This window comes from Myotis nattereri, assembly GCF_964212035.1.
Source record: "Myotis nattereri genome assembly, chromosome: 13".
NCBI lineage: Eukaryota > Metazoa > Chordata > Mammalia > Chiroptera > Vespertilionidae > Myotis > Myotis nattereri.
The window spans coordinates 61593054-61664855 of NC_138088.1; the positions used below are offsets into that span (position 1 = coordinate 61593054).

Consider the following 71802-nt stretch of genomic DNA (forward strand, 5'->3'; position numbering starts at 1 on the left):
AGCTGACATTCACGCCGGTCTTGGAAACTGGGGTTCCCTGGGAAGGGCCGTAAACTGCACCCAATTCTGCCTCCTCCTCCCCGTAGCCTGAGGAGCTGCACTCGGTCCGTCCCCAGGGGCCCTGACGTGCTTTATGTGGGTCGGGGCATCTGTGGGGTGTGATGTGGGTGGGATCACACGTGACCTGACGGTTAAACCTGGTTTGTCAAATGGGTAAACTGAGGGCGGGAAGGAGTTAATGACCAAATTCCAGGTCATGGAGGCCCCCGTGGCCCCCGGGCCCTCTGCCCTCGGACCCGCGGGGAAGGCTGGGGAGCTGAGTGTTCGCTGGGCCTCGTGCGGCTCGGCCGCCGGGAAGGGTGCCCTGCACAGGGAGGGTGCCCTGCACAGGGAGGGTGCCTTGCACAGGGAGGGTGCCCTGCACAGGGAGGGTGCCCTGCACAGGGAGGGTGCCTTGCACAGGGAGGGTGCCCTGCACAGGGAGGGTGCCCTGCACAGGGAGGGTGCCTTGCACAGGGAGGGTGCCCTGCACAGGGAGGGTGCCCTGCACAGGGTGGGTGCCCTGCACAGGGAGGGTGCCCTGCACAGGGTGGGTGCCCTGCACAGGGTGGGTGCCCTGCACAGGGAGGGTGCCCTGCACAGGGAGGGTGCCCTGCACAGGGTGGGTGCCGAGGGGGTTCCCGTGATCCCCGGGGGGCGGCCGGGTTTGCTGACTGTGGGAGAGATCAGGCTGGGGACCCAGCCGTGCTGCCGAGGATGAATTATGAGCAGAAACTCTCAGGCCGATGAGCCTCCGCCTGCTAAGCTCATCCCTGACGGTCCCAGGCCGCAGCGGGTTCTGGTCGGGGCCCAGCACAGCCTCCCCGCTCTGCCCCTCACACACACGCCCGCCCTCCCCAGACCGTCCCGCATAACTGAGCAGAGAGCTCCTCGTGGCTCAGCCTTTGAAGAAAACCAGATAAAGCTGGGCCCGGCCCAGGCCAGGCAGCGGCTATTTCTTTTAAAAACAAAGAAGGAGACAGAATTCCTGCCCGAATCCGCGCCCCGTCCGTGGCCAAGCCCCAGGAATCCCGCCCTGGCTGCCGGGCTCCGGCCTCAGCACTTTCTGCGCCCGGGGACCCGGGCCAGAGGCTCCACCAGGCTCTGCCCGCGAGTGGCAGCTGGCGGGGGGGGGGGGGGGGTGAATGGGGGGGCCGTGCAGAGCCTCCAGTCCTCGCGCTGCAGCATGAGGCTGGGGGATCTTGAAGCTACTTCTATTTTTATTGCAAATTATAAAACATACACAACTATCGCCTCATAGAACGTTAAGAGTTAAGGAACTTAGCTCAGTGCCGGGCATGGAGGAAGTGGCCCCAGGATGGTCATTTTATAAATTACACATTTCTGGTGACAAAAGCGGCTCTCGCTGTAAACAGATTTAGAAGCCCTGAGAAGGTCCAGGAATGCAGTCACAGCCACCGGCACTCCGATCCCGGGCGCGGGCACACGTCCTTCCAGGTTTTCCTACCTCGAAACGCAGTCCATCGGGTCACAGACGGGCTCTGCCTGTGTCACACGTCACAGATGACGGGCCTGAGGCCGCGACCGTGGTGTGGGTGTGGCCCCGTGTTCACCGGCCTGAGCGTCTCCCTGTTAACGACGCTGTTTCCCATCCCTTTCCTTAGGGGTCGTGCTCCTTCCCGCCGCGCAGTCTCGGCGCCTGGCACACGCACCCCCTGGCGGGTGGGTTTCTCTGGCTGATCCTCGGAAGCCAGACTCTCAGGAGAACCAAGGTGGTGGCGCAGGTAACGCCGTGCTCACCGCCTCCCACAAGCACATCACAGTTACAGCTGAAACACAGAACAGCGATCGCCCTGGCTGGTGTTGCTCAGTGGACAGAGCATCGGCCTGTGGACTGAAGAATCCCGGGTTCAGTTCCGATCAAGGGCACAGGCCTGGGTTGGGGGCTCCATCCCCAGCGGGGGGCGTGCAGGAGGCAGCCGGTCCATGATCCTCTCTCCTCGATGTTTCTATCTCTCTCTCCCTCTCCCTTCCTCTCTGAAATCAATAACAGTATATTTTTTTAAACAAAGCTATTTCTAAATAAATAAAATAAAATAAAATGCAGGATAAGTATCATTCAGAACCACCTGAAAGCTGGCTGGATGGAAGCCCTACAACTAGGGAAGGAAAGAAGACAGCGCGTGGAGACTGGCGGGGGGCGGGGTGCAGAACGGGCTGGTCCAACACCCACATGTGGCGTTTTCTTAATCAGGCGGGAGATTGCCTCTCTGTGGTGTTCCCACGACAGAAACAAGGGGTCCAGGCCCCATGCCAGACCCCCTGCCCGGGGTTCCAGAGCTGCGACGGGCAGGCCTGCTGGCGGCTATGAGGGTCCGGCCGAGGCACCGGTGCCACCGGGGGCCATGGAGTGGAAGCCACTTGTGGAGCAACCCCTTGTTCCCACCAGCTTGTCTGTCCCCTGGGGTCCCACCAAGAAGGATGTGAGGAGAGATGCACAGACGATGGGCTCTGGAAAGAGGAGCCCTCACACGACAAGAACGGAGTTTTGTCTGTCCCAGCTCCTCCCGTCCAAGCACATCAGCATTCGGTGAGGAGGTTTTGAACACAAGCGTCAAGTCCCCCTGTGGCTGGGCAACGCCAAGGCCAGCCTGAGGAGGTTAGTGGAGCTTTTGATCTTGATGATCAGTCACACAGATATGCACTCCGTCCTGCTCTTGCGCCTGGTACACTGTGATGGCTGCAAATGAAAGGCGAGTGCCTAGCCAGTGTGGATCGGTGGTTGAGTGTTGACCTAGGAAACAGGAGGCCAGGGTTCGAGTCCCTGTCAGGGCACATGCCCAGGTAAGGGCCCAATGCCCAGTGTGGGGTGTGCAGGAGGCAGCCGATCCATGATTCTCTTTCATCATTGTTTCTCTCTCTCCCTCCCTCTGTGAAATCAGCAAAGCATATATATTTATCTAAAAAGACAGACTTGTGATAAAAGATAACACTCTTGTGATATTTAACCCTGAGAAACCCGTCCAAGCAGCCCCCTCTAAAGGTCGAATATTTAGTTCTGAGAGGCGGCTGAGAAGGCTGTGGCATCGAGTTTTGGAGACAAATTGAGGTCAAACCCTAACCCTGACCCTGACATTGAACCTACACTTAGGCCTAGGCCTAAACCGAGCCCTAACCTACAGCCCAAATCTAAACTTGGCCCTAGCCCTAATAATAACCATACCCTAGACCAAAAGTTAACCCTAACCTCAAAACGTAACCGAAACTCCTAAACCTAACACTGAACCGAACGGGTAATCCTAACAATAACACAAAACACTAATCCAAACTCTACTATTAATTCTAAACCTAACCCTAACCCTACCCCTGTCCATATCCCTAACCCTAACCCTAGCCCTAACCCTAACCGTAACCGTAACCCTAGCCCTAAACCTAACCATAGGCCTAGCCCTAACCCTAACCCTAACCCTAACCCTAACCCTAACCCTGTCCATATCCCTAACCCTAACCGTAGCCCTAACCCTAACCTTAAACCTAACCCTACCCCTGTCAATATCCCTAACCCTAACCCTAACCCTAGCCCTGTCCATATCCCTAACCCTAACCCTAGCCCTAACCCTAACCCTAGGCCTAGCCCTAACCCTAACCCTAACCCTAGCCCAAACCCTAGCCCTAACCCTAACCCTAACCCTAACCCTGTCCATATCCCTAACCCTAACCCTAAACCTAACCCTAGCCCTGTCCATATCCGTAACCCTAACCCTAACCCTAACCCTAACCCTAGGCCTAGCCCTAACCCTAAACCTAACCCTAACCCTAACCCTAACCCTAACCCTGTCCATATCCCTAACCCTAACCCTAGCCCTAACCCTAACCCTAACACTAAACCTAGCCCTAGCCCTAACCCTAGCCCTAACCCTAACCCTAACCCTGTCATATCGCTAACCCTAACCCTAACCCTAGCCCTAACCCTAACCCTAACCCTAACCCTAACCCTGTCCATATCCCTAACCCTAACCCTAACCCTAACCCTGTCCATATCCTTAACCCTTACCCTAGCCCTAACCCTAACCCTGTCCATATCCCTAACGCTAACCCTAGCCCTAACCCTATCCCTAACCCTAACCCTAACCCTAACCCTAGCCCTAACCCTAACCCTGTCCATATCCCTAATGCTAACCCTAGCCCTAACCCTATCCCTAACCCTAACCCTAACCCTAGCCCTAACCCTAACCCTAGGCCTAGCCCTAACCCTAGTCCTAACCCTAACCCTAGGCCTAGCCCTAACCCTAACCCTGTCCATATCCCTAACCCTAACCCTGACCCTAGCCCAGGATAAGGTCTGAGTGACAGGTGGCTCCATCTTAACCCTAAACCTAACTACTAACTCTAACCCTAACCATAACCATTGTCACATGTTTTTCTGGAACTTGTGTCCAGGGAGTGAGCCGCCTTGTTTGCGGGATTGCTCTCAGCACCTCCTGTGCCACCTCAGAAATCGAGGGTGTGCTCAGCGGGGGAGGCAGCCAGGCCGGGGAATGTCTGCCAAAGGAGCGGATGGGAGCGCGTCACCTCACGCCATGGAAACGGTCCTGGCCTCGGCCCTCCCCTGCTACAGGGCCGGGGTGCAGAGGGCTGTGGGCAAGCGAGACCGCCCTCGAGACCCTGCCTCCCTGACTAGCGGGCAAACCTGCCCTGGGGGTCTGAGTGCAGAGCAAACACGGACAGGGCGTGGGGGCCTCTTCCTGAGATTGTGGGGGTTCCAGGGAGGACGGCCCCCACCAGCTCCCAGGAAGTCTCCCTACTGGCCTCCGATGGGTCTGTGTCCAGGAGTCAGACGGAGATGCTCAAGTTACTGTCAACAAGGTGTTTTCTGTCCTAAACTGATCTGTTTTCTTACGGGGAAAATACATTAAAGGGGAAAATAGAGACGACACGCCATGCCCAGCATTCCTACAGAAAACTTTAGGGCATACACGCTCTGCACAGGTTTCATATCCAATCTTCCACTTCGCATAACATCCGGGTCACTTCCCCGTAGCCTTAAATCTTATAATAATAATAATGGCTGAGTAATGGTCTGTCTGGTGGATGGTAACAGCTCTAAGTCCTGGACACACAGGCCAGCTCTCAAATGTGGAAGTCACTCCGAACGCGGGAAGCCTCTGCAATCCGCCTCCGCAGTCTGACTGGGGAGCCCTCGCAGAACCAGGAAAACACCCCGAAAGCCACGCTGCTCCATTAACTATGTCTTACAGTTACATTTTGGTTCGAGTTACATTTTTTAATTCATAAATTTGAGTATGATTTCATGTTTATTGCATATTTGTACTTCATCTACTTATCTTCTTTGCCCGTGACTATTGTTAATTATTTCCTCACTGTTTTGCATTAGCCTTTCACACAAAAGTAAGGTTTAACTCCCTGATATTTTCTACCAACACCTTCCGATGTGCTGATAGGCAGTTTTCGCGTTTCTGTGGTCAGCCCCAATAATCGTTTATTTATTAGCCTATCTTTAAGCATTTATAGCTACAAAGCCCTCTTGCTTTTGTTATTTTTGCATAACTGTTAACTGCATGTGGAACTTATTTGGTCTATGGGGAGAGCTGGGGATTACCTTTAATTTTTTCCACATGGTTGGTCCTAACATCATTTACTGACTAATCTCATTTTCTTCACGGCCTTCACCAGGGACGAGTATTAACTCCACTAGGGTCTGTGGTGGAGGCGTGGGTATAGCTGTCACCTGTTGATGGTTTCATTTAGTGACTGGCATTTTTTCTTTTTCCCCCTCAACGATATAATGCTTTTAATATACTTCTTTCTCAGGTGTTCTGGGCTGGATCAACTACCAGGATTGCCTTAGAAGGAGCACCCACGCTACGCACGGCTCGTCTGAGCACAGCTCGTGGTGAACTGGGCAGCCGCCCGTCTCTCACATTCAGAGTCAGGTTTACAGCGGTTCCCTGGGAAAATGCTCTTTAGCTTTTTGTGTTTGCTCTTTTTAATATATTTTTTTAATTGATCTCAGAGAGGAAGGAAGAGGGAGAGAGAGAAACATCAATGAGAGAGAATCATGGACCGGCTGCCTCCTGCACGCCCCACACTGGGAATCGAGCCCGCAGCCGGGGCACGTGCCCTGACCAGGAATCGAACTGTGACCTCCTGGCTCCTAGGCTGACGCTCAACCACGGAGCCACGCTGCCCGGGCGGAAAATGCTCAGAGGAGCAAATGAGCGCGATGGAGACAGAGCGAGGACCTTGCTGGGCCACACTGACAGAAAGTTAATTCGGGGCCGGTCACCCTCTTAGGAAAGGTGTCTTTTCGCTTGGCTGGAAGCAACGGCTTGCACTCAGCTACGACCGTCTTCATTGCTCCCTGGCAGAGGGACACTGGACGTGCGACAAGCAGCTGCTCCTATGAACATGCAGCAAAGGGTGTGAGCTCCACCTGTCACTTTACCCCTCGGTTCTCGTGGGTGTGCTGCTGTCACCCCATCTGCAAAGTGCGGCTTCCAGACGGGACACCCTTCCGGCTCCCACAGGGCAGCTGGCTGCGGGCAGCCGTCCACGCCCTCAGAAACTAACACTCCCCGTGTCTTCCCTGAGGCCGGCGATGGCCAGGACTTTGCAGCAGCTCTTAGGTCAGCCTCTCGCTTCCGGGGCGTCTTGCTTCGTGAGAAGTCCTTCTAAGACCCAGGGATAAAAGCTCCCGAAGCGTGAAGCAGATAAAAAGCAATCGTTGCACCGAAGACGAGGTTGCGGGCTTCTCCCCTTCCCCCGCCCCATCCTCTCATTAGTTTAAGTTCTGACTGATTTAAACACTTGTTACACTTTTCCTGGAAACATAAAAGTTTAATTTGGAATATGGTCACGGAGCAAAACTTCTGCTGAGCATAACGCAAAGACATGGTTGCTAATGAGTGGGCCTGACTGAACAGGAAGCAAGGAAGAAAATACAGATTTTGGAAGAAAATAAGCAATTTCACAATGTTTCCATTTGCTCCAAATCCAACGTCATTGCTTCAAGGGGCAGCCTGGAAATTCTCCTCATGAAAGCGCAGTAAATACTCCTGGAGACGTCTGTTCTCGGGCCTGCAAGAAACGGGTAGAAATGACAGATTTCCTAGAGCAACTTGTGGGAGATTTGTGTTGGTGATACCTGTTTTAAACTCATTCTTCCCTCCAGCAAAAGCACAGATCATGCCACCACGCAGAACAGAGCAGCGAATTACTGCTTCTTTAATAAAAAAAGTGTATGTATATTGTCTTTGTGGTTGCGGTTGATTGTGTGTGAATACCTGTGTGCTTTGGATACATTCCGGGATAATTTGAAAAGCTATTGCAAAATCCTTCCTCCCCGTTAGAAATTCCGATTTTTAAAGAAAGGAAATTCTGATTTTGCACCATTAATGGGCATTTTCAACATGCCAAGCGCCCAGTTTGAAGCCTACAAATAAAACTGAGCCCAGATGCCTGCACTTAACACGTCATAAGCAGCTCGTTACACTGATAAGCGTCACACAGTAACACGGGCCCCTCCGGGCGCCTCGCCCTCCCTTGTCCCGAGTCACCGGGTCACCGAGTCACCGGGTGAGACTCCTGGGCTGGGAACCCCCGGCATTTACCCTCCTGACAGTCCCCCAGGCCTGGCTGGCTCAGAGGGGCCAGCTCCAGCCTGCACCCCGAGTGGCCGCACACACAGGGTCAGGCGGGAGGGGCAGCAGACCCAGGACACGGCCAGGGGGTGGGAGGGGACCCCAGGCCCCAGGACGACCCAGCACGGCCAGGGCCGGCCTCACCCTTTCCCGAACCCCTGGGTCCCAGCGCAGCCCCTGGCTCGCCCAGGCCACGTCCTCTCGCCAGAACCAGTTTCCCAAGAGCTGGCCGCTCGGAATCGAGGGTTTGGGACGAATGCTCACCGCCCTGGCGCGTTGTCTTCTAACAGTTCTGGGCGCACGAGGGCCCCATCCCCGCCTGGGCCGCCAGCGCCCTGGTCTCTGCCACCGTCAGGGCCCCGCGGCCTTGGCTCTTCGGATGCGCCAGGCACGGTGCCCGCTGCGCGGCTCCTTCCGTCCCGGGGCCGTCGGGGCAGAGGCGGCCGAGCCAACAGGGGGACGATGCGCCCGGGGCGCCGACAGCCGTCCCAGCTTCAGCTCCTTCTCCTCCACCGCCGGGCGCCCCCATCCGCTTCTGCGGGAGGAAAACGGGCGGGAAGGCATTCGGGTCCATCTGGGCCCAGGACAGGCGCGGGCCGCCTCTGAGAACACGGGGTGCGCACAGCGGGTTCAAGGCTCCCACAGCCGGGCTCCTGGGGTTTCACCCCCGCCCCCGCCCCGAGGCTGCGAGACCCCGGCCCCTCGCGCTCCCCCTGCAGGGCCCGACCCCGGGCGCCCCGTTCCCACGCCCCGGATCTGGGAGGAGTGGATGGGTGACAGGGGGTGACGACCCCCGGCTGGTGAACCTCGCGGGGCGCTGGGCGGGAGGCGGAGGCTCCACCGCCAGGGGCGCAGCGCCATCGCGTGGCCGGGCCGTGCGCTCCGACCTCCACGGTGGAGGGAGCCGGGAACGGGGTCCCTTTGGGAACATCCTGGGCGGCAGCCGGCACGGGCGGCCCTGTAGCTGCAGCAGGAAAAGGAATGGGGGGGCCTGCCTGGCGGGGTCACCCCAAACTCACAGAGGGAGCAAGGCCCCCTCTCCCGGCGGGGCCGGGTTTGTCCCGAGGAAGAGGCACGTGCATCCGGCAAAGGGCCCGGACCTCCTCCTGGGACGTGCGGGTCCCTGAACCCGGCGAGGCCGTTCCTCCTGCAACATCGTTTGAACATTGGGGTTACAGCTGACGGACAAAAGCGACGTCTCAGGAACCCCACGGAGCGACTGGACGTTGACAGAAGGGCCAGGCCCCATGGCCCCATTTTATGGCAAAAACGTCATGAGCACCTACTGTGCGCCAGGACCTGAGGGGGAGCTGATGGTCCAGGTGGCTGGGCAGCACCGAGGGCGTCCGCAGAGGCGCTGGGCCCCGGATGTGACAACAGGGACAGTGAGGTGCTCAGGACGACAGGCCGCCGCTGCCCTGAAACAGCCATCAGACTCTGAAATGCTCGGTAGCCACGTCCTCTAACCTGTGAGGTCACGGGTCCTCTCTGAGGTCACGGGTCCTCTCTGAGGTCACAGGTCCCCTCTGAGGTCACGGGTCCTCTCTGAGGTCACGGGTCCTCTAACCTATGAGGTCACCGGTCCTCTCTGAGGTCACGGGTCCCCTCTGAGGTCACAGGTCCTCTCTGAGGTCACGGGTCCCCTCTGAGGTCACGGGTCCTCTCTGAGGTCACGGGTCCCCTCTGAGGTCATGGGTCCCCTCTGAGGTCACAGGTCCTCTCTGAGGTCACGGGTCCTCTCTGAGGTCACCGGTCCTCTATGAGGTCACCCACCCACAGACCTGCGTACTCACCGCAGGCCTTTCAGACGCAGGAGATGGGCGGTGTGTGGAGTATCTGCGCCAAACGCCCCGCGGTCGGGAGAGAGCTGCGCTCCTGCAGGTGCGATGTGACCATTGAAAACGCTCCGTCCGTCAGAGGTCAGTGCCAACAAGGAGGGCCATGCCCCCATCCCCATCGCGGGGCCCCCAGCCTCTGTCCGCACACCCCTGGGATAGGAAGCGGCGTGAGCGGAACAGAGGACACAGAAGCAGGTGCGGGGACGCCCCGACGGCAAACGGGAAGGACGGTGTGGGTTGGCACTGTGCGCAGGAGCCTGGTGCAGAGGGAGGCAATGGCCACCAGGGGCCGGTTCAGCCGTAAACCCACCCAGTCTGTACACTCGACGCGCCTGCTAAGCACCCCAGTCCGGGCCCCACCCCGATCTAAACCCAGTCGGGCTCATTTCTTCCCGGCCTGGGTCCTGGCACTTGAGTTTGCAATGTTGCCGCTTGGGGCAGCTCCGCCTGACAACAGCATCAGCCCGGGGCGTCGACCTCCCGGAGCTGAACCTGCTGCTGAAGCTCAGCGTCTGGGTCCTTCCAGGCCGTCCACCCGCCGTCCACCCGCCGTCCGTCCCGCTGTCCGTCCCACCGTCCACCCGCCGTCCACCCGCCGTCCACCCGCCGTCCACCCGCCGTCCACCCACCGTCCGTCCCGCTGTCCGTCCCGCCGTCCACCCGCCGTCCACCCGCCGTCCACCCGCCGTCCGTCCCGCTGGGCCCGGGGTCACTCCTAGGCCAGCAGGGATGGCACCTGCTCCCACCACCGGTTCCACCAGCGGCAGCACCACAGGCCGCGTTTTGGGGTGGCTTGGAGCTCAGGGCTGGGTCAGAGGTGCCGTGTGGTTGGGTAGGAGCCAGGGTGGCAGGCTTGCGGGGTGATGTCAGAGCTGGCACCGGCAGGGAACAACTCTGTTGACAAGAAGATTAATCAGGCAAACGGTGCCCATCAGTTACCACTGCCGCCTCCTCGGGGTCAGCGCCAGTCAAGCCGTTGCTAGGCTGTTTCCATCTTTTTAAAAGAAAGCTTCATCTCCTCACAAGGCAGCCAGCACACAGCTCCTGGCGTGCCAGAGGGCAAGTCCCTGCAAGCAGGTTCTGGGAAGGGTTCCGGGAACCGCGGGGCCTCGGGCTGGCACAGCCGAGCCAGGCGGACCTCCTCCCTGCACAGACCCAGCCCCGGAAGCTGGGCTCTGAGCCCCCTCCAGGGACGCCGCTGTGAGCTCTCCTGGTCGCTCCCTCTCTGCCGCGCACGGGTGATCGATCGTCCCTTGAGGGGCTGGCAGTGGCCACACTGGGCCTCCTGGCTTAGGGGCTTCCGCCACCGACACCTTCCCTCATTTCAAATGTCCTTTCTCCAACACGCCCGCCCCCCGTCCATGATGAGACGTGGCCTCATCCTCCCTCCGACAAACACACTGGCCTCTTCTGTGCCAGCGACACAGGGTGGAGGGGTGACCTCCACATGCCCGGCCCTGGCCTTGCGCAGGGGGCGTAGAGGGACACGGCAGTGAGTAAATACACGCACGTGAGCTGCCTGCGCCTGGGTGGAGGCCTGGACAGGCACCGAGGGGCTGCGTGGAGAGGGCCTGAGGGGCAGTGGTTTGGGGAAAGGCCCGAGGAGGGGGCTTCGGAGAGGAGGGCGGGAAGGTGCCCGGGGAGGGACAGGAGTCTGACCTGCGGGGAGGGAGGGGTGCTCTGCGAATGTCTGTTGACTGGATAGAAACAGGCTCCCAAGTTCTGCTTCTCTTGCTTCGTGTGAATTAGATTCTCCGGGGACTCGTTAAAATGTAGACTCCCAGCTCCACTGGTTCAGGAGGGGCCCAGAAAGCTGCATCTGAAAACCCCGCCCCCGGCCCCCCCACACCCCCAGCTGCTGCGGTTGGTCCTGCCCAGGCAGCCCTCCCCTTCCAGCTGCGTCCGCCCACAGCCCCCTCCCCAGGCAGCCTGCTCAGTCCTGGTGCTGCCCTGCCCGCCAGCCTCCGAGGGTGAGGCCCGAGAACGCCTCCGTCCCTCCGTGGGCCTCCCACCTCCTGCAGCCCGGCCAGGCCCGAGGAGGCCGTCCCGGCTCTGCAGTCTCCGGGCACCGGGCTCCCAGGCCCAGGTCTCTGTCTGGCACTTAGATTCTGGGCCTCTGCCCACCAACCAGGGCTGGGGAGGTGGCAGCAGAGGCACAGCTTGTCTCAGGAGATGCTGGGGGCCCTGGGTCACACATTTATAGGAACCCCCTTTCCCAGCTGCACATGGAGGGACCAACCCAAACACTCCTGCCCCGCCCACACCCATGGCCTGGGCCTCCGGAGCCCCAGCCCCGGGGGGAAGCGCTCCTCAGGCCTGCTGGCTGGTCCTCATTGGGTCGGGCTGACAGGCCTGTGCATCCCCAACCTGGGACCACGGCCCCAGCAGCCGTGTGCAGAGGCTGTAAGGCCAGTAGAAGTCCGGGCGAGTCCCCCTCCTCACTCACCAGGGCCCAGTGGGGGGGAAGCTTCTCGCTCGGGGGCTGGTGGCTTCTGGGCGTGGAGCCAGACAGATGTTCAGACAAAGGGCAGCTCCCTAACCGGGAGCTTCGAGCTTCGGGGCTGCGGTGAGGCCACGGCCTGCATGTCCTGGTCCCTGCTGCCCCCTGCTGCACGGCGCAGGCTGGCGCAGGCTGGAGCACGGTGCAGGCGGAAAGCAGGAGGCAGGGCCATGCTGGAAGGGTCTCGTACCCACGGGAACCTGAGGCTCGGAATGGGCAGGGGTCGCCTCCAGGCCACACAGCACGTCTCTGGGTAACGGCTCTGACAAGGAAGACGCCTGAATGGGCAGCACCCGCCTCTCTGGGGAGCTGGCTGGCAGGCGCTTCTCAGCCCCAGGGGGCCCTCGGGGTAGGAAGGTGGACGGGGCTCCGCCTGGCGCTTCAGTCCCAGGGAGTCCCATGCTCTCGAGGAGTCGGGAGAAGAGTGGGCCCTCTGACCATCCTGCGCAGCGACAACTAGAGCAAGAGGACCACGACGGGAAACGCCGGAGTGGGACGGACCACCTTGCTTTCCTCTCCGTGTGGCAGGTCGGTGCCGCGAGAACATGGACTCCCAGGCGCACCCACAGCGGCTGGTCGCAGCTTCTGCGGAGAACAGACTCCTCCAGGTGGGTGGGTGAAGTTGTCGGACCTGAGCGATGTGGGCGCCGCTCCGGGGGGACGAAGAGCCTCCCTGGGTCTCGGACGCGGGCGAGAGTCCACGCAGACATCACGGCTTAGGGGTTGGATTTTTCCAGACAGAGCTGACCTGCACTCCCCCCGCCCCTCCCTCCTCCCCTCCACCCACCCACTTGGCACCTGTTCACTGAGCACCAAGCAAGCCCTGCAGACCGAGCCAGCTGTTCCCGCTGGTTCCCGCCCTGGTGGTGGGCCCGGGGGCGGAGGGGGGGGGGGGACAGGCGGTGGACCTGAACTTGCACCTGAAGTGAATCAGCGGAGGGTCACTCGTCACGGCTGTACCCAGCGCCTGAGGGGGACATTCGGGTGCTCGATGGGCCACAGCGCAGGCCTGGAACACACACCCCGGCGGCCCTTCGTGGATCCAGTTCCTCGCGGAGGGGACAGGCAGAGCTGGGATCCCACCTGCAATCCCACCTGCAGGTGGGCGCACACCTGGGAGGGAAACCTGGAGAGGCGCCCTCCCCCTCGCCTCTGGGAGCCACAGCCGAGCCGCTCCAGGACGGAGCCCAGGCTCAGGGTCCAGGCACTCAGTCCTGCTCCGAGCCGCACCCTCGGACCTCAGCCTGGATTCTCTGGGTTCGGCGCGCGGCCTGGACTTCGGAGGGTGGGCGGCCGGACAGACTCCTGAGGAGCCAGCACAGCGCCCGCCTCAGGCACAGAGAACACAAAAGCCTGGCTGGGATTTCCTGTTTATTTCTCATTTCTGTACGTTTTGGACATTAAAATCTCAGCAATAATTTACAATAGGCACATCTCATGTTAAGAACACAAAGACAAATTTAAAGCATGAAGATTTCAAAAAGGAGGTTCCCATAATGCATCACAGGAGTTAAAATGCAAATATCCAAGACCCGGTAGTGGAACCAGGCGCACAGGGTGGAAGTCCCCGCGAGCCTCCGTGAAGCCGCACAAGGCGGCCCTGCCGGGACCGGGGCACAGGGAGTCCAGGCCAGGACACAGGGAGCTTCGGGGACCTCGGCACTGCTGGCTGCGTGTCGTCTGCGTCTTCCACGGCTGAGTATAAACACAGGCACAGCACAGAGCTGAGAACAGGTCTCACAAACTCACTACAGGTTTCCCAAACATCTGTAAATGTCATCGATGAGAAAAGTAATTCAGTTGCTTGAATTTTAAGTTTAAAAAAATTAAAAGTCTTTCCAGGGACTCTTAAAGCATAAAGTGGCATCTCTCTCACAGTGGGAGCGCTCACGCTGTTCTCCGGGCCACAGCTGTGCACGGGGCCTGGGGAGCTGGGGAGCGCTCGAGGACCTGGAGCGAAGCGTCCATCAGCCTGGGCTGTGACCGTGACCGCGGTCCGACCGACGCCCGCCTCACCTGGCTTGCGCGGTCAGATTTCCTGGCGCCTGTTAACCTGTCACTCTTCAGCCACTTCCTGTTTGGGGGACTGCAGCTCATTCAATAAATCTCTGCCAGCGGCTCCAGCTTTTGAAGCGAAAAGAACTGCTCCCTGTTTAAAACCGAGGCTCTTCAAGCTCCGGGCGTAGTCTGCGTACACGGCGGAGATGAGTCTCTGTGAGCCGCAGTCAAGGAGCTGAAGGCGGCAGGCCCAGCCCCCCCCTCCCCACCACCCAGCTCCCCCGTGGGGAGGGCCGGCTCCACCCACAGGTGCAGAGGCACGAGGCCACTCCTGGCGTGGCGAGGGCGGTCCCATCTGTGACATCACCAACAGCACCAGCGGAGCCCATTCTTCTCCTAGGACAGCGGGCACCAACCTTTCGGACCTTACGGACCACCAGTGGTCCACAGACCTCCGGCTGGAGACCGCTGTCCTAGAAGATCCGCTAACGTCCTCCCGGGTCCCACAGCCGAGCGCAGCTACACCCGGGGAGAAAGCAGAGGAGCCGCGTGCCCGTCCGAGAGGCTGGCGTCTGGGGCAGAGAGAGCCTCAGTGAGAGGCTGTTCCAGGCCTGACCCACGGCAGGAGCCTCATTTCTGGGCTTGGGGTTCTGACGGCCCTGCTCTGCTGGGTTCTGATACCACAATGGCTCCCCTGAACCAGAGTCGCTTCACCAGAGCCCGCGTGAGCTCGTAACGACGACGTACAGACCACACGTGTCTGCCTGTCACAATGAAAAGCGCAGTAACAGGCAGGGCCTGCCAACGGCACCTCGAGCCCGTTCTCGCCGAAGGAGAAACGTGGTTCCGCTGAGCCGCGAGGAGGCATGGTCCCCGCTGCAGGGACAGGACCCGCCCGCACGGCCATGGCGGGAGCCCATCCTCATGCGGGTAACGCTGCTCCCATTTGCTCCTGGAAATGTTTTCCAGAGGAACACGTGGACTCACTGCCTGGAGGGCACTGCTCTGAAACAGCCACATCACAGCACAGGCTCCTTCCTTCCCTGAACGACCCCGCACCTTCTTTAAAGCTCAAACGCCGTATCTCAGAGCCCGAGACCCTCCCTGACGACTTCCTGGTCCCAGAGCTGCAGCAGCAAGGCCACCCCCCGCGTCCCCTCATGTCCCCTCTCGGCTCGGGGATCAGAACAGGCTCTTCCTCGAGGTAATACAGCCCCTGCCCAGGCGGCGCGCCCAGAGGGGTCTAAACCCTCTCGTCCACTGCTGCCTCCCCAGCATCGCCACCACAAAGGATATCTGTGTCCTGGCCGACCTCCAGGGCCCCGTACTGGAGACACGCCTCCACGAACAAGGCGGCTCGATCGAAGTATCTCATGCTGCCCGACAGAACACACAGGTCAGGCCGTCACTCACGGCTGCGTGTCTCACCAGCGCCTGCCTACGCCGGGCTTCCGAGGAGAGGGGGGCACTCGGGCCCTCACCCGCACCCCCTTCTGCTAACACGGAAGAAGTGAGCAGCAGCCGGGACACAGAAACCTCCAGGGACGGGACAGCAGGCTGCACCACTGTCCACACGTACCCTCTCCCTGCATAGACCTCCCCCACCTCCTTCCTCTGAAACACATGAAATGTCCATCATGAGTCACGGGCACCGCTCCTCAGACTCTCAGGGCGACCCTCCCACTCCCCACGCTGTCCCCTCCGCACTGCCCTCGGGCCTGGACTCAAAGCTGAATGTGCCCGAGCCTCTACAGACTTCTCCGTATTCTTCTTAAAGAGGCACCTGTAGGTTTGACCAGGACAGGCAGGAATAGAGCATAGCTCCCAGAGCAAACGAAGGGTTAATAGACATGGCCCTGCCCTGGCCGGTTTTGCTCAGTGGACAGAGGTCGGCCTATAGGCCAAAGGGTCCCGGGTTCGATTCCAGTCAAGGGCACGTACATTGGATGCAGGCTCCTCCGTGGCCCAGGCCCTCACCAGGGCACACGCAGGAGGCAACCAATCGATGTGTTTCTCTCACATCGATGTTTCTCTCTCTCTTCCACTCTCTCTAAAAATCAATGGAAAAATATCCTCGGGTGAAGGATTATAAACAAATAAAAATAAACATGGCCCTGGCTGGTGTGGCTCAGAGGCTGAGCCTTAACCTATGAACCAGGAGGTCACGGTTCGATTCCTGGTCAGGGCACAGGCCCAGGTTGCCGACTCAATCCCCAGTAGGGGGCGTGCAGGAGGCAGCTGATCAATGATTCCCTCTCATCATTGATGTGTCTCTCTCTCCCTAAAAAACCAATAAACTATTCTTAAAAAAAAAGTAATGAATAAACAACGCACCATCCCCCCCCTTTTAGGTGTTTAATCAGCCTGGAACGCAGGCCTCTCCCCAACCCCAGGCACTGAGTAACCCCCCACCCCCCACCCCCACCCCTCAGCCGCCCACCCCTCACTCCCCTACACCCCCACCCCCTCACCCCCCCACCCCCCTACTCCCCCCCCCGCCCCGCTGCGGAGCCCCAAGGGCGTGGGCAGTGACAGACGCAGCACGGGGGCCCAGCCTGGGAGCATCCCGGTACCTGTGCAGCATCTCAGCGACGCTGGAGAAGCAGCCCAGGGAGAGGAGGACCAGGAGGGCCTTCGACTTCTGGTTGACTTGGGGAGAGCAAAGGTGGTCCACCCACCGCTTCAGAACATCGGCGCACTCTTCCGAGCTCAGCCGGACCTGGAGAGACGCCGTGTGAGCAAGACATCTGCACAGACACCAGCACCGATCACGACACGCTCCCGAGACCGAGGCTGGGTGTGGCTTCACTGGCAACACCCTGACGCCGCCGCTGACCACGACTGGGAGGGACAGGGCCGGCCTGCAGGCCTGGGGCCAGCACATGGTGTGTGAGCCGGCTGCCACCTGGTCACCACCGCCACCAGTGGGAACTGCATCTCCCAATAAGAAGCAATGCAGTCTGTGCTCAAAAGAGCAGGAGGATGATTTGTAAGAAAATATTTGCAAAGCAGCTCTGCAGCCAAAACTGCTTCTAAAATCTCGAGTGTAAGGCTCAAGACTAAAGTTTCTACCCAAGCACTCAGGGCACCCACAGGAACCGCCTACCTTTGCAAGCCACGCAGCCCGGCTCCACTCCCCGTAGGTCTGCAGGTAGCGGCAGGCATCCGCGGCCTTGTCAATCAGGCAGAGCAGCTGCACACCCTCTGGAAGACCCCGGGCAGCCCCGTGAGCCCCGCGCCCTCTGTCAGCCGCTGATAGTCAGATCACGCCTGACTCCACCTGGTCATTTCACCTGCTGGAGACCCCTGCTGCCCCTCAATGACCAGGAAGGAAGCACACAGGTCAAGCACACTCCCTGGCCGTCAGCATGGCTGTCAGCAGGTCGCCTCATCGGCCAGGTGTGTCCGACTGGTGCCCATTGTCATTTCCAGGGCCCCTTTCACTCCTGAGAAGAGCTCTGGCCCAGCTGATTAAGTTGGAGCTATCTCCTAAAGGCCAGCAATAGTCCTTCTCTCCCTCCAGGACCCATAAAAAGGCAGAAACGTCCCTGATGATCTCACCTTGGCAGGGAGCAGCCTGACTTCCCCGGGCCCTGGTGAACAGGCCCCAGCTCGCTTACCTGCCAGCTTGCCGCTGGCGATCATGTTGGTGGCCACCAGCTTGATGGTGCTCTGGGAGGGGCCGGAGGAGGTGACGGTGGTGACCAGGCAGGCCTTCAGCGCGTCGCAGTAGTAGTGCTGGTTGTCCGCGCTTGTCTCCAGCAGCAGCTGCACGGCCCTGTCTGTCTGGCAGGGACACGGTTCCTCCAATGACTCTCCCCAACACCAGCCTCAGGCTCATCGCCTGGACCCTGACGCTCACGGCCGCAGGAGGACTTTCATTTCCAAGAACTCCCGACGCTCAGCTCACGGGACGCACACTGAGCGTGCTCCTGCTCCTCCGGGCAGCGTGACCCGCTGGCCTACAGGAGTGCCCGTCAGCTCAGGCCACCAACAGAACACACCGCGGCCTCACTCAGCACCATGAGGCCCAAGTCACAAGCTGAGTAACCATATAGTTTCACTTTCTTAGAAGATGTGCTGGTCTGTCTTTGAGAGAAAGCCCACTTTATACTTATACTTTCAGAGAAATGCTATGGTGCGTGTACGAGAGAGAGGGGGAGGGGGAGGGGGAGGGGGAGAAGGGGAAGGGGGAGGGGGAGGGGGAGGGGGAGGGGGGAGGGGGAGGGGGGGCAGGGGGAGGGGGAGAGGGAGAAGGGAGAGGGGTGCGATGCTCTGAAATACGAAACAACCAGCAACTCCATGAAGCATGAAAAGCTGTAAAAACTGACGTACTTGACCCAAGAGCAGAAGCTGGTCCGTGCACTTGCGCGTGTGATCGTAGGTCGACCGTTTCGCCTCCTGCAGATTAACCCTTTCCAGCTGAAATTTCTAGAGGGGGGAGAGGAGAAGTGAACCTGGATTAAAAGACCTGATTATTTAAATTTCACTCTACTTAGTAACTTCATTTATACCGACATCACTGACTTCTGAGTCATTAACCAACTCCACAGAAGGACTGGGACAGCAGGTGAGCCTGCCGTTCGCACAGGCTGCCCTCAGACAGCACCTGTGAGCAGCTGGGAAGCCCTGTGAGCGCCGAGTGTACCACAGACTCAACGTCAGGAAGCTGCCCTTTCATATATAAAAAGCACATTCAAGCCAAGAGAAAGAAATATCTGTTCTTTACAGAAAATAATAAGAGAGAGAGAATAAACCTAAGTTAAAATTTTTTAGGCAAAGAAAAAAACAAGACTGCTAATAAAATTTCCATGTATATTAAAAAATCTAGAAACATTCATAAACGTTTCAAGTCCTGGGTCCAGCCATTTTTATGCAAATGTGGGCATGGGCTCATTCTATTTTGCGGATTTTAACTTAGTTCCAAAGTTTCCCAAGGGAAGAGGCTTAGAGACACGTAAGTCATCGGGAGACAGCGCTCAGGGCTAAACCGTGTAGGAATGCGCCACAGCACCTGGAAGTAGGCGTTCTCACAGAGCACGTCATAGCAGATGTCCAGCGGGTTGCTCGCCCGGTCCCGAGGGGCAGCTTCCTGGGCAGCGGGGGTGCTGGCCGACTTCTCCTGGGACCAGCTGTGCAGGTAGTGGGCGGCCACGGTCCAGAAGTGCAGCTCCGACTCATCGCCGTAGAGCCTGCGGAGGCAAAGCCAAGCGTCCACGGAACCACCTGGCAGGCGGCCTGGACAGGCGCTCAGAGCACCTGCACCCCGGGGCTCAGTGCTGCCACGTGACCCGGGGGGTGGGGGGGGGGCGCGGGGCTGGCTCAGAGAAGGTGCTGAAGCAGCAAGTCCTCCAGGCCTGTGCCCGGCCCAAACCATACAGGGGCCTGGCCGCAGAGGGTCCCTCAGCCCCAGGCCTCTCCGCGGTGCCCAGAGCAGCGCATCTAGAAGCCTGGGCCACGAGAGCCCAGCTTGCATGAGCGCCTTTCCCTCGGAGCCACAGCACACACGGAGGAGGTTCTGGGTTAACTGCCCACACGAGGTCTGGAGACAATGTCCATTGTCCTCTGGGGAGTGGAGGGAAATGTCTTTTCACAGGTGACAATCCACTGTACATGAAAGTACCGGTGATCGACTCTCATGTCACTCATCGGAATGACATTACTGAAGTACATGCCCTTATAGCTGATGCTGTAAGAAGCTGTCTGTGAGGGAGTCTTCTCAATAGATAAGGCCTAGATCTCACGTTTAAATGTGATGTTTATTCTATGTGTTACTACTTTAAAAATTGTCATATTAAAGGATAAACTACAATATATTTTTCTAATCTAAGAGAGTTTGGTCTTAACTAAAAATCCATAAAATAAATGAGTTAGCCAATTCTGTCTCTTATACAGAATTCTTTTTAAAATATATGGTTTTTTAAAGATTGACCTTAGAGAGAGAGGGAGAGTAAGATAGAAACATCGATGAGAGAGAAACATCCTGGGGCCGCCTCCTGCAAGCCCCCTCGGGGGATTAAGCCCAGAGCCCAGGCCCCGGCCCTGATTGGGAATCAACCGCCACCCCTGATGCCAGGACAACACTCAGCCAGCAGGGCCACAGGGCCAGGGTCTGCACCGAATCCTTCAGAGAGTGTTACCTCGAAACCAGCAGGCATCTTTGCAGAAGAGTGAATTCTGGATCGAGCAAGAGTTTCTTTATGTCACTGCAGACGAATCCAAAGGCAAGAAAAACATTTAATTGAGCAATAAAGCAAGGGGATCAATCAATAGGCTCTAGAAATGGGAAATTCCACTCAAAGGCTGTGTTTAGAACTTATAGAAGTGCCTTTGCCTGCACCGTCCCTGACATTACAGAGCTCTGGAGCCTACAGCGTGTCTGGCCTGGAGGGTCCGTCACACACCGGGCTGAGCTCTGACGGTGGCTGACCTTGTGACACTTAGACTCAGTTTTGAAAATGGGAGCAGCTGCCCAAGTACAGGAGCGGGGATGTCACCAGGAGCAGCGCGTGCTGAGAGAAGCGCATTCAGCATTTGCTTCTGAAACTCTCCAGATGTAAAATGTTCAAGGAAGAAGGGCCAGTGTTTTTATAAACTGATATTCTAAGACAGCCAAATACAGAACGTTCATAAAGGAGGGATATTCTTTAAATCTATCCTTTTCCATTTAAACACGCGTTAACCTTTGCCTAGAGAAAACAAGTATTATTTGGCATTTGATCTCAATAACGAATTCTATTGTGGCGACCTTATTACCGGTTATAATTAGGTGGAACAGCCTCTGGATTGCACCCACGTGTTCGGTGTTACCGAGAACTCCTTGTGGACCCGATGCTCCCACTTCCTCTGCAACATTATTCCCACATAGTTCTCCCTGCTCGTGGCTGCTGAGCACTGACGGAGAGCCCACTTTAGGAGCAGGAAGTGGGCACACAGACCGCCTGGGCATGTCCTCGCATGAGCTCACGGGGTTTGTGGTGGACGCAGCCTGAGCCAGGGCACGCTCACCCCAGCTCTGTTCCTGCCCAGACAGGAGACCAGGGCCCCGGCCCCCAGGAACGTGCTGAGACAGACCAGTCAGTCACTTCCCAACCACCAGGCTCCAGGGACACAAACCCCGGCCACGCGTGTCTCCTGAACTGCGGCTTGTCTTCATTTTAAACAGCCTGACTGATACTGTCTCATCTTACCTTCTAATCTTCTAAAGACATAACTGGAGTGCTTACTTGGACAACGAATTCAACTGCTCTTGAAGGAGACTCTTTATTTCTTCATTTTCTGGATAATCCCTGCACAGGAGAGATTCTGAATGAGTTCCGTATTTCTTCACTTATAACCATGTTCACCAGAAAAAAAGTTGTGTTAATTAGAGAAACCACCTCTTTGTAGTCCTTGGTTAACACCTGGCTGCAGACCAAACAGCAGCACTGTCCTCAGGGACCCACCCACCCATCATCTTTGGTGTTGGCTTCTGCCTCATTTCGTCAAAACAAAGAAACGGGTAAAGAGAGTCCCTCTGACTTCAAGAAACCAGAAGGCTTATCAGTGGGCGCCCAAACCAGCAGGTTGAGATCGTGTTAGGATCAAGTTCAGCGAGGACGAGCGGCGTCGGCGGCCTCGGCTCCACCAGAGGGCGCTCCTTCCAGGCAGACGCCCTCGGAGCAGGCACGCGGCCCATCGGGGCTCCTTCCCCTGGAGAGAATGCCTGCCTCGCACCCCACACGCACAAGTGCAGGAAGGAACACGTGTGGATGTACACACGCCTGCTAACAATCCTTTCTGTGGGTGCTTTTACAACGAGGCAGGCACTGAAATGTATAGAACAAAACACCTGAGCTGGGCCATTCTTGGCGCTTTTAAAAAGATGCCCTCGCAGGTCCTGGAGTGCAGCCACTGCTGACTCTCAGGGACGTCCTTCACCCCCAAGGAGATGACAAAGGAAAACGAAGTGCAGACACTTACACGTGAGAAATATCCAACAAGTACTGTCCGCTCCACGGCTGGTGCAGCAAGAAAGCCTTCAGGGCGAGGGCGGCTCTTGGGACAAGGAGATACGGGCACCACACAGGCTCTGGACACACACACACACAAAGTTATTTTAAGAAAACACAATTGTTATACTACTGCTAGAGGCCTGGTGTGCGAATTCGTGCACCAGTGAGGTCCTTCGGCCTGGCCTGCAGGATCGGGCTGAAACCGGCTCTCTGACATCCCCTGAGGGGTCCCAGACTGCAAGAGGGCGCAGGCCAGGCCGAGGGACCCCACCGGTGCATGATCGGGGCCGGGGAGGGACCTCGGGAGGGCTCCAGGGTGTGTCCGCCCCATCTTGCTCAGTTCCAATCGGCCAGACCCCAGCAGCAAGCTAACCTACTGGTTGGAGCTCTGCCCCTGGTGGTCAGTGCACGTCATAGCGAGCGGTTAAGTGGCCTTAGCATATCATTAGCATATTACGCTTTGATTGGTTGAACGGACGACCAGATGACTGGACACTTAGCATATTAGGCTTTTATTATATAGGATGAAGCTTCAGCTACAGACAGTTTACAGAGTATGGTGGCAGGGGAGAGTGTGGCCAACATAATCACCACTCAGACACACAAGTGGAGAGATTCTTCTTCAAACTAAAATTTTTCTCTTTCAAAGACCTGGCGTCCTGCATGGTACAGGATAATTATCCCACCGAGTGACAGACCCAATGCAACGATTCAGCAGGTGCCAGACTTGACCATCCGATGGCTGCTTTTCTGAGACCATTAAACCAGGGTGGCCCTCACCCTGAGCTGCTGGCTGCAGGGCCAGGCCACTCGGGCCCAGTGTGTGCTCAGGCCTCACTGAGAAGGGGCCCTTGAACAAAAGCCCCATCTTCCCGGACTCTGGGCCCTGGAATCCCGACGCCTAGTGGTCGGCTTCCTGAGGACACACTGACAATCTGCCTGTTTTCAGTAAGTTCCTGTGCGAACAAACAGGAGATCCAGAACTCCAACCCGACATCTGGACTCTGACTCCCTACAGGGCCGCACCCCCACGCTCCCGCCTGGAGACAGTCCTCTGGGATCCGCTGCCCCTCCCGCACCCCCCAGAGCCGTCTTCCAGGACCCTGGGGACAGGTGCACCCACAGGAACGACAGGAATCCGCACCAGGGCTGCCTCAGTGAGACGCAGCCCACGCTGTGCTGTCCAGTCCCGCCTCTGTCTCTGGCTCCTGAGCAAGGGAACACGGTCATACAGGGAATGAGCTCTTCTCTCATTTGATTTTAATTAATTTACATTTAAAATATAACACCTGCTCAGTCATTTAGGAATACTGGAAGAATCTGGCTATAGCACTACTCTCTCAGCTGTAAGTTTTATAAACTCTAAATACGACTAACACGCATTTCGGCTGAGAACCTGCCTCTGAACGGAGATACGCTTTAAATGAAAATACACTGGAGTTTAAAGACTAAGTACTGAAAAATGTAAAATATCTCATTAGTAATTTTTAATAATGATTTTATGTTAAAATGATATAATTTTGTATATACTGGCTTAAATACAATTCTTATTAAAATCAATTTCATCTGTTTCTTCTTTAATGTGGTACCGGGAAATTTAAATTTATGTGGTGCACCTTGTATTTCTATTGGACAGCACTGCTTCAGAACACTTCATTCTATGTAGTTAAGTATAAATTAAATCACAGATAAAATATTTTATGTGAATTTTTCAATTTCAAAGTTGGAAAGCGGTCAAGAGTGTTTCTAATACTACTTTTTTCCACAACCGACAGTTTTACTATTGATTCAATGAAATCACCTAAATGCAGGTCACATTCAAAAGTGCTCTGTGACCCTCACGTGCCCGAGAGCTGTGCTCTTTTCAGAAACCCAGGGCCTGATGAGGGCCCCGCCTGCACTGGCTTGTCCTGTCTCTTGTCTCCGAGGCTACAGGACAGACCTCCCACTTTGCTTCTGATCTCTCATGCTGTTTTCATTTTTAAAGAGTCGTAAGATAGGCATCAACATTCATTAACACTCAGAACACTTTCCAGAGTGACTTTCCAATGACAGAGGGTTGCCAGGGCATGAGGCTCGTCTCTGGGAAGCAGCAGCCCTCCCCAGAGCTGTGCCCTCTCATGAGCTCCCCTAAATTCCGAGTCAGCCCTTTTTATGAAGGCAAACTTCTCTCGTCTTTCGAAAAAGCACCCGGCAGTGGGTCAGAGAAGGCACGTGGGAACTGGAGCTGGGAATGACGTCAGCAATGACAAGGGCCCAGCATCTCCGCGAGCAGCACCCCAGCTCCAACCCCTTCCCCTCAGACCCGGGGAAGCCAGGACTGAGGAACTGAAGCCGCTCTCCCCGGAGAGGAGCCTGCACGGAATAAAGCTCCGTCCCGAGTCCGTACCTGTGAGCTCCTGCTCGTCCACCCTGACGCACGTGGACTTCATGGACGTCTCCAGGATGCGCAGGCACCCGTCGTCGGACGCCAAGATCACCTTGTCGGACGTGCACCAGTCCACGTCCAGCACCCGGAAGGCCACGTTTCTCCCGCTCCGTAAGCTGCTCACCATCTGCACCTTCAGGAATGAATGTGACTGTCACTCTCAGGAAGAGCAGAGGGCGCTCATCTTCTGATCAGTCACAGCCAAGGCCCAGGGCCAGGGCAAACCGAAGACTCTGCGTCTGTCTGCCGCCCACACGCAGGCTGCACCGTAAAGGTCCCACAGGCAGTGATAACATTTAAAGCCCGTTGAGCTGTCCCCTTGGAACAGAAGCTCTGTGAAGGGCATGTCCGAGGAGGAAACTGTCCTCAGCCTGACAGCCCTCCACGCCGTCACCGCTGAAGCGGGTGGCTCCCTCCGCGGCGCCCGCGCTGGACCTACCTCCTTGGTGTCCCACACCTCAGCTCCGTCGTTGTACATGGCAACTAGCTTCTGGTTCCCTTTCCCGGGGGCAAAGCGGATCTTCCTCACCCAACTGCGGTGGGTCGGGATCCCTCTGAGGACACACACGGAGCACAGCGTGAGGAGAGATGGGCACTGGAAACTGGCCAACGTCTCTATTTCTGTTCCTGACAAGTTCTGTGCTGGGAGAGCCACTTCACTTCCTGGGACGGGCCAATCTGACGGAAGGGTCTGCCCTCCCAGCAGCTGGAATAATGTCCCTGCGCCTCTGCATGGACCCCCCGCAGGGATGAACGACCCAGAGGCTGACTTGGCCCAGGGCCTTCCTCCCAAGTTCAGTGACAGGAGACTCATATCAAGAGGTTACTTTTTTTTAAAACCAGATAACAAGAATGCATTCTGAGCTCATACCTGGATACTCTGCCTTTCAAATCCCAAAAATTTAAATTTCCATCCATATCTCCAAGGACTAACATATCACCTTTCCAAGCGATGCAGGTAATACTGCCCATGCTTCCCTAGAAAAGGACAGCAACAAGTACACGTAAACTCCACTCGTAAGCTGTCATAACAGAACCATGGTTTTACTTAATAACCCTGATAAAATAATGACATTTTAGTAATAATTATAAATAGTTTGCTTTATTATGAATGCAATCAACACTAAAAGAGCTACCTAGCATATCACTTTCAACCGTGAAAAACCAGACTTCGACTTGATGGACAGGAAGTTGTCTGAACTAGCTTTACAGAGAAGGGATGCCCTGGAGGAAGAACTCTCTCCAAGAAAAGAAACTGAAAGATAAAAGAAAGAGAAGGAAAGGCAACCCTGCCCGAGAGCTCTGGTCTCCCTTCTCTCTCCCTGCAGAGGAGGCACAAATCCCCAGGGGAAGCCACAGCGGTTTCACAACAACCAGGCAGCGATTGTTCTACTGAGGCAGCGGGTTCAGCCTGTGGCCCCGGGAACAGTGGGGGTGAATAGACTGCACCCGCACAGGCACCTGCACACTGGGACCCAGAGCCGTGCAAAGCAGGCCCGTGCAGAGGCAGGTCAGGCAGACACGATGGGCCCTCGAGGTGGGAGAGGACCTGCAGCGGCAGCACAGACCCCGAGGCTGTGGGGCGGAGCCGAGGAGCCTGGGCTGGAACCCCAACTTAACTCTGAACTTGCTGTGTGGCTTGGGCGTGCTACTTCACCTTTCTGTCTTGGATTTTATCATCAATAAAGTGGGGCAAGTCATGAAACTTAGGAGTTCCCATTAGTATTAATAAAAGTGTACAGGCCACGGCCTTAAAATAATGCCTGCCACACAGTGCAGGTCCACACACACTCGCTATTCAGTAATATTATTGCTCCGTTACTTCTTTATTAAATGGGATCTTGTGCTGGCTGCTACGGGGCCGTGTAAGGACGCACACAGCCAGTTCTCTAGGGAAGCAGCCCGTAGCACTGGGCACGGCTGCGAGGCTACGACATACAAGCAAGTCCCACCAGTGACAGTGCCTCCTCAGACACTGAACTTACTCACATTACATTTTTCTGAAACAGCTTTCCAGCTTAGCTATGGCTTCACTGGGTACGGAACCAACAGAATCTCTGACAAGGAGGCTCAGTAAAGACATGGTCGAGGCTGGACTCACGTCGGGTGGGATCCGAGCGCTGTCCTTCACGGAGTTCCCCTCGACAGTGAAGTGGTAGACTTGGCCGTCGTTGTCGGTGAACACGAAGTGCTCCCGGGCCGAGATGTTCTGACTGAGCTCAGATTTGCTCTCCGCCTCCTGCAGCAAGCTTTGGGGTAAAATGAGATAAAAACACTTCATCTCCTTAGAGTGACACCTTGACTAATTAACTCATCCAAACCACAGATGCATTAACAGGGGCGGGGGAGGGGGGGGGGGGGGCGTTCCAAAACCATTTTTAAAAAAGCGGAAGCTGATGACAGGAAAACACAAACCACTCCCCAGGAGTCCTCCCGGGAGGACATGCACCGCGGGGAGGAGCAGCCTCCAGCCCCACAGGAGACCCCCTCCTCGCTGCTGCTGCTACAGGCTCTCTCCGCAGTGGTGGGGGCCCTTCCCTGACCCGTCATTCTCTGGGACGGTTTTACTTGGAAAGCTGGTGGGGATGGGTGAGAACAATGATACATGTAGAATTCGGAATGTTTTCTTTGGTGCACATCAATGACACCATGATCTCTGGATGTTCAAGGCTGCGCTTGTTTTACTGCCAGGAGCGGACGTGTGTGGACCAGAACGATCTCGTCACGAAGGGACAGGACGAAGGCACTGACTGCACGGAGCAGTGCGGCAGCGACGACGCAGGAAGCTGGGTGAGGACTGAACACCAACAAGGCAGCGGTGCCGTGCCTCTGGAGAGCCTCGGGGGCACTGGCCAAGCTCCCCCGGTGACCCGGGCATCACTGGTGGCAGTGGCGCAAGGGCACACGCACCTGATCACAGACGACTCTGCAATGCTCAGCTCCACGTCGGAGACCACGGTCTGGCGGGCCAGGGCCTCGCGGGTGGCCAGCTGCTTCTTCCTCAGGCTCTTCAGGTTGTGAGACGGGGACCACTCCTGCAAAGAGACCCGGCGCGCGCTGTGTCCTTCCAGAGCAGCACTTATTATTAATTATTGTAATTAATACGCGTCACTTACTATTGCTGCCCGTGAGCTCACAGTTGTACCTCTTTACAGAAAGGCTGAATGAATGCATTTTCATTACAGCTTAAAGGAGACGATTTTCATCATCTACCTCTACCTCTTGCTACCTCTCATCTTTCATTAGAGCTTAAGGTAGAAGAATTTAATGGCAAACTTCTAAATAAAGCCTAACCCTTTGATACTATCTTTTTATGAACTGAAAGTAATAAATTCAATGGTGTATCTCCTAGCCCCACCCTCCACCCCACAGCCTTGGTGCCAGGGAGAGAGGACGGTGTTCTCTGCTCACTGCATCATCACCTGCAGGTCCACCTCCAACCTCTCGCTTTATTTACTGCTCCTGTTACATGCCCACCTACTTTAATGCATTTAGTCCAATACCTTCTCATATGTATAAACTAGAGGCCCAGTGCACGAATTCATGCACCAGTGGGGTCCCTCAGCCTGGCCTGCAGGATCGGGCCGAAACCGGCTCTCCAACATCCCCCAAGGTGTCCCGGACTGTGAGAGGGTGCAGGCTAGGCCAAGGGACCTCACTGGTGCACGATCGGGGCAGGGGAGGGACGTGGAAGGTTGGCCAGTCGGGGAGTGACCATGGGAGGGCTCCAGAACATGTCCAGCCCATCTCGCTCAGTCCCAATCGGCTGGACCCCAGCAGCAAGCTAACCTACTGGTTGGAGTGTCTGCCCCCTGGTGGTGCGTGCATGTCAAAGCGACCGGTTGACTCTCTGCCCCCTGGTGGTCAGTGCACGTCATAGCAAGCGGCTGAGCTGCCTTAGCATATCCTATCATATATAATAAAAGGCTAATATGCAAATAGACTGAACGGCGGAACAACCGAACAACCGGTCACTATGATGAGCGCTGACCACCAGGCAGTGTGCGCAGAACATGGCAGGCATTGGCAGCAGGCGGCAGAGCATGGAACATGGCGGGTGTCAGCCGCAGCAGGATGGTGGAGCAGGTGAGCGGGGGCGCCAGTCCAAGGCGGGGCACCGGTCGCTGTCACTGGGGTGAGCCTCTGTGGTTACTGAAAATTCTTTGCTCCTGCACACCGCTGTCCTGCCCGGTGCTCGCACCTGCTGCTGGCACCGGCCCTGCTCGCACCCGCTGCCAGTGCCCAGTGCCGACCCCAATCACTCGACACCGTCAGCAGATGTGAGTGGCGACTGCCGGCCCTGATGGCCCCTCAGGGCTTCTCCACCTTCCCCTGCTCCCAAGGAGCGATCAGGGCCGGCAGCCACCGCTCACACCCGCTACTGGCACTGGCCCCAGTAGCTCCACACCGTCAGTGCGTGGGAGCGGTGGTGGCGGGAGCAGGGCTGCCGGCAGATGGGGGACCAGGGACGCAGCAGGAGGGGCCGGGCAGAGGCATGAAGGGTGAGCCGAGACCTGCCCCTGTGCCCACCGCAGCCTCGTGGCCCATAGTTCCTTTCAAGGTGCACGAATTTGTGTACTGGGCCCCTAGTCATTAGCATATTACGCTTTGATTGGTTGAATGGCCAACAGGACAACCAAACACTTAGCATATTAGGCTTTTATTATATAGGTGTAGCATGTAGCTATTCTGTACGCGTTTGTAACTTACATAAGTAGCCCTGTGCTATCCATCCTGCTCCTCAAACATCTGGACTTGCACTAATGTAATATTAGCTTAACACATCCAAGAATACGAGCTATCTGCTTTATTTAGATCATCTTCTTTGGACATACATTTTTACAAGAAAATACATGGCAATAATGATTTCAATTTAAGCTAAAGAAAACTATTCACCACACATACACATACCTAAGTAAACAGTCTAGTTCTGAAATTGTAACTTACCAAAGCGGTTACCCCGGGGAAGGTTCTGGACATTTCTCTAAGAATGGTACAAGTCCTAACATCCCATAACTCCAGCGGTTTATCTTTGAATACAACTGCCAAATACTGCCTGAAATAAACAAAATTACTAAATGACTTTTTGCAACATTTTCACCATACGTAGTACAAGTAAAAAGTTCAGTAAATCAAAAAACTCAGCTGACACCTTCTAAACAGACAATTTACACTAACATCTCGCCCTCGTGGTAAAGCCATGGAGGGAAAAGCTCCAAGATGACCTCTGGGAGCCACGGAGCCATGCGGGCAAGGAGCCAGCGCGGAAGGAAGATCAGGAAAGGCAGGAGTCCACCTGGAGCGGCAGCCGCTCGCACCTCCCAGGCCAGGGCGCTCACACACGATGAGAGAACCCGCTGCCGCCCCGAGGGGACGGGTGCAGGCGGTGGGCAGGGCGGGTGGAAGTGACGCAGTCTCTATCTGCCGACGCTGGGCAGGTGTGACAGCAGCAAGGCCCCTGTGCTCAGTGCGTCAGAGGCTCTGGGTCACCTGCTCAGGACCACGTCTGCACGCGATCATTCTGTGGCCCCAGACAAACCCTGTTCCGGCTTGCCTGCCTCACCGAATGCTGGGAGGAGGAAAAGGGGCAGCAAAGGGGAGAGGGTGTGACAAACCTCAGTGGACTGTGCGGTGCAGTGCTCCCTGCTTATTATAAAGGCATCTAAGGCCTGTATGTAAATACCTGACGAAAGAGAATCTGGCGCATGCTAGAAAGGTCATGATGGAAGAGACGTACTTTGACAATAAGACAATGGCTTTCACCAACGGCAAAGGGCTGGAAGGACACAGGGTTTGGGGGAAGCCGCTGCCTGAAGGGCAGCGTTTCTGTGAGCAATCCAGTGCGAGGAAGAAGACGGAAGGCGAACTGGGTGACAATCATAGACCTAACGCACCGGCGTGCCAGCGGGGTGAGCAGAGTTACTCTGCAGAGAGCGGTGGGTCTCTGGAGGCTTTCACTCAGGGAGAACGCGATCCGCTGCGTTAGATTTACGAATTCAGCAGCACGTGTGGCGTCAAGACTGACAGCCCCAGCAGAGATCTGAGTCCAAACAGTTCAACTGAGCAATTCCCAAACCTTTTAGCCTCAGGGCTCCTTTACATTTTTTAAAATTATTGAGAACCTCCCCCAAAGAACTGTGTTTGTGTGGGTTATAACAACTGATATTTTGCATAGCAGAAATTAAGCCTAATAAATAAGAACTACATTAATTCATTTAAAATGAGAAAAAAAAAACAACTGGCAAAATGGTCACTTTAAACATAAGCCACTTTGATAACTACATTAAATATAAATGTCAGAGCAAAGAGAAAAACAAGCCCCAACTATATGCTGTCCATAAGAAATCAACCTTACATATAAGTGAAAGGTTAGAAAAGATACCCCTAAACACTGAGGGAGAGAGCTGGAGTGGCGACCCTGGACAGGCAACTCCAAATGACTTTTGATCAGAGAATTACCAAACATAAAGAGGACATTTCACAACAATAAAAAAGTCAACTAATCAGAAGTATGTAGCAAGACCAAGTATGTATGTGCCTAATACCAAAGCTGTAAAATACTTCAAGAAGTTTCGGGGACTGTCCCCCTCCCCACATGGGAGTCTGTACATGTTCTTCAGTAAATTTCCACCTTTGCCATATCAAAAAAAAAAATGAAATAAAATACTCAAAGAAGTTTAGATCTTCGAGAAAGAAATAAACCCGCAAGTTCAAAATGTCAACACTCATCTGTCTCTTAGTAACAGATAGAAAAGCAGACGGAAAATCAGTAACAACCATAAACCACCTTGGACAGACATGTACGGAATATTCTAATCCACACAGAACACAGGGCCTTTCCAGGTGCACGTGCACAGGCACCAGGGCCATGGAGCAACGACGTGAAATTTAAAAAGACTGAGGTAGAATAAAACATGCTCCCTGACTCTAACGGGAACTAGAAGTTAAGAGAAAAACACCTGGAAAACCTCCAAACATTTTGAAATGAAACACTGTATCTGTAATTATCCCATGGAAATTTTAAAGTATTATAAAATAAATTAAAATGAAAATAATCTTATCAAAATAAGTGTAGGGTACAGGAAAAATAGTGCTTATTACAGCATTAAATGCTTACTTTAAATCTTTCTTTACAGAAAGACCTTACTTAGTTCAATCATCTAAGGTTCTACCTTAAAAAGAAGAATGTATTAAACCTAAAGCAGAAGAAAAAGAAAAGATAACCATGGCCGTCCATGAAATAGAAAATAGAAAACCACAGAGAAAAAGAAACTAAAGGCGTTTCTTTGAAAAGATCATGAAATTGATCGACACGATTTATTGATATCAGCAATGAAACAGACATCACTCAGATCACAGACATTAAAGAATAAGAGAATATGATAACAAGTTAATATCTAGCCGTAACCAGTTTGGCTCAATGGATAGAGCGTCGGCCTGTGGACTGAAAGGTCCCAGGTTCGATTCCGGTCAAGGGCATGTACCTTAGTTGCGGGCACATACCCAGTGGGGGGTGTGCAGGAGGCAGCTGATCGATGTTTCTCTCTCATCGATGTTTCTAACTCTCTATCCCTCTCCCTTCCTCTCTGTAAAAAATCAATAAAATATATTTAAAAAACCCCAAACAAACAAAAAAACAAGTTAATATCTATAAATTCAACAACATCAATGAAATAGATTACTTGAAATACAGCAACTACCAAAGTTCCTTGGGGGTAAAAAATTATATAAAGGGGTAGGCAAAAGCAGGTTTACAGTTGTGCATACCTAAAACAGTTTATTCTTGTATTATTATTAATTACTAGAGGCCTGTTGCACGAAAAGATTCGTGCAATAGGCCTTCCCTTCCCCTGGCTGCCGGCACCCGGGACCCAGGCCTTCGCTCTGGCCAGAGGTGCCTTCAAGCCTTTGCTGTCTGGTCAGAGCCGCCTTCAGTCTTTGCTCCGCCACTTCGCACCTACGTATGCAAATTAACCGCCATCTTTGTTGATTAGCCAATGGGAGGCGTAGCAAAGGTATGGTCAATTACCATGTTTGTCTATTATTAGATAGGATTATATTACTAGAAGCCTGATGCATGAAATTCGTGCAAGGGGCTTGGCCCTCATAGCCCAAGCTGCCTCGGCCTCGCCCAGAAGGTTGTCCAGATGGTCGTTCTGCTGTTTGGTCTAATTAGCATATTACTAGCTCTTTATTATATAGGACTTCCCATATGAACAGCTGTGAACCTACCTTGGCCTCACCCTGTAATATAAGTTACATTCAATTTCCTTCATGGATACAGAGCGCTCCCCTGGTGAATTCCTCTTTAAGGAAGAAATGATGATCAATCCCACACACACTCGTGCATAAAAAGAGGAGCAAAGCCTTCCAATGCAGCTACAAGGCCAACCCTCCCTCACTCCAGAGCCAGGCCAATGCCCTTCATGAACATAGATGCAAAGATCTCTGATAAAATACTAGCAAATCAAACCAGAATTTATTAAAAATTAGCAAATTACATCCGGTAACACATCATATCCAAGTGGAGTTCACTCGGGAATGGCAAGGTGGCTTACTGATGACTGACATTAAAGAAAACCTCAGTAAGTAGAGAGATACACCTCGTTCATGAATCACAAAACATAAGATGTCAATTCTTCCCACAGGATCTATGGGTTCAATGCCACCCCAATCTAGAGCTTTTTTGGTTAAACAGATAAACTGATTCTATATTTTACACGGAAATGCAAAGGTCCTAGGAAAGGTACAGTAATTTTGAAAACTATTTTAGAGAGTTTACTACTTCTGTCTTTGGTCTTTCGGTTTTCATTTAGTCTTTATGGTTAATAATCCTGCTGTATATTCCTCTTGGAACAAAAGACTCGGACATGTCCTGGAGTTAAAATGGGTATAAATTACAAATAAAGGAAGTGAGTTCTTTCACTTAATAAACCACCATGAGGTGGAAGTACAACAGAATTTCATCATTTAACAAATTGCCTTTTCTTAGTGGGTGGCAGGATTTATGTCAATTTGCAGCAGAACAAAACAGGGCTGCTGATTTTACCACCTAATAAAATACGATCCACACAAATACCCTCATCTCTGTAGAAGTAGAGAAATAGAGACAGCAACTTGTCTTAGCTGGTTTGGCTCAGTGGATAGAGCCTCAGCCTGCAGTCTGAAGGAACCTGGGTTCCATTCCAGTCTAAGGGCACATGCCTGGGTTGCAGGCTCGATCCCCAGTGTGGGGCATGCAGGAGGCAGCCAATCAATGATTCTCTCTCATCATGGATGTTTCTATCTCTTTCTCTCTCTCCCTTCCTCTCTGAAATCAATAAAAATATATTTTAAAAAAGAGATAGCAAATTAATTTTGTGATCAAATTATTTCCTTTGATATGGCTGCATGTCACCATTTGCTAGCATGAAGAGAGCCCCTATGGGTCTTAGCACATTCTCACTCTTAGAGATGACAGAGATTCCTTCAGATTTCACTGCAGTAACACCATAGGGGTTTTTAGGTTGATACTTACTTCAAATGAGATACTTTAATCATTTCGATGGGCGATTCATCATTGCCTCGTTCTCCTCGAAAAGCAATGCTCCTGCCTTTAATTGAAAACATTAAAGACAACGTGAAAAAACGGCCTGTAAGACATAGGAAGCTAGGAGCTACACCATGCACTCGGACCCGCACAACCCCATTCTCCCCTCTGCTTCTGTGTCTAACCAAATTCCAGCCACATTCTCAAAAGTATTACAAGTTAAAGACCAATAATATATTACCTATATTCAAATTCTATTTTATAAAAAGGTATCTTCACTTGTTATAGTTTCTTATATTTCTTCTGTGGTGTCCTTCAATAATTTAGTTTTAGAAATTTAGAAATATCAATTTCTAAAGTTTAAAGGCATTACAGGAGAGCAACTGTCCCTGTAAAACTACTGTACATTCAAAGGAATATATACATCCCCCACACTCACAAATACTGAGTGGGGGAAAGCTCGGACAGGTATTTAAGAGTCCTTGTTCCAGCTGCAAAATACCCAACTGAAATATTCGGACATGTTCCTATCAGAAGTTCCCTACAAACTGAAAGTGGGGAATGACAGGAATCAGTTACCTGCCGAAGCAGCCAATGACTTTCTCTAATTAAAAACGCGTGCCCAGCTGGAGCGGCTCAGCCGGCTGAACGGCATCCTGTGCACGGAGGGTTGCCGCTGGTTCCTGGCAGGCACACGCCTGGGCTGTGGCTCGAACCCAGCACAGAAGGCAACCGGTGGGTGTTTCTCTCTCACATCGATGTGTCCCCCCGCCTCTCCCTCCCAAACCCTCAGCATGTCCTCAGGTGAGGATTTAAAAAAAAAAAAAAAGCAAATTGCACCTTCTGTCTGAACAAATACATTCAATATGCTTCCTGGTGTTCTATCCACATTAATCAAGAGAAAACATACTCAATTTAAAGACAACTGACGCCCGCAGGCCTCCCTGCTCTTCGTGCCAGTCTCCCGCTCAGAAAAGCCAGTAACTGGTCCTTAGGAATTTGTCCTCAGAACAGACGGTCAAAGACAGACGACGTTATCACACGTCCTGAGCCCGAGCCGACTGAGCCCGAGCCCGAGTCCTGAACCCGAGCCGACTGAAAAGTGAACAGGGTTTTTGGTTTGTTTGCCTGTGTTAGTGAATGACGCCAGAGAGCGCCATTTCATCCAGGCTGCCCGGTGACTAGAGACCAGGGGCTTGCTGGCACCTGGGGAATCTGGGACCCTGGTCACTTCCAGGGAAGCGAGAGCAACACTGGCCTGCAGGTGGCGCCAAGTCCTTGAGGGTGAGTAACTCTGAGAGGTACCTTAGTTGTTCTCAACTCTACCTTGGAAATACACATTAGAATATAAGGAAGCAACAATATACCTGATTCACTACTCACACATTACACACACAGACGCATCTTATTGGTTAAAACCATCTATGTATATTCATATTGCTATGGCGTTTTAAAGAAACCACAATTTTGTAAAAAAAAAATTTTTTTTGAAATCAATGCATGTGCTATAAAATAATTTGAAATCCTCACCTTATTCTAGTTCCAAATTTTTCACTTTAAAATTCTTTGGGCTGTAGGTTTTTATCAATTCTGAACAAGTTACTTTACAGGAAGTTTCCTATTGTAAAGTCTTTAAACTCCCAAATTAAATCTCCCTATTTAGTCAGCCAGAGACTGTCAAATGTCTTAAATTTGATCATTTAGAAACAATCCTTACCTGTAAGTTTTTTAAGGGTTTCCTTGAAAGTCCAAAATTCTGAAATAGAATCTAATAGGGTTGAGCTACCTGGATTTATTTTAAAACTGTACTTCTGGCTATCTAAAACAGCGTATAAAAGAAGAACTGATGCCGTGTATTTATGAAACTGCCTGTTCAGGCCAATGGCACCCCCTTCATCACACACCTGTGGCAACACCATTTGCATACAAACAGCTGAGTCTTCCCTAGGACAACTGTGCGAGAACAGCAGCAAGACGTGAGCGGACAGCCCAGCACACAAGAGCTCCGCGGGGAAGCCAGTGCTTCAGAGCGTCAAGAACGGCCACGGCTCCGACCAGCATGCCCACCGCACCTGCCCCAGGCCCCGTGCACACACCTGTGGGGAGGTCAACCAGCTGGAGCTCGTTCCGCACCAGGCCCATGTTGTTCGGTGTTGACGTAGCAAAAGAAAGGAAGCCGGTCAAACTCGTCCACTCAATACCCCTAGAATGAGAAATTAAACACAGATTAACCTAATGCCTTTTCTGTTTGAAAAAGTTATTTGACAAGTAAGTTTTTCCCAAGACCTAAATTATACAAATTAATTAATTAGCAATATTAACAGAACCTTTTATTAGAGCCTAAAGTACCATATATTTCCAACACATATGAAATTATTTCTAGTTAAAACTTTATCTCCAAATACTGACAAGACAGTTTGGTTATCGGCATCGGTAGCAGCCATAAAATAACTTAAAATCCGGTAAAGGAGTCATGCTGCAGTGGTTTCTGGGAATTTCTCTGCTTAGAAACAAGTGGTTTAGACATATTCTGCGCAAACTGCTGAAAGTTGAGTCCACTTAGGAACTGTATCAAATGTATCAACATTCTTGGTTAGGAGGCATAAATCCACGAAGCAAACACCACCCACTGAGCCCGGGGACTTGGAAGAGGCCTCCCCACCTGTCGCCCTGGCCACACCTGCGGTGGCACAACGGCGGGAGCCGGGCTAACTGCCGCTGGGAAGGGCCTGTCTCCTGCTTCTCTTTCCCCAAACGTGTGACAAACCCATGTTCTCCTCAGACGGACAAGAGGAGAACCAGTTTGGCCTCCTCCTGCTCTCTGTGCCTGAGGGCTTCCATCAGACACAGAAACCTCAGCGCACGCTCTCCACGCCTCGCTGCGGGCGTCTGAACTGCTTGGGCTCCGCACAGGAAGGTCACTGTGGCTGGACACTGACCATTCCAGCCTGCCCGCTCTCCGCTCCATGTTTAAAAAATACACCTGCTGAGACCCGGGACACGCTAGAGCCTGTGCTCGGCCCTGGGAATGCGGCTTGAACGAGGAAGATACAGCCGCGGCCCCGCTGAGCTTCTGATGCAGCAGGACGCTCACAGGCCTCGCACGTTCCCTCGGACGCAGGAGAGCGCTGCAGAGGCCAACGGGCTGTCCGTCACTCGGGGCAGGCGAGGCTTCCAGGACATAAGGCTGAGGCCCCAAGGGCGCACAGGGCTGTGCCTGTAAGCCTGCACCACCAAGGGGACGAGGGGACAAGGGGATGAGGGGACAAGGGAATGGGGGATGGGGGACGGGGAAACAAGGGGACGAGGGGACAAGGGGATGAGGGAACAAGGGAATGGGGGGGTGGGGGACGGGGAAACAAGGGGATGAGGGGACAAGGGGACGGGGCAGCTCCTGAGAAATGGCACTAGACCTAGACGTACCCTATCTCTCTGAAGGGAGGTGCCGGCGCGTTTCACCAGGCACGTGACACGCTTGCACCCGGTTGGTAAATTCCTCAGATTAAATGAATAAGGTTGAGAAAAGCCTCGCGTTCTATCTTATGTCAGTACCACACATGTTCAAGGAGTGCTTGCCGCATGGTTTACAGGATGTCCCAGGGTTCAGACATAACAGAACGGGGATGGCTGTTATCTGATTTTATTTGATTCTAGCACCAGGCGTGCAGCCTTTGAGCCGATTCCAGCAGTAGCCGGTATATCCATCCCACACCTACTGATCAACTGCAGAGAAAGAAAATCAGGCTGGACCTCAGAGTAGATCAGACAAGGGGATTATTTCTCAAAAGAATGAAAACTCTTGTCAGACACAGCTAAGCACCCCAGTGCTTGCTCTAAGGATTAGAAACCATTGCTCAGGTGACACTGGGCACAGAGCTCCACACACAAGGGGAGACAGCTGCTCACTCTCCGACTCCATCCAGGCTTGTTCTCTAGGATCCCGAACAACTGAGCCATGTAACTTGTTGATGGGTGTCTGGGGTTCTGACCCCTAAGGTTTCCAGCTGGGCCTGCGGAACCCTCCGGGGACGGATGCCACCGCCTACTTCTAACCATGGTGCTGGGGGGAGCACACACTTCCTGACAGGCCCAGACATCCTGGGATTACATAAAACGAACGTCTGCAAATTTATTGAAAAACAAAACAGAGGTCATTTTACTTTCCACAAATCACTCCATTTCCTCAAGACAACTCTGAGCCGGTCAATGTTCGGATACCCATATAAACTACTGTCCTAATAATTTCTGATACTGAAAATAGTATTGGGCTATCCTATCTAATAACAGACAAACAGGGTGATTGACCATACCTTCGCTACATCTCCCATCGGCTAATCAGTGAGATATGCAAATTAACCACCAACAAAGATGGCGGTTAATTTGCATAAGTGGCAGAGTGAAGACTGAAGGCGGCTCTGGCCAGAGCAGTGAAGGCTTGAAGGCCGCTCCGGCCGGAGCGAAGGCCTGGGTCCCGGGTACGGGAGGAAAACCGGTGCCGGCAGCCAGGGGAAGGGAAGGCCTATTGCACGAATCTTTTCGTGCAACAGGCCTCTAGTCTATATATATAAAAGCCTAAGCGACCTTTATGACCGGTTGCCATGATGCGCACTGACCACTAGGGGGCAGACACTCAATGCAGGAGCTGCCCCCTGGTGGTCAGTGCGCTCCCACAGCCAGCCTCCCCCGCTGGCCCTGATCAGCCTCGATCGGCCCGATCGCTGGCCAGGCGGAGGAACTCCACCCATGCACGAATTCGTGCACCAGGCCTCTAGTATTATTATTATTGTTAATCTAGTCTACTGGACAAAGACACAAGCTAATAATCTAAGAAAACCGACATGTATCCACTTTACCTACTTCCAGGAATCTTTCAACAGATCATGAGCTGCAGCTGTCTGTTTGCAGGCACAGAAGCTGCTCAATGCCTACTTGTAAAGTAACAGTTAAAACACCATGGCTTTCAAAGACCACACAGAGGCAACTTGCAGCTGGGTGATCCCTGGCCATGAGCGTGCATGAGATCAAGTACTTAAGACTAAGTGGTTTTAAACAACACATTTAGCATGTGGTAGAAAAACAACTTTCTAAAAGTTGGCCTTTAATTTGCATGTGAACATCCAGAGTGTTCTGGTTGATTGCTAATAAGTCTGGCAGTTTTTATCACACGCTGTGAGATTTTCATAATGGCTTTTAATGACGATACCATAATTGCATTAATTGAAGCACAGAGACAGCAGGATGTCAGCATCTTTTTGGGTACCATCTCTGAATATAAAAGGTGAATTATCTTCAAAATGGCAATTAAGAGGGAGAATTCATATGAAAAAGGGTGCAGATCTGTGTATCCTTCACACCAGCCTGTGTGAGGAGTGTACCCCTAGAGTTATCTGGAGTCCCAGGTAACGGTTTCTAAGCACTTTCAGTGTCACTCAGTAGTAAGTATTACCACAGCAACTGTAAGTCATGGACTAACTGACATCTAGGACCCAACTGAGCCAGGAGAACAAATCTTACTTTAAGAAATGAGCAGCTCACTGGGAACTAGCTACTGCCTTTATTAAAAACTTCAGTGTTCAGAAAAAAGTAAAATGATTTTCCAGGAGCCTGGACCAGAGTCCTAACATGAATCCTGGCCCAGTCAACTTTTTATCTTCTTGTCAAAGCGGTTCCTGCTCGCCCAGGTGCACACACCATCCAAGGCCTCACAGTGAACTGGGAAGGACAGGCTCCCGCCGAGAACTGAGTGCAGGTTCAGTGGAAGGAATGCCTGCAGAGCCTGAGTGCCAAGCCTGAGAGCAAGCGCTGGGTGAGTGAGAGCTGGTGCTGCCGCAGGGAAAGGGTGGAGGCCTGTCAGAGGGGAGCTGTGGGCAGGGAAGGAGGAGGAGCTGTCAGCAGCAGGGACTCCTGAAGAAGAGAAGGAAGAGGCAGCACGTGTCAGGGAGACACTGAAGGGGCAGCACAGGCTGGACAGTCACTCCGGCTGCACCACAGAGCACTGCCCCTGGGAGAAGGAAGCCCTGTAACCCCTCAGCACGTCCATCCCCGTCAGCAGCTCTGACACGGAAGGGCTAACCTCTGCCCATTCAGAGATGCGTTTAACAGAATAACGTGCTCTTTAAGGTTCACTAAGAATTGTCACACACGCATGGGACCTGTACCTATAATGCAGAGGACAGAAAACGGCCTTCCTGTATACTTTTGTTAAAAGATCATCAAAAATACTGGCAACTTAATAACTTTATATTATACAGTCCATCCTGCTCGGGCATCCAAGGGAAACAGCCATACAACCAGCGAAGCAAGGCCATGAGAAGAGAGAAAGCCAGAGGCACGCACCCCTCTGCCACTTGGCCCTCCCTCACTATGTCTGCTCACTCACAAAACAGAGCACATCCGGAATTGAAAAATGCTGGAGAGTTTGGTCCTTTTCTCATGGTGCTTAAACAAAAACATAAATGAGATTAACTATTAAAATGACTTTATTCAAATTTTCATAAATAGTCCTACTAAGGGATCTTTATAGAAATGAAAAACCAGCTAGACAAACCTCAATAAGGAGACACGGTGATTTCCAGTAAGAAAATACCTGAAGGTCAGGAGAAACCATTAGGTCACAGCAATGGAAGTGAGGGCAGTGCTCCCTGCAGGATGCCCTCACGCGGGCAGCAATCAGTGCTCATCCTGGCCGAGCAGCCACCGGCTGGACGTGAATACTGACTGTGCAAGGCTCCCAGTGGCACAGCCACACTTCAGAGCACCCCGTGCAGGGCGCCTGGTGTGATGTCGGCGACACAGGACACTCACCTGACTTCACACGAGTGGACACTCAACTCCTTGTGCAGCAGCCCGCTGGTCAGGTGGTACACCAGGACAGAGCCGTTCCCTGTGCCTGTCCAAACAGGAGAGCATTCACCTAGCGGGAATTCCAGATCTTTCCAACATGAGTCTTTTCTCAAGATTTCAATCGTTTACAACATTTCTCTTTTATAAAAGGGACCAAAGCTATGTGATTAAAAAAATTAAAATTCTGTCTTCCTTCCTATCAAAAATGTGCCTGATCTTGTGTGCTCTGAAATCTTACTGAACCTTAAAATTCAAATCACTTTCAGAAGATAGTAATGAAAAAATGGGAAGAAAAAACAATGCCAAATAGCAATATTCAAATGAGCCGTGAGTACTCACATGTCAGCCATTAAGCTGAACTAACATAAATCAGACATACTAGCAACAAAATAAATGTGGTCAGGTTTTCATTTTAGAAAAAAAAAAAATCACAAGTCACATGTTTATAGACCTGGGAAGAAAGCCAGAAGCCAACAAATCACACCTTTAAAAAAACAATTTCACTTAGCCTCTTCCTCTTTATTCTCAAAGATAAACAAGGATTTTCCAGTAACTAGCGAAGTTAAAAGTCTTACAAAATATAAAACATGCTGACAAATTAAAAACAGGTCTGTGCCCTGGCTGTGTGCTCAGTGGGGTGGGCATTATCCCGTGCATCAGAAGGCTGCCGGTTCAATTCCTGGTCAGGACACATGTCCGGGCTGCAGGCTCCATCCCCACGCAAGAGGCAGCGATCAATGTTTGCCTCTTAAAATCAATGTCTCTCTCTGTCTCTCTCTCTCTCTCTCTCTCTCTCAGTGTTTCTCTCTCTCTCTCTCTTCCTCTCTCTCTCTCTCTCTCTCTCTCTCTCTCTCTCCCTCCCTCCCTCCCTCTCTCTAAAAATCCATAAAAATGTCTTAATAAACAAGCCAACAAACAAAAACAGGTCCAATACTCACCAACAGCAAGCAATGGCTGATACATCTTGATGTTTTTTGTGGTCAACGGGGGACACATACGGACAGTAAATGGTGGTGCGGGCAGTCCTGAAATCAGTCCCGTGAGCAGGAATTTGAGGTGCACTTCCTGCAGAACGGAGCCTTTGGGATGTTCTTCCCCAGCAATCGCGCTTTGCCCTGATTGGTAATCAACAGCAGCACGTTAACGGTCGTGCATGCGATCTGCAGTGGGAGCACTCTGCAGCCTAGAAGCGCACACTCGGTCAGGAGGCTGAGCTGTGACCGTGGGCTGAAGCAGGACGGCGGCCCTGCCCTTGGCTGTGGGCCCTGCCATGCCCTGCCTGGCACCTCGAGGCAGATACTCCAGGGCGTGCTTCCAGAATGGCCAACCTGTCTCCTAAGAAACACTGTTTCAGCCAAAGCTCCTGGAGTTAGCGCACCAAACACAAATCAAGGGGACGCCGTGGAGTGACTCTGTCGATGACTTGGTAAAAGGCACCCAGAATCAGTAATCCCACACAACTCACTTGGACTTCTATAAGAAATCTTACAAAATTTAAGCTTTACAATTAAACCCATTATCTGTAAATTATCTGTAAATATATAAAATAATGCATATTACATATAACCTGTAACTGTCAACAGCTAGGTATTAAATGTCATAACTTTCAGATATAACATTCATACTTAGGAAACCACGTCTCCAACTAAAAAGATGACTCCACTAAAAACGAGTGTAAGAAATATGAATCTGAAGACTACAACAAAAGCAATACTGTTTACTAACAAGGGTAACAAACTTTCTTCCTATAAACCACTATGATGACTGGATTAAAATGTCAAAAATACTACAGTGAAGAATATGGGAGTACACATATGAATACACACATATACTGTTTAAGGGAAAAATGTAAATACCAGGAGTGTGTGCTAGGACTCTGAATATAATCTTTCAAAGCTACGAAGTTCTTTTAATAAGAAGTTGTTTTAAAATCCATAAGATATACAGAAAAAAGTGGCCATCAATTTAATGCACATAAAGTGATCCCTTAGGATCAGTCCTACAATTAGTATCAGTTTTTGGTTACAAAAGATGGATCCAAAGAAATGGGAAATTCACAGGCAGCTACACGCTCACCACCCCCAGCACAGTGCAGCGACTCCTGAGAACTGCCACACGTCTGTGCAAGCACCTATATCTGTGCAAGCACCTACATCTGTGCAAGCACCTTCCACACGTCTGTGCAAGCACCTATATCTGCGCAAGCACCTACATGTGTGCAAGCACCTTCCACAGCAGCAATTCGCTGCAGGGCAGGGAAGGCCTTAATAAGCAGCAGCCTTTACCCAACGAATAGAAACCAGGCCTCTGTATTTAACTGAACTGCTATTAATTATCATTAAGTACATAGTGAATTCCAAATTAAAAATTTAATTAAAAGTTTTAATTAAAATGTTTTCAAGTAACAAAGCTTTAATACTTTTAAATCAACTACAGTCAAGAACTAGTGCACAATCTATATCCTTTTGTCTCCTGAAAGTGTAATTTATATCGCTTAGATCCCTAAACAGCATAAAATCCCAGTGTCTTTCATATTACCAATTAGTTCTGTGCATGTGTGTGTTTGTAATTCCTTTTAATTTAATATTTTTATCATGTGCAGACAAGGTCAATTAACTCAGAAAATTGTGTTACTGATAAAATGCATTTTGCAAAACGAGTCTGTGTCCAAAACTCTTTATATGGATTTATGCCTGGAAGGTAAGAGGGAGAATCTGAGATATAAAAGCGTCTTCAGGAGCCATGAGAAAGCCGAGGCTGGAGGGTCCGGTCCTGCTGTGGTCACAGTGGAGCAGCCAGGACTGGAGGCCATGGCCAAGGAGCAGGCTCCAGACCAGGGCAACAGGTTCACCCTTTAGGCTCTGCCACTTACTGGCTGTGTGGTTCTAAGAAAGTTCTTAAAATCTCTCGGGGTCTCAGTTCCCACAAACATGAAATGGACATAGTATCATCTACCTACAGAGCATTTAGCACAGCACTTAACCCAATACTGAGCAACCAATAAATGTCCTCTCTGATTAAAAAAATTAATAAGTGCCTAGCTGCTGTGGCTCAGTGGTTGAGCATCAACCTATGAATCAGGAGGTCAAGGTTCGATTTCCTGTCAGGGCACATGCCCAGGTTGTGAGCTTGATCCCCCATAGGGGGCGTGCAAGAGGCAACAGATCAATGATTCACTTATCACTGATGTTGCTATCCCTCCATCCCTCTCCCTTCCTCTCTGAAATCAATTAAAAAAATACATAAAAAAGATTAATAAGGTAATGCACTTTTCTTATATATCATCTATCAAGCATTTCAACAAAACATCCTACTAAATAATAGCGATTTTCAGTTACATTATGGAAGAACAAATAATGATACAGAAAAACCTTTGTAAACAATAGCTACAATTTTAAAAGAATAAGACATCAAAATTGCTTGGCATACAGTATTTATAATTTCTAGTTGTATAATATTTGAAATCACAAATCTTTATTCTTCGTTTAATTTATACTGGCCCTATAATAATGAAATAAGTTGGAAGCAATATTTTAACTGCAAATCAATATTTGAAAGTAAGACTCACCAGTATGTAAACAAGACAATGTATGTCTCAAGTTAAAATAATTGTTTCCAACCCTTCTCAGTTCTTTACTATTCCTCCAGGAAATATCGCTGTGTATCTGGGAAGCACACAGCTCTGGCTCTCTACGTGGTAGTGTTCTCAGGTATGAACTCTGACTTTATAATCGCAAATCAGTGAGACTATGCGTTTTGCCCTTAGGAAGAATCCACAACAGGAAAGCCAGAGAACAGCTCACCGATCATGTTATCCAGAGAGAGGTCGGGGAGTCTGTTCTGCAGCACCCCCACCGGGATCCCACAGAACGACACTGGGGAGTACAGAGGCGACACGCCGGAGCCACTGCAAGGACACGGTCATTAGTGCTGCACAGACGTAGAATCTGCATCACATGACGCAACTCACCAACCACAAGTGCAGGTCACGGCATTCAACGTCCCTCACCCACAAGTGAACACCTCCAGCAGGTTTACATACAGTCTCCACTCTCACTTAAAACAGACAGACAGACAACAAAGGAAGAGCCGGACTGACCTGCTCCGCGCACTGAGGTGGCCCACGGCGGACCGCAGCTCCCAGACCATGACCCTGCCGTCGCTCACCACCAGGGCGGCGGCGTTCTCGCGGGCGGGGCAGCACACCACGCTGAAGGGGCGCACGGTTTTCGTCACGCGGATGGCGTCGCACTGGCTGCGCAGGTCGTAGGTGAGCTCCTGGACGGGGTCTGCATCTGAACACAATGGTGCCTTCTTGTCACCATCGGGAAGCAACCACATCAGCACCACCCGTAAGTCCTTTAAGTTAAATAAAACCTCCACTAAGAAGGTTATCAGTCCTTCACTCATGAAAATCTGTCAAGATGGCTTCTCTTTCAACGGTTTCATCAGAACATACAGATATTTACCATACTGAGTGTCTACACCAAGTTTCATTTCCAAAATGACAATTATAATCAAGATAGCTTGTTTTTTTGCCCTAGCTGGTTTGGCTCAGTGGACAGAGCGTCGGCCTGTGGACTGAAGGGACCCGGGTTCGATTCTGGTCAAGGGCACAGGCCCGGGTTTCCAGCTCAATCCCCAGCAGGGGGCGTGCAGGAGGCAGCCAATCAGTGATTCTCTCTCATCACTGATGTTTCTATCTCCCTCTCCCTTCCTCTCTGAAATCAATCTATATATATGTGTATATATATATATATATATATATATATATATATTTTTTTTTTTAAGATAGCTTATTTTTTAATATTTCTAAAATAAAGAAAAGGCTCTGAACGGTGACATATAATTACATCATGAACAGTGCACTACAGACCATCCTAATTTACATGTCTGCAAGAAGCCTGCAAATAACTGTACTTTACAAAAGATGTTAACGTTACTCTCAGCTTGATGTAGGACAGGACTTCACAGAACAGAGCTGTTCTCCTCCAGGGTAAGGCTGAGGCTGACACGGAACGACCTAGGGCCTGACTTGCCTGTCACTCTCCAGGGAAACTCCTGAAGCAGAGGAAAGGCCAAGGGAGTAATGAATGTGCCCACCAGGCTGGGCTCGTGCTAAAGAAACACTCATAGAAGATCACATGATCTACTACTAGATCTGCTCGGCCCCTGGAAGCCATCAGGAGTGACAACCGGCGGCTCCGTGTGGTGCGTCGGGCACTGTCGTAACACCGGGAGATATTCCAGGCCTCACAGCGCAACACATTCTACTTTCTCAAGGCCAGGACCCTCGTTAACGCTAAGACTGGCTGGTACTTGCTTTACAAAATAATTCTGAAAAAAAGTAATTAACATTACTGTAGATAGAAACTCACCTGGCTCCTCGTTTGAAGTGGTGAAAATACTATTATAAGATCTTCGAACACGTAAAGTTATGCAACCATTCTCATGTAGGCAAAATAAACCATCTCGCTGAAAGCAGGGTATTACCTTTAAACAGATGATTCGTTTATTTTTAAAAACAAAATAAATTAAAGAGTATATACTGTGGAATTCAAAAGTTCATATGTAGAGGATATAGGCTAAAAGAAAAAAACAAACAAAAATATACTACATAGTCCCCAAGTTTTATAAGTAAATGAACATTTAAAAAATCCATTTATAATCATAAAAATTTGTCTTTATCCATGTAACTTAAATAGTTCGGTAAATATCTCCAGATCAGTCAGAAGAATTTCTAGGATACATCAAGTCAATCAAAAGTGTAAGAAAATAAGAAATGTACAACATTGTTAATTTTTAATAAACAAAAAGAGAGCGTCGAACTAAGGCCCTTTGTATGGTTAGGCTCTTCCCCTCCCCCGACTTCTGGGGAGGCAAAGATAAACGCCGATACCTGCAGGAACGGGACGCCCGTGCGCTCGATCGCAATCACGCCTACGGTCTGGTTCACCTCGAGGTCCAGGACTAAGATCTCCCGGGGATAGAGCAGCAGCATGTGGTTCCTTTTGGAAGGCAGGTAGGCCAGCTGCAGGCAGTCGTTGAGGGTTATGAACTCGGCACTAAAACAACCAAAGCTGTGCTTTAGGCCCCAGAAAGGAGTCAAAGATTCATCCACATCAGTAAAGCTACTCAAGAGCTGCATCGTGCACTTTCCACATGAAACTGTCAGTGAGCCCTAGGCGGTGTGGCTCAGTGGATAGCGCACTGGCCTGTGGACTGAAGGGTCCCAGGTTCGATCCCGGTCAAGGGCACATGCTCAGGTTGTGGGCTCGACCCCCAGTAGGCGGCGTGCAGGAGGCAGCCAATCAATGGTTCTCTCTCATCTTTGATGTTTCTCTCTCTCCCTCTCCCTTCCTCTCTGAAATCAATGAAATTATATTTTTTTTAAAAAATGTCAATGAGAATGTACAACTGTCTATGAAACGACCAACAGAGCCGAGTATCTAAAACTTAAACCTCCACCACGTGCCAAAACCCAAATTATGACAATAATATTGTAGAGGCTGAGTGAGATGTGTTTCTAAATATTGAAAAATATAGAGTAGTAAGTCTATGATATAAGATGACAGGTTAAGTCTATGATATACTAGGCATTCATAGGACAGCAGTTTTATTTTTATTTGCAATTAGAAGTACTAAACAGATGCTGAAATCAAGACTCAGGATAAGACAAAACGTTTAGCGTAACGAGGGCACTGGTCAGCGGACTGTGTGTGGCCTTGGGCAAGACTTAACCAGCCTGTGGATTAATATATAAAAATGATATTTACATATAAATTAAAAATGTATTTGCAGAGCAATTTGTATTTTACCATTTTTTTTTTACCATATATTTTACTGTCTTCATTTCCTTTTTTAAAGAAAATACATTTATTGATTTCAGAGAGGAAGGGAGAGAGAGAGAAACATCAGTAATGAGACAGAATCACTGACAGGCTGCCTCCTGCACACCCTCTCTGGGGATCGAGCCCACAACCTGGGCACAGGCCCCTTGACCTCCTGGCTCATTGGTCAACACTCAACCACTGAGCTACACCGGCTGCGATTCTTTTCCTTTTAAGCTGCCTGAAATCTTTTCTGAAACAAAGTAGGGCAATTTACTCACTTATCATAGCATTTTCTTCTGTGTAAATAAAATATACAAAATCCATGAGGACTTTAAAAGATTGTTAAAGAGTCTCAACAAAGCCTTTTAGTAATCTGTGATTATCGCTTATACTTAGTCATAACCTTTTTACACTAAATATATTTCAATAGGAATAGGCATAGTTATATTCTATTTTCTACATAAAAATACTATTAAAAGGTTTTGAAATTTAAAATAAAGTTAGCTTAGAGGACTAGAGAGGGGAATGTGGGCTGCATTAAACGCCTGGCACTGCCATTTCCTGTTTGGGTGAGGTGAGGAACAAAACAATGTGAGACACAATTTCCTCATTTCTAACACGGGACCAGTGCTACTGCCCAGGACTGTAGCACGGCCAAAATATAATAATGTGCGTGAAAACCCAGAGCACTTCTATTTGAAGGTATTCATAATTCATTTCCCCTAAACTCACTGTGAACATGATTCATATGAGAAAAAATGTAATATATATAAATCATAACTTATAAAACTACTCAGACTACACAATAATTATTTCTTTATGAGACAGAATCAATGGAAAATAAAGTTCTCATGAGCTATTTAAGGAGCTATCTTAAATTATTTTGGCACAGGGTGGGGGATAAATTAGTGGACTTAACCAGCCTGTAGATTAATATATAAAAATGATATTTACATATAAATTAAAAATGTATTTGTAGAGCAATTTGTATTTTACCATATATTTTTCAGGTAATTACCACAAAGTCTAGATAGAATAATCTTAGCATATTAAAAGTAAAGGCTCTTTTAAAATAAATGCCAAAAAAAACTGCCAAGGTAATAAAAAATGGAAGTATAATCATGGCTCTATGAAGAAAACAGAAATCTATTTCTAATGCATAAAATTAGTTACGTAAACTAAAATTTTATTCAGTTGCAGTTTCTGATATGAACAATAATAGCTAGGATTTGCCAAGTGAATGCTTATTAAGCATTAGCCACTATGCTAAGTACTTAGATTACTGCATCTATTAATCCTCACAGCAACCCTGTGAAATCCCTTAAAACACTATGTTAGAGATTGGGAGAGTGAAATCTGAGCAAGATCGAAGAATCTTCCGAGTCGGATAGCTACAACTTCCTCTAGAATCCTGGCCCTAACCAGTATGAGAAACATCTTTACATGCATAAGAAAAATACCCTTATTTTACAGCTCAAGGAATTGCATAGCATTTAAGTCAGGAAAATTTATTTAAAATAAAAAGCCAGATCTTGTCCTCAGATTTCAAATATAATCAATGGCCACAATGTTAGAACGTTCATTCACTATTTCAGAAGTAAGTATCAGAAGTCAAAAATGTTAACCAGGAGAAAATCAGCGGGGGTGGGGGGTCGGCACAATGCGTGGACACAAAGGAGCCACGGTACACGCTGAGGCTCCTCTTAGGGGCGGAGACAGAAAGAGTATTTTTCCTCTTATAAATTCAAAAGTGGAAAGGAGGACGGGTGAGATGAGGAAAATCAATCACAGTACAAGTTCAAAACTGATTTTTTCAAGAACAGACGATAAACAGATGAATGTTGTTGTTAGCTTCACGCTGTAACTTACCTAGGTTTCTCCTGAGTGATTAAGATTTTGACTTTATTAAGAGCCTTCTTGGCCCCCGTGGCGGCAGCCAGTTTGCTATGAGCTGGGCTAGAGTGCGGGCTGGATATGTAGACTTTTTTCCCAGGGCCGGAGGGAGGCTTGGAGGGGGAGAAGTCTGAGATGAACACAATACCCTCGCTGGTGAGTACTATATGGAGAGAAGCAAACCCGACTGAAGTTTAATCCAGTTTAGCACAGTTTTCTCCAATATGATTTTGAGAGCAAGGTAACGATAATTTTAACAGTACAGAACTGGCAGTGTTTGCAGTCATAACGTAACGGAATGTTCTCCAAGTTGAAGTGAAACAGGTGGCCCGTTATGATTCATCCGAGGCCTCCAAGCTCAGCATTCTAAATTAATGTTTTATATTAAAAAGATACCAGAGCCCTAGCCATTTTGGCTCAGTGGACAGAGTGTTGGCCTGTGGACTGAAGGGTCCTGAGTTCGATTCCAGTCAAGGGCACAGGCCTGGGTTGCGGGCTCGATCCCTAGTGGGGAGTGCAGGAGGCAGCCAGTCAATGATTCTCTCTCATCATTGATGTTTCTATCTCTCTCTCTCTCCCTCTCCCTTCCTCTCTGAAATCAATAAAAATATATTTTAAAAAAAATAGATACTAGAAGGTTCCTGGCAGAAAAAACAAATGTTTGTTCTTTCAAATTCAGTGCATGGACTTTCATTAAAAACCCTCCCTCATTATATCATATAATTGCAACATCTAAATACTTTTTTGAATATAAAATCACAAAAATCCCATATATACAGGGTGTCCCTAAAAAATGTATACACACAATGTAGATTCTATTACTTTTCAAAAATGTAATGTATTTTAATAAACACTGCCTTTATAATTATTCAAAGTGTGTATACATTTTTAGGGACACCCGATATATACATATACATGAGGCTCTACCTATCACACTTAGCTAGGTTCAAATATTTGACTTGATGATATAAATTTATGATTATCATGAACTACTCAGTCTAAATATATGTCTTTTTCTTCTTCATCCTCAGATGGAATCTTAGGATGTCTAGGGAGTTCTTTTTCTCTGTGGATCTAGAGTAAAGTAGAATGCCAACAGTGGTCTCCACCCAACACAACTGGCCACTCTCCACCCGCTTCTCCCTTGTTCCCTTTATCCTGTTTCACTTTGTTCTACCACCTGTGGCCGCTATTACACTAGACGTTACCAATTCATGACGCTCTGAGGTTAGGCCTGCCTCCCTCTCACTAGAACTCGATGAGGGCAGGGGTCTTTGCCTTGTTTCACAGAGATATTCTAGGCCCCAGAACAGGCCTCCCATATAGTAATAGCCCAAGAAACATCTGTTGGATAATTGGATAAAAATGTTTTCTAAGTAATGCAGTCATAAAAATACCTAAAAACAAAACCTAATTTATCCTGTTTTACTTTGCACGTCGGTAAAAGCAACTTCTGCAGGAAAAAAACTCCCTTGGGCTTCCTCTGTTCCCTGCATGCGTCTGGTTATGGCACTGGTTAGAACAATGCTTTTTTAAAAAGGAAGGGCTGAATTTGGTCAGATTAAATGAAACACTTAACTCAGGTTCTTTAAATGTTCCAGGAAAAAGAAGTTTAATTAAATTCGAGTTGGTAACAGCACAACGACTCTCTCTCTGGCTAATCTAATTCTATTCACAAATTCAACACAGTGGAGTCCAGCTGCTGAATCAAACATCTAAGTATCAAAACACCTGCCAACGCTATGGGTTATGACAGCGCCTGCGTCAGCAGCTGCAGGTTATGATTCACGCCTGTAGGAGGAGCTCAGAGGTGTGCCTCCCCCTCTGCTCAGCCGTTTGGACAGTTTTGATACATAACGCATGTGACATGTGCAGTGTTAACTATATGATAAACACCTCAACTCATTTTCCACAGAAACCATTACTCACAAGTTAAATGGGAGGAATCAAACGGGTCGAAAGAAAAGGAAAGGATGTTGTCTGCGTAGCTCTTCTTCCAGAGTTTGGTGCCGGTGTCCGCATTCCAGAGCACGATGTAGTTTGGCGGGTGGATTGCGAGCAGCAAGTCTCGGGAGGCATCTTGGCTCCATAACCACTGAACGTCTGCAAAGACCAGACAAGGGCAGAGCTCAGTGACCACCCACCTCAAAACACTTGCATGCTGGCTGTCCTTGATAGTTACTAGTGTGCGGTTTTTTACATAATCCTTAAAATCTTAACGATCCCCCCACGCAGTGTAGCATATGTGTGTCTGTGTGTCAAGACTGCAGCGGAAAGTTAATTTGATATAAAAATTAGATGCGTGGACATCAGCATCTCAAGGTCAAAACTGGCAAGTAATCTGAAATCTTACTTCAAAGAAAAGACAAGGCTATTTGCAGTAATCAATACTTAAAACTTTATGTCAAAGACTGTCCTGGGCATGATGATCTCTGGTGCCAGGCTTTCCTAATGTTTTTGAGGAATTATTTAATGGGGCTTTGCAGTTTCATGTTTTTTCACAACAATAAACAAGATAATATCTAGCTCAGTACTTAGAACATAGTAAGTACCCAACAAATATGTTTTAAACTGTCATTTTTAAAAATTCACTCAGTCAAAACAGCCCATCAGTCAAAGCCTTGAGTTCATAGCATACTCTTATTGGTTTTAAGACAACAAGTACACAAATTATCTATATAAAAATGAAGATAAAATTCTGGTGTCTATTAATGAAAAGCAAGCACCGAGGGCCACTAGAAAACAGCAGTTTGGCCACGTTTACTCATCCTGTAGCTTAATCTACAAGACTGTTTGTAGCAGCTTAACTTTTCTCATCAAGCATGACGGAGGCGGATGTTGAAATTAATGCATTTTACCAAAACTCAAATCAGCTGAGATTTGAGGAAATATGCCCAGAAGTGAATTAATAAGGATAAAAAAAAAAAACCCAACTAGATTCAGACCCAGAGACCAGGCTGAACACAATCAAGAGCTAAGCGGGAAGGGATGGGATTAAAGGAAGGGTATGAATGCCAACAGCAGAGCCCGCCTTCCCTCACCCTGGATGGGCTTGGCGTGCTCTTGGATCTCACACTGAGCCACCCCGGCCGCCACATCCCACACGATGATTTTCCCATGGACGTCGGCAGAAGCGAGGCGCAAGGAGTACGGCGAGCCGATGTTATGGTGGTAATTTTCTCGGGCCCACTTAACCTGGCATCGAGAAGAAAGCGGGTCAGGGGAACACTTGCGCTGGATGAAATTAAACGTGTGTCCCGTCCTTGAGCCGTAGGCACCTACTTCCCTTTGTGTATGTCCGTCCTCTTTCCTGCCCTGCTCCTCCCCCAATGTTTTATGTGCCTACCTGCAGCTTAGCGGGCCCTGAAACGGAGACTTCCGTGATCCTCCCAGACCCCGACCGCTGGGCCACATCAGCCCCTTGGTCTCCCCACGGTGCATTACGGGCGCCTCGCTCATCATCTTCCTCGCTAGACAACGAGCTGTTTGGCGGCTTTCATCTCTCTCCCTGGTACCTGCTAAGTGCTCAGAACTAATAACGAATGCGAGGCCCAGCAAAGATAGCGCTGGTGTTTCCGGTCAGCTCTGCAGTCACCTCAGAACCAGCATTTCCTAGCTCATCCGGAAGGACGTTAAGTCGTATGTGTGGAAGGAGTAGGTTAACCCCAGACAGACGGTTATAGTTAAAAGCTGCTCCACGTGTACGCGGAGGACTTCATGAGCGTGTAGTGACATTTAACACGAGAACAGACAACAGGTTCAGGGCCAGAGGCATTGGACTCACCTTGACAACATCAGCTTTATGCTTTTCTAGAACTTGCAGCGTCTGGGCAGTGCTGGCATCGACCACCACCACAAGGGAATGGCATCCATAGGCAATCAAACCTTGCCAGCCCCTGGCAAAACAGCCATGTGGAAACTCAAGTCAAACAGAGCAAGAGGCATCCTAGATAAACGACAGATAGAACTAATAGGCATTAATTACCACCAGTAACCCTATTATTTAAGCTCAAAGGTCAGCCTTTTACATGATCTCATTTAAATAAAAGGTTTGGCTGAGCTCCAAAAATGCTTGTTGAAATTCGTGTTTCATTTGGGAAAAAAGGCTCTGAGAGACGCAGTGCACACAGAGCCGGGAGAGGGAATAAAGCAACTCCTGTCCTTGTCCCGGAGGCCGCCCTGCTCCGCCTCCGCCACTCCTCGGGCTCCCAGCGCCGGGGACCAGGCTGCAACGTCTGTGATCAGTCCCGGTTCCGGGGAACCAGGCGGCACCGGGCGGTCAGTCCCGGTCCTCCAACCGGGGAACCAGGCGGCACCGGACGGTCAGTCCCGGTCCTCCAACCGGGGAACCAGGCGGCACCGGACGGTCAGTCCCGGTTCCGGGGAACCAGGCGGCACCGGACGGTCAGTCCCGGTCCTCCAACCGGGGAACCAGGCGGCACCGGACGGTCAGTCCCGGTCCTCCAACCGGGGAACCAGGCGGCACCGGCCGGGAGGCGGCAGCCCTGGCCAGGCCCCAGCCCCCTCCGCCAGGGCAGCCCGCTGTCCGCTGGCCACCCGATCGCTGTCAGAGCCGCAGCGACATTTCTCCGTGAAAAGGCGGCGGGAAGGCAGGGCCGGGTGGCGTCGGGCACGGGCGCGCTTTGCGGATGAGTGGAGGTCGGGGCAGGGAGAGAGTGCAGGGAGGGCGGCCTCGGGAGCGGCCGGGCCGGTCAGCGGAGGGGCCGCGGGGGGAGGGACACGGGTGTTCCCGGCGGGTGTGGGGCAGAGAAACAAAGATGCGAGAAAGGACGGGGCAAATACACGTGCCCGCGAGGCAGGTACCACCCAGAGCCGCGGCCCTCAACCTCGGCTGCACCCCAGCATCACCGGGGAATCTGTAAAACCCTGGCTCCTGGGCCTCATCATTGGTAACAAAGAAACAATTTCCGGAGGAGGAGGCCCAGGAATCAGGATTTTACAAAGATTCCCAGGTGATCCCAATGTGCAGCCCAGGTTGAGAACCGCTGTTTTAGAGCAACAACCACCAGCGCGAAGAGAAACTCTCCACGATGGGAGGGCGGCACCCCGTCCGGGCGAGGCCGAACGGACCCGGGTGACACCGCGGCCGCTCCCCGTCCCTCAAGCTCCAGGCCTCGGGGCCCGGCGCCCTCACCAGTCCACCGCCGCCTTGTTGTGGGCGCTGAGGGCCCCGGTGAGGGTGCGGGCCGACACCTTGAAATTCACCGTGAGCGGCAACATCGCCGCGGCAGCCCGAGCGCTCGGGGCCGACCAGCAATCCGGAAGCGGGGGCCTCTGCACTTCCGCTCCCAACACAGTCCGGGCGGCTCCGTGGGCGTCGCCACTTGGTTCCGCCGGTTCCAAGATTCCACCACCCCTGGTTATCCCTGACCTTGTCCGCCACTCCCGGTTCCTCCTCCTTCGGATTCCGCCTCCTTCAGGTTCCGCCTCCTTCAGGTTCCGCCTCCTTCAGGTTCCGCCCCTTGAGGGTTCCGCAGCCCTGAGGGTCTGCAGCTGTGTTTGGGCCTGGGCTGGGCCTGGGAAGAAGTGTGCTCCCCTCCAGTCACGCCTGTTCTCGCCACTGTGAGATTGCCGAGGCCTCCGTATCTTGCCGGAAATCGTGAAAAGAAGAGCTCAAAAGGCCCAGGTAGCCTTTCTGCTTTTGGCCAGGTAACTCCGGGCAGCACCAGTCCAGGCAGCGCTGCTCTGTAGGTCGCAGAGGACACGCGGGGGTGGGATGAACTGGATGCAATGGAGAAAGCGAATTAGATGAAGGGCGTGATTATAAAAATTTCTAAGTGTGGAGAACATTCCACATCCGGTTTGGAAACACGAGAGAGAGCGTTCTTCCCGAGGCAGGTGCCGGTGCCTGTTGGGAGAGCTTTCACGTTGCAGGTTCTCCTCTTCGCCTTCCTCGCCCAGATCGCTCCCTTTATCCCTTCCCTGCAGCACTTTCCAACAGATGTCCGGTTCTCGCCGAACACATGGAGGTCCTCGGGCAACAAAAGGGGCAACATATTGGTATTTTGTCCCCCGGGTCCTGTGTCCACCTGCCGCTCTTACAAAGCAGCTTCCTCGGGCACCACCTGCAATGTCCACTCAGGTAAAGACAGTGAACGGTCTGGCGCTTAGTGGTTCTCCGGCCACGGCACCCCTGGCTGCTCCCTGCCTGCTGTCCACCTTCCCTGCACCACACCCTGCCCTCTGATGTGTCGGGGCCACCGAGATGCCCACACCACAGACCTAAACGTATCATCCCTTCTTAAAATTCTTCGGTGCCTCCTGTGACCACCGATTGCTAAATGGCTCCCAACATTCATTCTCCCCTTCTCCCATTGGAGCAGAACCACGATTTGTGCCCAGGAGGATGGCCACACAACTGACCTGCCAGCATAGCTCATTCCTGGGGCCACTTAGCCTCTGCCTGGGTGTGCGTACCCAGTTACTGACTCTTTTATTCAAACTGGAGGACTTTCTCCAGTTTGATTTCTCCTTCGGATTTTATTAGTTCAAATAAACAGTGTCTTAACATTGTTACTCATGGATAGCACTTCCTAAGTCCGATTAACCTAACCAGATTGCATCTGATATGTGATCATGATTTCTTAGGGGGAAAAAACATGATTCTATTGATTTCTCCTCTTAACAAGCTTGGACTTTGGTGGAAATAGATTGTGAGACGTTCTCGCAGGTTTAAGAATTCCATTGTCCACTCTTTCACAGAATCCTCTAATTGTTGCAACTAAAAAAATTGCCAATTTGCCACTGTTTCTTTGAATCTCTGAGTGTCATACTTGTGCTTCTACCCAAGGGCAGGTGACCAACCGACTTGTAATTTAAGATATAACTCAAGACTAGTGACGTGATTCAAACATGCCCTAGAGCAAGGCCTGAGCGTGGACAGACGGAATCAAGCAGCCCGGATGCCAAGAAAAGACATTGCAGGGTCTCCCAGTGCCCTGACCTTTGCTGAAAGTGCTCGCTTCGAGACCATCTCATTGGACTTTTCTGCAACATGAAGAACAATATAAGAACTTAAAAAATATATCCATACTCTTCATTCGCTAATGTAATTATTTTTGTGTTTACACATTTCTCCCAGTTCTTGCCAAATGAAGATATGTTTTACATAGTTGTATAATACACGTACATCTTCAGTTCTTATTTGAACAGTCTATCAGAATCATATTTACACTATTTAAATCTGAGCATAATTACCGGTTGAATGATTTCACAGTATTTGGTAGAGTGGATATACAAGTTATTTAGCTATTCCACTACTGCCCGATATTTAAGCTAGCCCATTTTTTAAAAAAATAGCAAAGATAAAGCTACAGTAAATATTGTGCTTATAGTTGGTTTTAATTCTATGAAGTTATTTCTTAAAAATAATTCACAGGAGTGAGTATAATTATATTTTTATACTATTAAATGTTTTAAATTACAAAATAAATAAATGCTTATTGCAGAAAATATGGAAGTTTCAGAAAAGCATAAATACAAAAAATTAATTATAAAGGGTGTCCCAAAATTCATGCAAGAAGTAATTTTGATAGAAAACACAGGTTTATAATTAAAAATTGTAAATTTTTTATTGATTCATAAAGGATACAGTATAGGGTTATGCATGGAATAGCACATCGGGTAAATGGCCTCCACAGCTTTGCTGGCACAGACGCAAAGCTGTGATCTTCATTGGTCTTCATTGTCCCTGCTCCTGGGCCATCATTGGTACTTGGTCATGCTTATCAAATTGAAGGGATTGAAATCAAAGGGCAACAGATATTAGAATCTGATTCAATAAGCCAAGTAAAATTAGGCTTTTATTTTTTGTTGTTGTTAATGCTCACACAAGATTTGAATTTTGGGACACCCTTTATGATCACTGGTAAGAGTGGCTTCTTTTAAATGACTCTCTTCCTTTAGAAATTAATCTGTTTTATTTTTTATAAACTGAGGTCACACTATAAGAACTATTTTACTCCCCTCTTTCCCACTCAATAATCAGATGTAAGCATTTGCAAATAGTTTCCTAACTTAATCTCCCCTTTATTTTTTGAAATTTTTTTTAAAATACAGAAACTTAACCTTTTTAATGGATAAAAGGCACTGCCCACTGTCTGCGCTTTTCACACACTGAAAGCATGTCTTTCATCGCTTGACTGCCAGACACCGTCCGACCGCACGATGTTCCGTGTTAGTCATGGCCACAGGCCTGGCGACAGTCACAGGAGCTGAAGAAAAGCAGCCCTTTCTGAAGTCGCCAGGTGACTCCAAATCAGAAGCCCAGCCAGGTGCTCGGCCTGTAGGCACAGCCTCCTTCCCTCCCGTCCTGCTTCTCTCACTGGCCTGCTCTGTGGGGCCTCAGGTGCGGCAGCAGTGACTCCCCGAATCCATGCTCACTACCTGCACGGACCCTCAGGCCGCCGGCTTCCCAGCCTCCCCTGGCCTGGCCGTTCCGGTCCAAGGCAAGCCATCAGCCTCACACCGGCGGGGGGGCGGGCAGAGGGAGGCACCCCGGGTGGAGGGGAGAGACTGCCACAGACCACGCCCCACCGCCAGGCCTGTCTAGACACCAAGCCGGCGGATCCCTGCGAAGGCGGCCCCTCCCTCTGAGGGATGCGCTTTGAGGGTGAAGCCAGTGCCCTGGCTTCCAGGCACATTCATTAGACGGTCACACCTGGCTTCCCTCGGTGCCCAGCTCCGCACATCTGCCCCTGTGCATGAGGGCTTGCAGGAGAGAGCAGAGAAGTCATGAGTCTTCCTCTCGTCAGGAAGTTAATTAATTCCCTGTAGGAGTCAGGCTTACATTTCCCGTTTAAGTGACATTTTCCCTTTCCTACCCTAACTTCCCCTCCAGTAAAATGGCCGTGGGTTCAAAGGTCCTGATTTTACGTCTTGCGTTTTCTGGCTGAGCGCTCGCGGCTGAAAGCCAGGCAGAAAGGGCAGCGAAGCAGCCGTGGTCGGCCGTCACGGTGTCTGTGGCTGAGGGATCCGCGGGTCTCTGCTTTCTGGCCCCGCAGGACTCCGCTGCGTGGTGCTGTGTTCTTGTCGGGGTTCATTGGCATTGCTCCACGTGCCTGGGGCTCATCCATCCTCCACAGGAGGCAGTCGGTACCTCGATGCGAACGTTAGCGATTTAAGGAAGTGATAACAACACACCATCGATTTTTAAACGTGGGGACGTGGTCTGTCCCTGAAAAGCACCTGTTTTTCTAAAACAGAGCATGTCAGACGCAGTAAAAGCCTCCTTAATGCTTTTAACACCAGGGGGCTCCCAGTGGCCCCGGTCGAATCCGTCTTCCCCGGCCATCCCCGCCCCCCCCCCCCCCCCCCATCCATCCTCCCTCACCACACGGGTTCACAGAGCACCGGTTAGGCTGGGGCGGGCTCAGCTGGAGGCCACTGCCTTCCCCTGACCCCGGGGCTGCAGCGAGGAGGCAGGCAGGCCTCCTGGGGGTGAGCCAGCCAGGGTAACGCCTCTCTTCTCCCGCTGGTGGCCTTTGTCGACCCTGCTTCCTCTACCTGGTCCTTCTTTGGTTGGCTCTTCCTCTTCCTCCTGGGGCGCTAGAGAGGCCCTGGGGGGCTGATTGGCAGATCAGCTTTCTTCCTGTCTCCTCTTCTTAGGGCAAGTCTGTCTGTCTCTCCTGCCCCAGGACTGTCCCTCTGACCAGGGCGTAGCTGCAACACTGCAGGGACCCCCACGCTAACTTCTGTGGGGGTATGGACCCTCCATGGCACCCACTGGGCAGCTGAGACAAGGATGGGGGGGGGGCAGGAATGGCTGGGACACAGCCTGTGACCCTCAGCTTGCAGGGGCTGAAAGCACGTCCTGGTTGAACCAATGGATTGGCCGTAGGTAGGAAGTTGCCCTCCACGTGTGCACACAGAAATGCCACACTAAGTCGGCTGCAGCCAGCTCTGAGCTCCCACCAACCCGACTGGTAGGGTATGCAAGCCCCACCCCACATGACCATCTCTCTGGTTTTAATGAGAGATCAGAACCGGTCGGTGGCAACCAGGAAACCCACTTTGCAGATGGACAAGTGGAGGCATGTGGTGCCGTGTGAAAGTGTGACGAGTGAACCGGGCGGAAGCAAAGTCCCCCCTGAACTCAGCCTGTGAGTCCCCGGGGCTGTGCGGCTTCTGCCCTGTCGCGGGCGGCAAGTGTGAGCATCAGACGGCGCTGGGAGGAGGTGAACCTGGTGTCATTTCCCCTTGAGTTTCAGTTTAATCTGGGCCGTCACTCGGACCAGCACTGTCTTCTGTTCCAAACCTGCAGCTCCTCCCGCTGTCCATTCAGAGTCCTTTGCTCCTGAAACCAACGTGTAGCTCACAGAGGGCTGCAGTGCTGCTGGTCTGGCTTCCATGTAACTTAGAAAGTAAATCGAATCTCTATCAGCAAACCCTGGGGACATGGCGCTTGCCTTTAAACAAAGCACGTGCCCTTCCACCTCGGACTCTTCAGCGCAGGTTTATTTTTAGTCCAGTGGCCTTGCCGTCCTTTCGGAACGTGAAAAGGTTGTCTGCTGTCTGTGCCCCAGATCCTGACCCACGCGTCTCTTTCCGTCCATCTGATTTTCCGTAATTGAGGGCTGTCTCGTCCACTTCCCTTCCCGTCTCTATTTCCATCCTCTCCCTCTCGTTTCAGACCCACTCGCTTCTCTGCTTCCCGGCGCTGCTCTGCTGCTGGCAATGGAGGCAGCCAGGTGCACCGCGAGATCTAATTGCTGGGAGTTATCGAGAGCATTTAATTCACATAATTGTGTTTGATTAGAAAAGAACGACTAAATCTGGGATCGAATCTGCTGGGGCGTAACTATTTTAGGGCTCGTGATTAGGGACTTAAATACGACTGGGCAATTTCTTCTGCCTGTTTGAGGCATCTATTTCCACTTATAATGATGAATCTCCTTGTAAAACCCTCTAAGACAGTGGTTCTCAACCTCAGCTGCACGTTAGAATCACCTGGGAATCTTTTTAAAAATCCTGATTTCTGGGCCTCATCCTCCGGAAATTCTGTTTCTTTGTTGGGGGGGGGGGGGGCGGGCGGGGCACAACATTGGTAACAAAGACACAGAATTTCCGGAGGATGAGGCCCAGAAATCAGGATTTTAAAAAGATTCCCGGGTGACTCTGATGTGCAGCCAGGCTGAGAACCGCTGCTCTAAAGGATCGCATTTTATACTTCACCGGGGGCTGCGCGTTTTCAGTGATGTGATCACCGTAACGTTGACTGTTTCGGGTGCTTTTCCATCATCTGTTGAGGTTGGAAGCGGAGCCTGAGGCCACATGACCTGGCCAGAGCCTGCTAGCAGGAGGCGGCCCCTTCCCTGGCCCTCAGGTTTCAGGGTCAAGTCTCCTTCCGTTGCCATGGCAATGCCCAGTTATCCCTGAATTTGCTTTTCCATTTGTCTTCAAAAAATCTGGGAATGACGCTCCCAGCCTCCCGGAAGCAGGGCATGGCAGCTTGTTATTCAACACTTTCTGCAGAAGAAGGCGGCGAGGAGCTCCCATCGGAAGCTGGCCACTGCCCAGTCATGGCCTTTAAACTACAGCCTGTTCCCTTCGACCAGCGGTTCTCAACCTGTGGGTCGCGGCCCCTGTGGCGGTCGAATGACCTTTTCACCGGGGTCGCCTAAGACCATCCTGCAGATCAGATATTTACATGACGATTCATCACAGCAGCAACATGACAGTTAGGAAGTAGCAACAAAAATAATTGTATGGTTGGGTCACAACATGAGGAACTGTATTTAAAGGACCAGAAGGTTGAGAACCACTGATCTAGTGGATTCAAACATAACTCCTGGGGCCAGGTCATTACAGGGGCTCTTAACTGCTTTCTCCCCGAAACCAGCGCCAGCCACGTGCCTTCCCTCTTAGCTACAGAACGTGTTTTCCTCCAGAGACGCTCCTCCACCGGCTTAGACCTGGGGAGCGAGGAGACCACCCGGCCAGCCGCTCCGGCTGCAGAATAAACGCGTTCCATACGCATCACCCGACTGCTCTGACATTGTGACCGTCCTGCCAGTTTTCTTTATATAATTTGAAATAAAAGAATCATTTCTGGTAGGAAAATAGGGAGGTAAGGCCCCGGGTAAGGAGGGGTAAATGGGAAACAGCTCATTTCAACACCAGCTGAGCCCCCGCACCGCCCCCCCCCCCTAGCCCCCAGGCGGGTTCTGCCTTTTTAGAAAGTTGCCTGGAGACAAGGACCACAGCTCTGGGCTGGGCATGGAGAGAGGCAGGCACCAGTGGGCGGGGCTGCGAGAGCTGTGGGGACCTGGGGGAGTTTTCAGATCTGAATCCACACTTTTCGCTCCAGACGGGTTCGTGAGTCTGTTGCGTGCACCTGACCCGAGGGCGGGCGGGAAGCTGCTGTCCTCAGCTCCCTGGTTAACAGTTGTTTTCATGATTTCCCACAGAGCAGGTGTGTGAGCCCAGTCGACCTGGGGTGCTGCTCCCCGACCTGAGATGCTGGTCACGGACCTGGGGTGCTGCTCCCCGACCTGGGGTGCTGGTCCCCGACCTGGGGTGCTGGTCACCGTCTGCTGTCACAGCTCACTTCCTGGCAGGATCTACAAGGTGGTGTTGCTCGGACGGAGAGTTCGGGAAACGTCTCTGGAGGAAAGGGAGAGAGAAAGAGAAACATCCATGATGAGAGAGAATCATTGATCGGCTGCCTCCTGCACGCCCCCCCCACTGGGATGGAGCCTGCAACCCGGGCCTGTGCCCTGACCAGGAATGGAACCCTGATGCTCAACCACTGAGCCACACCAGCTGAGCACACTCATTTATTTTTAAAGTTGACGCCAGAGATAAAGAACTCGTGCATAGCCTTAACCGTGACCTGGGCCATGACATAGGAAGTCCCCCGAGCGCCTGCTCCCGTCACAGGGTGCCCTTTTGAGGCTGGAGGGGATGTGGGGGCACGCTGGGCTCCCCAGGGACAAGCCTGCCCGGAAATAATGATGGTGATGCCCCCTCACTGTGGCAGCCGCCGTGGCCGGGGCGTGGCTGGGAGTGCGTGGACGGCAGGTGAATGACAGCAATAAGCAGCCGCGGCACCTCCTGCTACGAGCCACGTGCTGATGGGCCCGTAGGTGCAGTTTCATTACATCCGTCCCGGCGCCCGAGGAGGCAGGTCCCCTATTGTCCCCACTGGTTCAGGGGGACGCGGAGGTTCTGAGAGGCCACGGCTCTAAAAGCGACTGCGGAGGAGCAGACACCAGGCTGGGACCCGACTGCCCCACTCACTCCGAAGCCCGGGTCCATCTCTCCCAGGTGGTCTCATGGGAAGACGCCTGGAGGTAGGTCACTCAGGGTGGCTGCTGGGGGCGGGGGGGGGGGGGTCATCGCAGCAGCCGCCTGGGACGTTTCTTTCCAGCTTATTGCCCTGCCCAGGCCTGCCGCCCCCTGTGGTCCTGGGGCGAGTGGGTCCGGGGCGAGTGGGTCCTGGGCGAGTGGGTCCGGGGCGAGTGGGTCCGGGGCGAGTGGGTCCGGGGCGAGTGGGTCCTGGGGAAAAGCCACCTGATGCCCAGAGAGCACCCTGCTGCCTCCCGTGGAAGAGGAACCCTGAGCGCACGACAGCCGCTGTCTCCAGTTCGACCACAGACGCCACTCTATTCTCGCCAAAGCCCGTGTCTGCGCTCAGAGCACCTGTGAGACTTTGACAGACAGTGGCTCACTCAGCCCTGATCTCCTCACCGATAGTTCAGAGACGGGAACAGACCCAGGGTCTGGTCAGGGAAGAATGAAACCGGCGACGGGTCCCGCCGGGTTGCCAGGAGGAGGACTCAAGCACCAGACCAGCCCGGCTGCATGGCTCAGTGGTTGAGCATCGAACTATGAACCAGGAGGTCACAGTTGATACCTGGTCAGGGCCCAGGCCCGGGTTGCGAATGGAGTATAACTGTCACTATTCGCAGATGACATGATATTGTTCGTAGAAAACCCTAAAGACTCCATCAAAAGACTACTAGACTTAATAAATGAATTTGGCAATGTAGCAGGATACAAAATTAACACCCAGAAATCTATGGCTTTTTATACACCAATAATGAACTCACAGAAAGAGAAATTAAAAAAGCAATCCCATTTACCATTGCAACAAAAAAATTAAGATACCTAGGAATAAACTTAACTAAGGAGGTAAAAGACCTGTACTCAGAAAACTACAGGCCATTGAAAAAACAGATAGAGGAAGACATAAACAAATGGAAGAATAAATATACCATGTTCATGGATTGGTAGAATCAACATCATTAAACTGTCCCATACTACCCAAAGCAATCTATAGACTCAAAGCAATCCCCATTAAAATACCAACAGCATATTTCACAGACCTAGAAAAAACTCTCCAAAAATTCATATGGAATAAAAAAAAAAAAAAAAAAAAAAAAAAAAAGGCCCCATACAGCTGCAGCACTCCTGAGAAAGAAGAACAAAGTTGGAGGAGTCACAATATCAGATATCAAGCTGCATTACAAAACCACTGTTCTCAAAACAGCCTGGTACCGGCACAAGAACAGACATATAGACCAACGGAATAGAATAGAGAACCCTGAAATCAACCCAAGCCATTACGCTCAATTAATATTTGACAAAGGAGGCAAAAGCATACAATAGAGTCAAGACAGTCTCTTCAATAAATGGTGTTGGGAAAATTGGACAGATACATGCAAAAAAAATGAAACTAGACCACCAACTTACACCATACACAAAATAAACTCAAAATGGATAAAGGACTTAAACGTAGACGGGAAACCATAAAAATCTTAGAGGAATCCACAGGCAGCAAAATCTCAGACATATGTCATAGCAACATCCTTACCTATTCAGCTCCTAGGACAATGGAAACGAAGGAGAAAATGAACAAATGGGACTACATCAAAATAAAAAGCTTCTGCACAGCAAAAGAAACCATCAACAAAACAACAAGAAAGCCCACTGCATGGGAGAACACATTTGCCGATGTTATCTCTGATAAGGGTTTAATCTCCAACATTTACAGGGAACTCATACAACTTAACAAAAGGAAGATAAACAATCCAATCACAAAATTGGCAAAGGACCTAAATAGACACTTTTCAAAAGAGGACATAAGGATGGTCCAGAGACACATGAAAACATGCTCAAAGTCACTAATCATCCGAGAGATGCAAATCAAAACAACAATGAGGTACCATCTCACACCTGTCAGACTGGCTATCATCAACAAATCAACAAACGACAAGTGCTGGAGAGGATGTGGAGAAAAAGGAACACTTGTGCACTGCTGGTGGGAATGCAGACTGGTGCAGCCACTATGGAAGACAGTATGGAGTTTCCTTAAAAAACTGAAAATGGAACTCCCATTTGACCCTGTGATCCCACTTCTAGGAATATATCCCAAGAAACCAGAAACACCAATCAGAAAGGATATATGCACCCCTATGTTCATAGCAGCACAATTCACCATAGCTAAGATCTGGAAGCAGCCTAAGTGCCCATCAGTAGATGAATGGATTAGAAAACTGTGCTACATCTACACGATGGAATACTACGCTGCGGTAAAAAGGGAGGAACTCCTACCATTTGCAACGGCATGGATGGAACTGGAGAGCATTATGCTAAGTGAAAGAAGCCAGTCAGAGGAAGAAAAATATCACATGATTTCACTCATTTGTGGAATATAATGAACAACATAAACTGATGAACTATAATAGATCCAGAGTCACCGAGCATGGAACAGACTGTCCAACCTCAGAGGGAAGGCGGGAGGGGGAGGTAAGAGGTCAAGCAAAGGACTTGTATGCATGCATCTGAGCATAACCAGGGACACAGACAGTAGGGGGTGAGGGCCGGTGCTGGGGGTGGGAGTGGCTGGGGAGAGGTCAGTGGAGGGGGAAAGGAGACTTATGTAATACTGTAAACAATAAAGCATTTAAATTAAAAAACAGTTGGTTTCAGCACAAGGTGCGTGAGTGTTAGGCTTAACTAATGACAAAAGGCGACGAGGGGACGACAAGCTCCCACAGACTGTGGGTTTCAGGTTCGCGCACAGGGAGACGGTGAATTGATTCTCTGGGAGGGAAGCCACTGAGCGTAGTTGGTGAAATAATCCCAGGACCAGGCTCTGAGCATCAGGGAGTCTCTCCTCCCACCACCAGGTGGTGCATGGAAGCAGCAGGCAAACCTCGAGCTGCCTCCGGAGTCAGCGGGTGTTGTGCCAACCTCTCACCAGGGCCTGGCACACCCGCACTGCACCGCACACCCCGCTCGGCTCGCGGGAGAAGATGCTGGGGACGAGCCACACGCAGTTGGAGCCGAGGGTCCTCATCACGATCTGAGCCTGACTAGGCGCCCCCAACCCATCGCCTTGGTCCTGGGACATGCATTTCTTTTCCTGTTTGTGTTTGTTTGTTGTCAATTCTCACCCGAGGATATTTTTCCACTGATATTTTAGAGGGAATGGGAGGAAGAGGGAGAGACAGAGAGAGAGAAACATCCATGTGAGAGCGAGACATCGACTGGTTGCCTCCTGCACGCGCCCTGCCTGGAGCCAGGGATCAAGCCTGCAACTGAGGTCCGTGCCCTTGACCGGAATCCAACGCGGAATCTTTCAGTCCACAGGCCAACGCTCTATCCACCGAGCAAAGCCAGCTAGGGCATGGGAGATGCGTTTCTTTAAAAAATATATATATTTATATTCTTATTGATTTCAGAGAGGGAGGGAGGAGAGAGCGACATCAATGATGAGAGAGAATCATTGATCAGCTGCCTCCTGCACGCCCCACACTGGGGATCGAACCCACAACCCGGGCCTGTGCCCTGAACAGAATCGAACCCTGAACTCCTGGTTCATGGGTCGACACCCCACCACTGAGCCACGCCGGCCGGCCGGGAGATACATTTCTTAGTCACGTACACGAACAGCTCTCAGCCTGTGACGCCAAAAGTCCAAGCCAGTTCTCAGCAAGCAAACTGGAACCGGAACTGGCTCTGCCTGACCCGACCGTGGAGTGAATGGTGTGACGTTGCCATTCCGCCATCTCCTCTCCTGTCCTCCTGTCCTCCTGTCCTTCCTTCCCTCCCTCCCTCCCTTCCTCCCTATGAACAGCCCGAGCCCAGCCTTCGGGGAGTCAATACCTGACCCGCTGGTATAAGTGTTGTTTACTGCGCGTTAACTGGTATTTACGGAACAATGCCCAGCAAGGCTCCAACCCAAACCTCTTAAAGGGACAATGAGTCCAGTTCTGTGTAGACGGAGATGCACTTGCCCTCACCCCCGTGGTTCTGGTCTGATTGTATCTCAGTCCCTTCCTCTTGTGTAGTGTTTCATCTGAATTCCCTCTGACCTTTAGGGCTTTACAAGGTCGTCGAGGGAGGAGAGCGTCTGGCTCACTCCTTGAAGGTGAGCGTGGTCCTACAGAGCCTTCACACGCCACAGAAGCCCGATTTGCAAACATCCGCCCTAAGGCACCGGCACCCAGAGGCCCGCGCAGTCGACAGGTTATTGAAGGACATTCTTAGCCAATTCATTGATACGCTTTTTTTTCATATATATTTATATTTTTAAATACATATTTTTATTGATTTCAGAGAGGAAGGGGAAGAGAGAGAGAAACATCAATGATGAGAGAGAATCATTGACAGGCTGCCTCCTGCATGCTTCCTACTAGGGATCAAGCCCACAACCCGGGCATGTGCCCTGACTAGGAATTGAACCGCGACCTCCTGGTTCATAGGTTGACGCTCAACCACCGAGCCACACCGGCCGGGCCAATTTATTGATTTTCTTTAGCGATTTCAGGATGGGAGTTCACAGTGAGGTCAGTGCATCAACCACGTTTTGCCACCTGCCCCTGGAAGGTCAGAGAGCATATCCAAATATTCAGCTGCTAATACCTCAGCTCAGATGGCACTTCTTCCAGGAAGCCCTCCATGAATTCCCTGCCCGTAAACATTTCCTCGTGCCAGTTCACTTACCTACCCCTGCACTGTACACGGATTACACTTGCTTTTGAGGTTGATTAACCCCTGAGGGCACAGGCTGTGCATCGTTTGTCCTAAATCCCAGCACAATGCCGGTCCTAGGAGGAAGCACAGTGAGTGAAGGGATGAGCTACTCCGTTAGCAGGTGAAAAAGAAGCTGTGCTCTTCCTGGGGGACAGAGACAGGTACATTTCCCAACCTTCGTTTCACGGCTGGTTTGTTTGCTTGAAGGTTAAAACACATACATTGGATTCCATCTATGTGACAAGAAATAACCAGGTGATTTAGTCAATTTAATCAACAACTGAGCAAAAGAAGAAAAAATCATTATGTGAGCTTTCAAAAATTAATGAGTGACATTTTAATTTACAAATGTTCTCAAACATGTTATTCTTTGCTTCTTAGAACAATCCCATTGAATGGGTTCAATTGGGATCATTTCATAGACGACGGGCTCAGAACTTAGAGACATGAACTGACTTGAGTTACTAAAGGCCAAGTCACGACAAGCTCTCCAGTTCCAGACCCAGCATCCCCTCTACAAAACCAAGCCAGTGCCTGCCGCCCCCAGGGCAGGGACCGCCGGCTGCCGGGCCAGTGTGGCCTGGGGCTGGCTGATGTGACCTGTGAATGTGGTATTCCTGGGCTAAAAAAACTGTTTTTCTCCTGGCTTAACCATTTATTAGCTCTTAGACCTTAAAAAAGTCATCAAAACCTTTTTTCAGTAAGCTTTCAGTGTCTTAAAGTCAGGACAAAAAAGTGAAGTTGGGGCACATCCATTTCTTAACTCGAGTGGTTAGAGGGTCCAGCTTCATCCGTATCACAATGATAACAACGGCCACTTCTGTCCTCTGCACCCTCACTGTTCTCACTACTTAACACGTAATAATAACTCATTTCAGCCTCATGGTGACCTAAAGTGGGTACTGCTATTGTACCCATTGTACAGATGCTAAAGCAGAGGCATAAGAAGGTTCAGTAACTCAGCCACAGCCACAAGTCTAGTCCGTGAAGGCAGGATTAAAGCAGGCTGCAAGGGAAGCACCGAGCTGATGTCTGACCCAGTGGTGCTGAGTCAACTAACCTATTGTTGTTGTTATTATTACTAAATGCAAATTTTACCAACTTATCGGGGGAGGACCTATATGAGTCTCACAGTCAATGCCCAGGGGCACAGAGCTCATTTACCCGGGAAGATAAAAACTTTGGGGGCCCATGAGGGCTGAGCCCCATCCAGCTTGCTCCTGCCTGAGGCCCGTGTGCCACCGCTGGGATAATTCCCGCCTCTGCTCACAGAACCGCGCGGGCAATCAGCTCCTATCAGGCAGTTATTAAGTTATTTTTGTAACAAAATACTGTTTTCCTTTAATTTCCATGCAAATGCGAGGAAGCCCACACAAGTGTGTTTATTTAAAGATGCTCCCGGAGGAATGTAACTTGACCTGTTGAAGGTGCGACAGGACGACACAGAGACGAGCAGGATGGCGCGGACGTGTCCTGAGCTGCGGGTCAATTCTCCCCCTTTCGGTCCAACAGCAAACCCTGCCCTCGCCTGGGCCCAGGACAGAGCGCAGGAGCTCCCGGAGCACGGCCAGGCGTGCGTCCACGGATGCAGCTCCTGCACCGTAACCCCCGGCCCACGTGTGGGAGCATTAGACCAGGGACTGACTGACAACGCACCGTGCGCGCTGTTCTCAGACCCCGACAGGGGCTGGGAAGACGCCTGGGAGAGAAATGCCCGAGCCCAGCACCTACAGGAGCAACACGACGTGGAAGCAGACACTGCGTGGGGCCGGCCGCCGGGCCTGAGCCGGCTGCACACGGACCAATGGGGGCCTGCCCTGAGCCTCCGGGTCTTTTCGAAACAGAAATCACCATTTATTTTAGTTCCTGTTCGTTTTGAAACACATGAAATAGAGGTCAGTTGGCAAACTGTAAAATACGATGTGAATTGCCGGGCATTTTTCGTTCGCTGTCCGCGGAGAGGCAGCGACATGGAGTGTGGAAACGCCGAGGGAGGGTCACGGCCATGACGGTAGGAGTTCCGCCGGCCTCTTCCCGGGACCACCGCGCTTGCCGGGCTGGTGGTACCACCTCCTTGACATTACATTCAGGCCACTTCATGCAAATTAGAGTCAGGGACGAATATGTTGAGCAGAAAAGTGAGATTTCATAGTGACTGTGGAACAGAGCAAAATTGGCAGCGACACCCGAGGGGCTGGGTTAGGCTACTAGGCGATGGTAATAAAGGCGATCGAATCCCACTGAGTTGTGGAAGAAAAAGACGAACTCTGAATTTCTTAGGAGAGAAGCATGAGCTTCATGATGGCTTTTGGTGAAGGCCTGATCACTGTTGCTGGCCTCATGCTAGTCACGGGCTGCGTGAAGGTCACACTGTCTCGTGCCCTGACTGTCAGGATCGTTCGCTCTACGGGACACGTGCCCAGTTAGCATCTCCTTTGGGGATGAGTAAAAGGGGTGAATTCGTCCGGGCAGGTGGGCGCTGGGGGTTCCGGTTCCTTCTCCTTCTGTGGGAGGTCAGCTGCACTTGGCTGAAATACACGTGGATTAGGACAATGAACATGCGTGTGGAGAAACACAGTCCACGGAGAGGAAGGATTTCTCAGCTGCCTCTTGTGACCCACGAGGTCACATCTGGTAGCCAAACTAATGGCTGTTTCAAAGCTTTAAATTGAGAAAAACCCTTCGCAGGTGGAACGCCTGCTACGCACGCTGTGTGCTAAGTGGCCGATGGAACAGCCGGGCCATTGAGAAGCGCCCTTCCTGGCTGATTTGTACGCAGTGGCCCCGCTCACTTGAAAAGCCTCTTTATTTTCTAAGGAGTAAATCCATGGCAAATGTTTCAATAAACAAAAGAACAAAAAATACGACGGAGGCCAAATCCCACCCCGCCGCTCCTCCAGGAGGTTAGAGGGTGTATCTCCCCGTGAAGGAACTGAGCTGTGAGCCTGGCAAACTGTCTTTCTCTTCAAATAAACTCAATGCAATAGAGTTTTCAAAAACCTTGAACAAGCCCGGCTGGCACAGCTCAGTGGTTGAGCATCGACCTAGGAACCAGGAGGTCAGGGTTCAATTCCCGGTCAGGGCACAGGCCTGGGTTGCAGGCTCGGTCCCCAGTGGGGGGCCTGCAGGAGGCAGCTGGTCCATGATTCTCTCTCATCATTGATGTTTCTGTCTCTCCCTCTCCCTTCCTCTCTGAAATCAATAAAAAAATATTTTTTTAAATCTTGAACACACAGTAAGCATTGTGAGGAGCACCGTGGGAAGTGTTTCAAATAGAACAGTTGAGAGTGTTTCTTAGACTCGCCCTCCTGCAACAGGACAAGTGAGTGACAATAGCTAATCTCGGAGGGTCCTTCCAGCTCTGATAGCCCATGATCCTCTGACCCCTTAGGTTTAGGTCTGTTAGGTGTACGGCCTCCTAAACCCGTGGGATTTAGGGCAAGTTTCACAGACGGAACAGCCTTCACAGGCCAGAGGAGCAAGGGAAATGGATCCCCGACCAGGCGGTACCTGCGGGAGCAGGGAAATGCACGTCCCCGTGAGAGCGGTGCTATGGGATGAATTGTGTCCCCCCAGATTCATATGCCGAAGTCCTTCCCCCCAGGACCAAGAACGTGATGCTATTTGGAAACACGGCTGCTGCGGGTGTAATTAGTTAAGGTTATACTAGAGCAACATGACTTGTGTGGAATTTGCACACAGATGCACCCACGGGGACACCTCATGAGCACAAAGCAGAGATCGGAGTGGCGGGTCTTCTAGCCAAGTCACAGCAGCACCCGGCTCGCCTCTGCCTGACGGGCTGGAGGGGGAACCGGGACCCGTGGAGACTCCGACGGGAGCGGAAGTGGGCTCGCGTGTGACCATCTGATAAAACGGGCACCTTCCGGCCAAGTACAGCCGCGCCAATATCTGGGCACAGCACCGAGCCAGCTGATTGATCTCTTTAATCCACCGGCTGCAGAACCTCGCCTCCCCCTCACCGCCTCACCTCCGGCCGTGACGCATGTCCTGCCACCAGAACAGCTGCCCACAGGGCTTGTTACTAATGGTGTCATCAGGAACTTAAATTGTTATTAAAATTCTTATGTATCTGTGATGGGTATTTTTCAGGGAGATCTTAATAACTGTGCAACAGGATTTATCTTCTTTAAAACAAAAATCCAGTTTGAAACGGGCTAAAGTCGGCTCCTGAGGTAGAGAATGTGTGCTGTCAGGCAGCGAGTCGCAGCGTCACCAGCATGTTTCTGTTGCATTTTAACATGTTTGAGAGCAGTAGGGA

General features: G+C 51.3%; 1 protein-coding gene across 1 annotated transcript; it reads right to left on the reverse strand.

Annotated features, from left to right (window-relative positions):
• Nucleotides 1–13360: 13360 nt before the first annotated feature.
• WDR11 (WD repeat domain 11) lies at nucleotides 13361–54758 on the reverse strand (the record flags this gene model as incomplete). Its single annotated transcript, XM_081104549.1, has 29 exons — nucleotides 13361–14212; nucleotides 15293–15373; nucleotides 16571–16716; nucleotides 17104–17201; nucleotides 17618–17783; nucleotides 18333–18428; nucleotides 19012–19189; nucleotides 20138–20203; nucleotides 21224–21286; nucleotides 21960–22068; nucleotides 24381–24552; nucleotides 24859–24973; nucleotides 25291–25397; nucleotides 26521–26668; nucleotides 27330–27454; nucleotides 29367–29475; nucleotides 33937–34012; nucleotides 36045–36151; nucleotides 40753–40837; nucleotides 41730–41906; nucleotides 44595–44698; nucleotides 44891–45086; nucleotides 46170–46284; nucleotides 46691–46856; nucleotides 49494–49680; nucleotides 51447–51620; nucleotides 52559–52832; nucleotides 53302–53413; nucleotides 54673–54758. The coding sequence occupies 29 exons, from the start codon at nucleotides 54756–54758 to the stop codon at nucleotides 14056–14058; spliced, it is 3795 nt and encodes a 1264-aa protein (XP_080960675.1). The 3' UTR covers nucleotides 13361–14055.
• Nucleotides 54759–71802: the final 17044 nt, after the last annotated feature.